Source organism: Armigeres subalbatus, chromosome 1 (assembly GCF_024139115.2).
Source record: "Armigeres subalbatus isolate Guangzhou_Male chromosome 1, GZ_Asu_2, whole genome shotgun sequence".
Classification (NCBI taxonomy): domain Eukaryota; kingdom Metazoa; phylum Arthropoda; class Insecta; order Diptera; family Culicidae; genus Armigeres; species Armigeres subalbatus.
Window position 1 is genome coordinate 221502811 of NC_085139.1, and position 71849 is coordinate 221574659.

At 41.5% G+C, this 71849-nt stretch overlaps 5 protein-coding genes and 3 long non-coding RNA genes across 12 annotated transcripts; 3 read left to right on the forward strand and 5 right to left on the reverse strand.

Annotated features, from left to right (window-relative positions):
• Window positions 1-580: 580 nt before the first annotated feature.
• Window positions 581-1522, forward strand: LOC134211258 (arginine/serine-rich coiled-coil protein 2-like). The gene is made up of 2 exons (XM_062687974.1): window positions 581-734; window positions 796-1522. Exons 1-2 carry the CDS (start codon window positions 689-691, stop codon window positions 1359-1361), a joined length of 612 nt encoding a protein of 203 aa, XP_062543958.1. The 5' UTR covers window positions 581-688; the 3' UTR covers window positions 1362-1522.
• Window positions 1523-20669: 19147 nt separating this feature from the next.
• On the reverse strand, window positions 20670-21518 carry LOC134205798 (uncharacterized). The gene is made up of 4 exons (XR_009978199.1): window positions 21065-21518; window positions 20941-21013; window positions 20827-20889; window positions 20670-20767 (listed from the first exon to the last, which is right to left on the reverse strand). It is a non-coding gene; the product is annotated as an uncharacterized LOC134205798 (long non-coding RNA).
• A 924-nt stretch (window positions 21519-22442) lies between these two features.
• On the reverse strand, window positions 22443-27652 carry LOC134207018 (uncharacterized). The gene is made up of 2 exons (XM_062682759.1): window positions 22559-27652; window positions 22443-22460 (listed from the first exon to the last, which is right to left on the reverse strand). Exons 1-2 carry the CDS (start codon window positions 27650-27652, stop codon window positions 22443-22445), a joined length of 5112 nt encoding a protein of 1703 aa, XP_062538743.1.
• A 32-nt stretch (window positions 27653-27684) lies between these two features.
• On the reverse strand, window positions 27685-28412 carry LOC134211267 (uncharacterized). Its single transcript, XR_009978992.1, has 4 exons — window positions 28089-28412; window positions 27965-28037; window positions 27851-27913; window positions 27685-27791 (listed from the first exon to the last, which is right to left on the reverse strand). It is a non-coding gene; the product is annotated as an uncharacterized LOC134211267 (long non-coding RNA).
• Window positions 28413-31049: 2637 nt separating this feature from the next.
• Window positions 31050-32980, forward strand: LOC134211273 (neuferricin homolog). 5 transcript variants are annotated; one of them, XM_062688002.1, is made up of 3 exons: window positions 31050-31169; window positions 31265-31362; window positions 32040-32980. In XM_062688002.1, exon 3 carries the CDS (start codon window positions 32121-32123, stop codon window positions 32904-32906), a length of 786 nt encoding a protein of 261 aa, XP_062543986.1. In that variant the 5' UTR covers window positions 31050-31169; window positions 31265-31362; window positions 32040-32120; the 3' UTR covers window positions 32907-32980. The 5 variants fall into 5 exon arrangements, with proteins under 5 accessions (XP_062543986.1, XP_062543994.1, XP_062544002.1 ...); XM_062688010.1 differs by adding an exon at window positions 31441-31510 and having other exon boundaries at window positions 31055-31362; XM_062688018.1 differs by adding an exon at window positions 31441-31486 and having other exon boundaries at window positions 31055-31362.
• Window positions 32981-46417: 13437 nt separating this feature from the next.
• Window positions 46418-48369, reverse strand: LOC134205799 (E3 ubiquitin-protein ligase MARCHF5-like). The gene is made up of 3 exons (XM_062681394.1): window positions 48140-48369; window positions 47395-48036; window positions 46418-47027 (listed from the first exon to the last, which is right to left on the reverse strand). Exons 2-3 carry the CDS (start codon window positions 48012-48014, stop codon window positions 46607-46609), a joined length of 1041 nt encoding a protein of 346 aa, XP_062537378.1. The 5' UTR covers window positions 48015-48036; window positions 48140-48369; the 3' UTR covers window positions 46418-46606.
• Window positions 48370-55177: 6808 nt separating this feature from the next.
• Window positions 55178-55622, reverse strand: LOC134211300 (uncharacterized). Its single transcript, XR_009978995.1, has 3 exons — window positions 55521-55622; window positions 55389-55442; window positions 55178-55315 (listed from the first exon to the last, which is right to left on the reverse strand). It is a non-coding gene; the product is annotated as an uncharacterized LOC134211300 (long non-coding RNA).
• A 4490-nt stretch (window positions 55623-60112) lies between these two features.
• On the forward strand, window positions 60113-61744 carry LOC134211304 (Golgi to ER traffic protein 4 homolog). Its single transcript, XM_062688049.1, has 2 exons — window positions 60113-60815; window positions 60960-61744. The coding sequence occupies exons 1-2, from the start codon at window positions 60453-60455 to the stop codon at window positions 61617-61619; spliced, it is 1023 nt and encodes a 340-aa protein (XP_062544033.1). The 5' UTR covers window positions 60113-60452; the 3' UTR covers window positions 61620-61744.
• The last annotated feature ends 10105 nt before the right edge of the window (window positions 61745-71849 follow it).

Genomic DNA, 71849 nt, shown 5'->3' on the forward strand with positions numbered 1-71849 from the left:
ATTTGCACGCTAGGATTTCCTCAAACAAGTTATTCGAACAAAACATAAATCAAATCACGTTTATATCTCCTATGAGATTTTTTTCAAAACTGAAAATAGCCCAAAAACACTAAATCGACTTGAGCCACCTCGAAATTTTATCCGAATTAGCTCAAAATTTGACAGGGGGCTTATTTTAGCATAAGAATTGTGATTCTGGGCTGACCGGTAGAATTTTTGATACTTTTTGAAAACATGAAGAGGTCAAATCCATAAGACATAACTCCTACTATTTATCTATTTTGTGGCAATACTTATCTGATACTTGATGGGCTACAGCTCTTCGATGAACCTAAGTCTAATGGAGTATCCTTCTCCACTGGACTCGATCCTGGGCCAATCGCTTCCAGTCGCCCTGAACATTGAGCGCCCTCAGGTCCTCTTCAACTGCAAAAAGCCATCGTGTACGCGGCCTTCCATGGAGCCTGCGGCCTCTTCCGGGTTCTCTACTAAATATTATCTTCGCTTGACGTTCTTCCGGCATACGAACAACGTGACCATCCGTTTTGTGGCAATATTATTTAAAAATATTGCGAAATGTGCAACCAAAACCAAGCAAGCTAAGATAAAACAGCGCTTCAATGTCATTCAGATTTTGTTATACCCTGATGAATCAAACGTGTGAGTCTGTATCTAAACAATTTAAAAAATGTTCTCGCAAATTATAAAAACTTTGGAAAATTCCACGGGTTATGGTAAAATAAGCCTTCTTCTATTCCTTTGTCTATAGAGGTGACAATGTTCTATATTTTTCAGTATCTCTGAACAGCATTTGCATGTCATTGCGGAATGATTGTCCGAATCTGACCTCCTCCAATCTCAAAGAAACGGTTTCGAACCACCTCGAACGCGGATACAAAATGGGATTGATTTATCGCTCCGCTGACGGGTTCAAACTTTCCGTCAACTTGAACAAACCAGAAAACGAATACTTCGAATCCACGCTAAAGCGTTTGAATCATGAATATAGAACTTCAAGCCCCGAACGCGTCACCACAGCGGTGTCCTCGTATCAGCAGGAGGCACCAAAATCGTATGTTGTCGACCGCCGTACTCCGACATTGAATAGCTTGTGGAACAAACGCCCGGCGGACTGCGGCCCAGGATGGAACCGACGGCCGCTGGCACAGCGTCAGGCTATCGCAATCCGGCGCCGGCAGGCAGCACAGGAGAAAATTCGACAACGAATACGTGCTGCCAGACAGAGAAGAGCGCGCTCGCGATCAAGGTCCCGATCGCCGAGCAGATCCCGCTCGAGGTCCCGGTCCCCGAGGAGATCCCGCTCACGTAGTCGATCGCGGTCGGCTCGGGCTAGGGGATGAAACTGGAGATTCTGCTAAATTATCAATGTAGACTGGTGTATTTATAAATGAATTTATATTTTCAAATTTTAGTACTGTTGATTTAGATATCAACGAGGTGAAGAAGAAGAATAAAACGACACGGTTCCAATTTTTTAACTATATTGGAGTATGTTAAAAAAATCCTGAAATACATTATTTTACTTAGTTTGAACATTTTTGTTTTAAGTTTACTTTATTTACGTTTAGTTCTTTGTTTTAACTTTAAGTTCTATTTCTTCCTTATGTAGCACACGTTGGGCAATTACCTATGGTTGTTTACATATGTTTTGTGAACAAAATAATATAAACTGCTTCTTCTTTTGACTTACAACAGATTAGCATATAAGGGGCTGTCCACAAACCACGTAGACCGGAATTTCACTTTTTCAAACCCCCCCGTCCCCCTAGTAGACTTTCGTAGACTTTTTCAAAACCCCTCCCTCCCCCCATGATATCTACGTAGACTTTACCAACTTTTACAAAAAATCATAGGTATGTGATTGGAAAAATATGGAAATCAACCACGTTTTAATTCAGCTATTCAATTCCATTTCCATGTAAATATTACAACAAAATCCAACAAAACAAAAATCAAATTGAAACGAAATCAAATTTAATCCTCTGTCCATAACTCCTGAAATCAAATCTCAAAGGCAATTAATTTAATTACTGTTGAATTCAATTCCTCCTAGAGGTGTGCCACCACCATCGCCAACATTTTTCATCGGTGCGCCACTGATAAAATCTGTCACGCATCTGACCCATAATTCTCAAAGCCGGTTCAAAATTGTAAAAACCTTAAATTGCCAGAATTTAGAAAAAAATCGAGTTGAAATTTCGACAATGTCAAGTCTACATTCCAATAAGTTTTGCGTGGAAATTTAGTAAAATTTCCCAATTGATAACCTTGAAATACTCCAAAGAACTCTCCGTGATAACTCCGATGCTTTTCTTGAAAATTCCATGCAATATCCCGCTGAATAATCATCTGTTGAATAAATCCCAAGATTTTTCTTCTAAATTCCAAAAGTTTCCCCGTTAAAAAACCCGAGTAATTTTCCGTGAAAATTTAGAATTATTTCCCGAGGTAATTTTTAGTTTAAACGGACATTCCGAAATATTTCCCGTGGAAATTTAGAATGGTTTCCTACGATATTTTTTAATTTCTCTTGCAAATTTGGAGCAATTTCTTGAGGAAATTTAAATAAATCTTATGGGCATTCCAAAAAATATTTTCTGAATAATTTTCGGTGGAAATTATGGAGAATTTTCAGTTGAACTTTTTGTGAACTTCTCGTAAAAAATTCGAATAAATTTTCATGAAAATTAGAAAGGCTTTTTTACAAAAATTGCAAACATTTTTTTTTTGTGGAAACTCAAACTGTTTTTGGTGGGAAATTCAAATAATTTCTCGTGGAAGTTTTCAACAATTTATTTAGAAATTTCGAAAATTTTCTATCGATAATTCCAAAGAATTTGCATTAGAACTGCCGAAGAAATTTACGAAGGAGAATTTTGCTTATATTTTCAAACAATTCCTCGCGAAAATTCAGAAGAATTTCCTAAATTAAGCAAAAAATTTCGGGGACTTCCCAGAAAATCTCCAGTGAATATTCTGAAGGGTTTCTCGCGGAAATTTCGGAGAATTCCCTATACAAGTTCCAAAAAATATCTTTTGTGCATTCCAAAGGCTTTTTCTCGGATATTCCAAAATGCTTCCTTTGTAAATTAAAAAAAAATCCGTTGAAGTACGACATAATTTCAATAGTTTTCAAAGAAGTTCCTGCCGAAAATCAAACGATTAGAATCTTGGCACGGTGGTTTCCATACCACTAACCAAGCCATCCACAACCAGGGCGTTAGGCAAGAAGATTCACGCTTCGATTGTGTGTTGTTCAATAGATGGTCTTCCTTTCTCCCTTTCGCCCTCTATCGCTTCATACTTGTTCGTGCCCTAGCGAACGGCTTTCAATCTGATGATTTTCAATTATCTTTCGATTATCTACTCCCTCATACTTTGAGTAGAAATGACCGATAAAGCCGATAAACAAATCGTAGAATCTGCAGTAAAATCCAAGTGAAGATTTTGAAAAAAAAATCGAAAGTTTTTATAGAATACTTTGGAGAATTTTCCTGCTCCTGCACAGAAGAATTTCCTGGTGAAATCCATGATAGTTTTAAGCCGTAGCTCAGACTTTTACTTTAGTTAAATTCATTATTTTTTTAAGGAGAAATGCAAGAGATTATTTCGGTTTTGCAAAAAAAAACGGAACATCCTAAAAAAATCAAACAAGTGAACTTCACACGAATCTGCTGTATGAATCGCTTTAAAAAAAAATAAAATCAAAAACTCTATACGTACACGTAAAAAAATAACCTTATATGTTATGGCAAAAAACCATTCGAAAATACTTATACTCTTCATTATGCCACCTAATGAATGATCCCATATCAAAAAGCTAATGACATTCATAAGTTAATGAAAAGTATAAGTTTCGGAATGTATGTGACTAATGCGATGTATAAGTTTTTTCTTATACATGTCATTAAGCGCCTGCTTTGGCAAAAAAGTATTAGAAATATTAATAATAAACAACATTAAATTTTTTTACGTGTAGACTTTTGGTATACCCCCCCGTCCCCCTTCGTAGACTATCGTAGACTTTTTCGAAACCCCCCCCCCCTCAACAGTCTACGTGGTTTATGGACAGCCCCTAACGTGTCTACCCTCGATCTCGCACCGGTATTTAGGGTATCATTATTTATAATTCACGTTATAATATTACGTCACGGAAGAAATAAACTACCCAATAGTGAGTTTAATTCACCCAACCTCGAACATCCGTACGGGAAGCCAAAATTGAGTAAGTAGGGTCGAAGTAGTTTGCCTTTACTCCCATGAAGTACCCAACGGAAAATTTATTGACCCAAATTTAAGTTTAATTCACTCAATTTCAACCTCAGGTAACAAAACTCAAAATTGGCTTCCCGTATTGAACTGGCGTCGTTGGATTGTTTGGCTCTTTTGTTTTTGACAACAAAAGAAAGAGTGGATGAAAGAGAAAAGAAAAAATAACTCAAAAGTAAGTTTAAAAATACTCAATTTTGGGTACTTTTTTTCTTCCGTGAGATCATCAATAGTCACATCAATTCAATTAGTAGTTACAATGGGAAAAAATATAAATAATTGTGAGCTGCATCGACCAAGGGGTCGCAACACTGCCCCCGGGTATGCCAGGTAACTAGTGTACCATTACTTCGCGGCGAACATCCAGAACGGCAATCTTCGTCGCCGGTCGCTCGAATATTCCCAATTCTGTCTGTACAGCTACTGATCTCACATGTCCGTCCATTGCTTGGTAAACGGCAATAACCGGTCCTTTAAGCCAACAGTTTCTTGGAAGATCTGGCTCTACTACAAGCACGGCATTATTTACCGCTATTGCTTTCACGTTGGTGTACCACTTCAAATCCGGCAGGTAGTCACGGATCCAGCGTTGCCAAAATATGTCCGCTTCTCTTTACGCCTGACGCTCTATCATCCAAACTTGTCGCGGGTTTGAGGCCGCTGGATGAACCCAGTATGAAATGATTTGGTGTTAATACCGGCGCCTCGGGGTCATCAGGAACATGCGTCAACGGTCGTGAATTGATAAGGTTTTCAACTTCAGCTAGAGTATTACGCAGTACTTCATCGGTGGGGTTTCTCGTTGGTAGAATCCTTTGCAGGTTCACCTTCACTGTCTGAACGAGGCGCTCCCAAGCACCGCTCATGTGCGGAGAAGCAGGAGGAAAGAATGTCCACTCGGTATGTTGACTGGTAATCTCTCGAATGACTTTTTACTGATCCGTTTCGCGCAATGCCTCTCTCAGTTCCTTACTCGCTGCAATGAAGCTGGTCCCACGATCACTATATATTAGAATAGGAACTCATCGCCTGGACATGAAGGATGGCAATACCATGATGCAAGAATCCGCGCTTAGCGAGTGCGCAACTTCTGAATGTATCGCCCTTATCGTTAGGACGTTACCAGAACGCCCAACTTCGTCGTCCTACTGCCACACACATGGGTCCAAAATAGTCAATTCCGACATACGAAAAAGCCATTGTATAAGCTGCTAATCTAGCAGTTGGAAGATCGGCCATTGGAGGAGGTTTAGGGAAAGCTCGCTGGTTTTTGCACGTTTGACGTTCTGATCTAACTTTCCGTAACAATGGACGCAGCTTTGGAATCCTTTACACTTGCCTTATCTCGTTAAGAACGGTCTCATGGCTACGATGGTGATACCGCAAATGGTAATCTCGCACAAGTAACTTTGTTATGTGATGATCCCTCGGAAGTATTATCGGATTTTGGGCATCCATGGTGGCATATCCACAAGCACTAATCCAGCCATGCATTCTTAATACTCGCTTTCCATCTAAAAATGGATTCAAAGTGAATATAGAACTAGGCTTTGGAATCGCCTTTTTAGCCATTTCGAATTTCGAGAGTATGAGTATCTCTTCGGAGAACGACACACTTTGAGCTTCACGATAGAGTATGTTTGATGCGTTTAGAAGCTCATGTTTGGTAAACGGCCCCGTATTGCATTCTGTACCTTTCAGCCGAATATTACCAATAAACCTAGTATCACTGCTGCTGTTTTTAGTAGCCGGTTCCATTCCAAATATGTTGCTGCTTGGAACAGCGGCTGAGGTGTTGCTTTGTGATATAGAAGATTCGCCTTAATCTCTTCCTTGGTAATGTTGGTGCTGAAGGGTTTGCATGGCCCTTTTTCAGAAGACTGCCACAAGAATGGAGGTCCTCTGAACCACCTACTTTGGCTATCAAAATCGACCGACCGGATCCATTTAGTCGCCTCGCCCGCCACATTGTCCTTCGAGCTTATCCACTTCCAGTCCTTGATAACGGTTGAATCCAGTATTTCACTGACTCGCCAACCTACGTATGGAGAATATTGGCGATGGTCGGAACGCAACCAACACAGAACGTTTCGAGCATCTGTCCAGAAAAACCTGTCTGTGATCTTAAAGGACAAAGCTTCACAAATTGAGTTCGCAAGTCTGGTACCAATGATGCCCAACAAACAATTTAAGCTGAATAAGCTAGTTGTTTAGCCGAACAAGCTTATTTATGGCTGTATAAGCGCTTTACAAACCTAATCACCTACACTAGCATGTTGAATTCTAACCTGAAGAAGAGATGTCAAGTTGACAGTATTAACATCGACTTTTCGAAACCCAGACAACCAAAATGCATGCATAATAGAATTGTTTTTCTGTTATGCGGTGCCTATGCACACAAATTTCATTGCATACCAGTCGCGGAAAACGCTTTTTATGGACAAAAGTGGAGGCGATATATGTGCATTTCTTATCCGACGTTGTAGGGTATAATGTATGCGATGTGCACGATTTTTAAGCGAGTTTGTTTGTAATACATTGCGATGAAGTTTGTGATAACAAACTCTGTTTGACAGATAAACCGATTTCATTTGAGTTAGTTTGCAGGAATATGCGATGTCAACAAATGAAACTGGGATAAACTCATAAAATAGCCTACTGTGCGGGAATGTTTATAAGTAAACTGATGAGCTTCGCACCACAATGCGATTTTGATTAAATTTGGAATGGTAAACGATTTTAATCGTGCATTCTTATGCGATGTGTGGTTGTCTGGGAAGCTTTCGATAAAGTTCCTCACGGTTTAACTTTAAAGAAATTAGAACGTTTGGGATTTCCTGACTGGATTGTCACTTGGCTGCGTTCGTTAATTTAAGCACTGTCTCATCCAATACATATCCTACACCATCCGGAGTGCCACAAGGCAGTCACCTAGGGCCGCTGATTTTCATCATCTTCGTGAACGACTTATGCTGTAAACTTCGATCTCATCGCCTCATGTACGCCGACGACTTGAAAATATTTCGAATTATTCGATCATTGACCGATTGTCTTGCGCTGCAACAAGATCTAGATGTTATAGCCAACTGGTGTTATTTAAATGGTATGGAGATAAATGCGTCGAAATGCAATTCAATAAGTTTTACCAAATGCAGAATGCAGATAAACTTTCGTTACTCGGCATGCGGAAACGAACTGAAAAGTGTGAGCTCCATAAAAGACCTGGGAGTTACGTTTAACCGCAAGCTGAATTTTAATGAGCATATTGCAACGACTTCTGCCAAGGCTTTCGCCGTACTAGGCTTCATGCGCCGGAACGCTGCTGATTTTGATGACGTTTACTCCCTGAAAAGCCTGTATTGCTGCCTCGTGCGAAGCATACTCGAATATGCTGTGCAGGTGTGGGTACCCTATCACGAAATCCAGATGACGCGAATCGAAAGGGTCCAACGCAGTTTTGTTCGTTTTGCCCTCAGGCGATTGCCGTGGGATAATCCTTTCAGGTTACCGCAATACGAAGAGCGATGCCAACTGATTCGACTCGAAACCCTTCGACAATGACGTTGAGATTTGCAGAGGGTTTTTGCATTTGACATTATAAACAACCACGTGGACTGCCCTGAGCTCTTGCAGCAAGTTAACTTTCATGTGCCAGCCCGTCGCTCCCGCCAACGTCAGCTCTTCCAGTCTGTCCGACACTCCACAATGTTTGGGCAAAACCACCCGCTGGAACGTTGCTTCAACCTTCTCAACGACATTGATTGGTTCGATTTTAATTGTAGCAGAACGATATTCAAAACTAGATTAAGGCAAATTTTAAGTTAGCATATAAGTTTTAAACCAGTATGTACAGTTAGCACTGAAGATGAAGATAAATAAATAAGATAGAGTTTATTAGTCTTCAATGTTTGTTGGGTGGCGCTTTGAAGCTCCCACCTCGGGATGGACACGAATTTAAGTGGCGCTACTCGCGCTTTGGCCCCGCCGATAATGCATTCCACAGTGTTACTCTGTTGAAACCGTAAATATACTACAGCCGCATACCCTAACTCACTCGCACCCACAAAGGTGTGTGACTGTATCAGCATGTCCGAATTTATTGACGTCAGGGAACGGTAGCAAAGCGGAATCGAAATGTCTTGTATTTGCGTTATGCAAACGTACATACCAGTCAAGCAGTTTGACGAACATTGACTCCGCCCCCAAGAAAACGCTTCGGTTGCTGCTTTGTTTGGACGTGTGTGAAGTTGTTCGAACAACCATTTGACAGTTGGCGACTCGGTTGGAAAAAATTAAAACGGTTTGATTTTGGTTTGAGTTGTCGGGGGTGGAGTCAAGGTTCGCCGAACATGTTTGAGCATTTGTAGTGAAGTTGCGCAAACCCCCATATATTTTTTGATGGTTGGTGCTCAAGTTGGCGTTTCGGTCGTTCGTGTGTGATATTGTTGGTCGAATAAATTGATTGTTCGTGCCGCTGTTGGTAAAACTTAATGGATGTTTGAACAAACGAGAGGTGGAGTCAATGTTGGTCAAACTGGTCAAACCGTGTGTACGTTCCATTAGAATGCGCAACCATTGATCCCATTTTTCGTGTAGGCTGTCCGGAATTTCGTCATCCCAATTTATAGCGGACCGCCAGATTTCCTGGAACAGTATTCTGAGGCCGATGAGAACGTTGGAGAGCAGGTCCAAAGGGTCAAAAATAGACATAAGTGTGCGTAGAACCTCCCTTTTTGAGGGCTTTCGCGCTCCTGTCAGGAGTTCAGAGTCGTATTTTCAAGAGAGCTTGTAGGTGATTGTAACTGTGTCTGTACACCACCACATTCCGAGAACCTTCTCGGTTGCCAACTCAGATCCCATATTGAGGCTTTTGCTTTGTGTCTTTTCTTGATGTAGAGCTTGAAGAACAGGAGAAGAATTTGAAATCCAATTTCGAATTTCAAACCCAGCTTCAGCGTGAATTAGTCGAACTTCCTCTGCTACCTGCACGACTTCTTGCTCACTTTCGACGCTAAGCAGCATGTCGTCCACATAATGCTTTGTGATAGCATCTAAACAGATAACACTGAATCAACAATTTGACGCCATAATACATAGTTCGAGGCCGTATCTCTCCATCTTCGAATGCGCCCCACGCTCGCCAAACCGTTTTGCAACTGGTCTGTAAGTGTTGGTTATGTTATGTGATGAGTGTTGCCGAGAAATTCGTGGAATTTTAGTGTTATGCGTGAATTGTTTGTGAATGGCAGGTAAAACTCGTCTTTATGTGTAGGTTTTCCATGTACAGTAGCGACTGCAGTAGAACAGGGCGTGATTAGCCTCCACCACCCTAGAAGACCGCAGCAAACCACTCACCATAGTCCTCCAACCCAACACCAGAAAGCCAGAAGCACCATCATCGAGCAGCCATGAAGGGGTGGTGTAATTGTGGGTTAATGGAATGATGCGAGGTGACTGACCTGAAAAAGGAGGTCATGACCCTAGAATGCGGGAAACAAGCCTAAAACCGGTCACTTATCCAACGCAATTTGAAGTGAACGGAATAAAGTTTTAAAGTTAGCGAAAGTTACCAAATTAGAAGAAGGTTAAGTGAGAGAGTTTGTGGAAGAAGACCAGGCGTAGAGGACGACAGGTAACTTAAAGTGGCTGCTTCCGGAGACAGAAGCTGATCCCAGCATTTTCTCCTTCTCAGAACCCCGCCGTTTTTATGGTTAAACCCTTGGTTAAACCCCATCGAGAACCGCCATCGTACCCAGGTTCCATTGTCGGCCTGATTCGGCATTGTTCCGCCGATAGCCGTTCGGCCATCTTATTGGTCGTTTTGGACCGCGGTGAGAAGCGAGGAGTATCCCCAAGTCACCCCGACGTTACTACCGGATCAGTAGTGAGCAGAGTAATCGGCTACCGACGCGCATGTGACCGAAGAAGGAAGTCGCGAGGAGAAAAGTCCACCGCCGCCGCCACGTAGGTCGCCGGAGGGTGCAGGAAGCCTGTATAAAGTAGCGAGTGGGAAAAGAGCCGCCAACGCCGGCGTGAATGCGCTTGCAAGGATGGTAGAGGACGAGGAAGGACCAGAGTCAAAGAAGGAAGAAATGGAGTGGTGGAGTGTGGCCAGGAAGAGGGGCCCCAAGGAAGACAGATTAGCTAGGCTTAAGAAAGTGAAAGAGCGGAGAAAATGAAGTGTCGCATTGTGAAGCTCTGTGGTTTTCCCTACATTTTGATTGTGAGAGTTCCCTGCCCGCGAGTAGCTTGAGGTGAGCGTGCCGACCCTGAGGCCATTGATTCAGGGAGTCTCAGCATAGCTCAGGCCATACTTACCCAATTATTACAGGTCTGCCCATCTTGCTTGCTTTGCTCCACGCCGTCTCGTACCTGCCGGATCGGAAGCAAATACCATCTATGCAGGACTGCTGTCCGACTTTCTTGCAACATGTCCTGCCCATCGTACCCTTCGAGTTTTAGCTACATTCTGGATACTGGGTTCGCCGTAGAGCTGGGCGTGCTTGTGGTTCATTATTCTCCGCCACACACCGTCTTCTTGCACACCGTCAAAGATGGTCTTAGGCACCCGTCTCTCGAATACTCCGAGTGCATTGTCCATGTTTCGTGTCCGTAAAGGACTACCGGTCTTATCAACGTCTTGTACATAACACATTTAGTGCGGTGGCGAATCTTTTTTGACCACAGTTTCTTCTTGAGCCCGTAGTAGGCCCGATTTCCTGCGCCTTCGAATTTCACGACTAACATTGTTATCAGCCGTTAGCAAGTATCCAAGGTAGACGAATTCCTCGACTACCTCGAAAGTATCCTCGTTTATCCTAACACTGCTTCCCAGGCGGGCTCTGTCGCGCTCGGTTCCGCCCACAAGTATGTACTTTGTCTTTGATGCATTCGCCACCAATCCAACTTTTGTTGCTTCACGTTTCAGGCGGGTGTATAGTTCTGCCACCTTTGCAAATGTTCGGCCGACAATGTCCATGTCATCCGCGAAACAAATAAATTGACTGGATCTGTTAAAGATCGTACCCCGGCTGTTACACCCGGCTCTCTGCATGACACCTTCTAGCGTAATGTTGAACAACAAGCACAAAAATCCATTACCCTCTCTTAGTCCCCGCCGCGAATCGAACGAACTGGAGTGTTCACCCGAAATCATCACACAGTTTTGCACACCATCCACCGTTGCTTGGATCAGTCCCAAGGAAGCTGTTCTCGTCCATAATTTTGCATAGCTCTAAGCGGTCTATACTGTCGTATGCCGCCTTGAAATCAAATTCACGGCATTTTTGAAGGATTTGCCGTACAGTAAAGATCTGGTCCGTTGTCGAGCGGCCGGCTCGATAACTTCCCACGAATTAATGGTGACAGACGACGGAAGATGATCTGGGATATCACATTGTAAGTGGCATTAAGGATAGTGATCGCTCGATAGTTCTCACACTCCAGCTTGCCGCCTTTCTTGTAGATGGGGCATATAATCCTCTCCTTCCACTCCTCCGGTAGCTGTTCAGTTTCCCTGATTCTGACTATCAGTTTGTGTAGGCAAGTGGCTAGCTTTCCCGGGCCCATTTTGATGAGCTCAGCTCCGATACCATCCTTACCAGCTGCTTTATTGGTCTTTAGCTGTTGGATGCCATCCTTAACTTCCCTCAATGTGGGGGCTGGTTGGCTTCCATCGTCCGCTGAACTGACGTAGTCATCTCCTCCGCTGCCTTGAATTTCACTGCCTGTACTCTGTTCCTCGTAGTGCTGCTTCTACCTTTCGATCACCACACGTTCGTCCGTCAAGATATTCCCATCCTTATCCCTGCACATTTCGGCTCACGGCACGAAGCCTTTGCGGGATGCGTTGAGTGTTTCTTGAGAACGGCACAGCTGTTCCATCTCTTCGTACTCCGATTCTTCCTCCTGAAAAAGGCGGGTTTGCTGTCTCCGCTTCCGTCTATAATGTTCCACGTTCTGCCGGGTACCTTGCTGCAACGTGACCACCCGTGCTGCATCCTTCTCTTCCAGAATCTGTCTGCACTCTTCGTTGATCCAATCATTCCGTCGACTTCGTCCCACATACCCGACGTTGTTCTGCGCTGTGTCATTAATGGCTGCTTTACCTGTATTCCAGTAGTCTAGCTCACCCTTTCCGGCAACGCTGCCTCGAGATGCGACATTATGTTGCTTCAGTCGCTTTAGGTCGTACCGAACATTGTTGATGACGAATAGTTTTGGGCGCAGTTTAACCATAATCAGATAGTGGTCAGAGTCGATGTTAGCGCCACGATATGTCCTTGTTGATTATTCGTTGCGTAAGTTTTTTTTTAAGGCTGGCTTGCAGGGCCTGACACCAAACCCCCTAAATTTTTGGAGGACCATTCCTCCTTATTCCCGGTGGACCATGGTGCACAGTTTCACTGGCACTCGCTGGCACTCGGACGATGCTCAATCGCTGTTGTGAGCCGCTCCTAACATGGAGAACAGATGTGCAGTTAGATTTGCACCTCAGGAGGTACGGTTTACCCAGCATTTGCCGTGATTGTAATCAAAGCATGAGTTACTTACTTCGGGAATTTTTTGGATGACCAACAACTTATGCTTCGAACACAATTCTCGGGTACTTATTCAAAAGGACGTATGTGATTTTGTAAACAAAGATTCAAACGTCAATTTGTTCAATCTGATGGCACTCCCACGCAAACCAACACCACAAACAGGTAGCCGAAGGCTTCCCCTACCTGTACGTGATGATGGTTTGCGTGGGAGTGCTATCAGATTGGATAAATCGGCGTTTGAATCTTTGTTTACAAAATCACATACGTCCTTTTGAATAAGTACCCGAGAATTATTCCATACTGAAAACTATTTTCTGGGTTACTGTGATGGTCCCTTCAAGGAGCTTTTCAAGTATTTTCTATTCCACATCTCGATATTTCCATGAGTCGACGGTCCCTTCAATATCTACTCATGGAGGTTTGACTGTAAAAATGTATCTCACCTCCGTTGCAAGCATACTGTTAGAAACCTATACTGCCGCTAACCGCAAGTCGAGCACATCTGTATATGGGCCTTCATATACAGATGTGCTCGACTTGCGGTTAGCGGCAGTATAGTAACCTATGAATTATTATTTGCTCAATAAATCATTATTCGTTGTTCACTCGTTGCTAACAGACCTGTTTCTAATAGGTTATGAGCCCAGTTTACGCGCCTTGGCAACGATCAAACAAAGTGAAAATTTGAAATCGAATGTCTCTGTTGCGATCGCCTATACGTACAACTGGCACAGACGAGACAAATTTAATTCAAACTATTGAAGCAGGTGTATTAGTAGAATAAGTAGAAAACCTTCAACACGATACAGCTCAAACATCGAGAGAAATGTTCCCGAAGTTATCACCAGCAAGTGGAGGCGGTATGTTACCATTGGCAGAGCGATTACGTGGTCAAGAGAACTATAGCTCATGGGCCTTTGCTATTAAGATGGTGCTCATTCGAGAAGGGAGCTGCAAAGCCATTACCGTAAACGATCCACCGGAGGAACTGTCGGAACGCGCTCTTGCGACAATTTGTTTAAGCATTGATCCTGTAAACTACAGCCTGGTGCAGCATGCGACGACCGCGGAGGAAGCATGGGATAGTTTGAAGGCGGCCTTTCAAGACAGTGACTATATTCGTGAATTTGGATTACTTCGTCAGTTAACCGGAGTAAAGCTGGTGGAGTGTGCATCTGTTGAAGAATATGTTAATGTCTTGATGTCCACCCGGCACAAGTTGACTGCAGTTGGTTTTGAAGTCAATGATCGCTGGAAGTCCAGTATCTTGTTAATGGGTTTATCGAAGACGTATGATCCCATGATAATGGGTCTTGGAGCTTCTGGATGCAAGTTAACCGCAGATATGGTCAAAGCAAAAATACTTCAAGATGTGAAATGGCCAGATGAAGCATCAGGACTTGATACGGAGAAAGCATTTTATGGTCAGAGTAAGAAGACTGTGAATTCGAAACCGGATAAATCAAAGGTGAAATGTTACCGATGCAGACAGATGGGTCATTATGCGTCCGAATGCAAGAAGGATGTAGATGTATCAAAAGAATCTCAGAAGCAAAAGAAGAAAACAAACAAGCATCCAGCATTTGCAGCGCAAAATGGAGGGAACCCTATGAAGTCTGATTGGATTTTCGATTCTGGTTCCTCATCACACATGTGTCGTAAAGAATTCTCGAAGTATAAGTGATAGTGTATTAGTTGCCAACAACAAGAAGACGTCCGTAATTTCAAAAGGTGATTTAGAACTAGAAGCTGATGTTGGAGCTGACTCCAGTACAATCAAGGTATCAGACGTGCTCTGTATTCGTGAACGTGCTATGAATTTACTATCAGTTCACAAGATTTGTGGATTCGGCCATCAGGTTGTCTTCACTAAGGAATGGTGCAAAGTGTTTAATCCTAAAGGTGAATTGATTGCGATTGGAGAGCAGCAAGAGGGTCTGTACAAGCTTCGTCAGAAAAGTAAATATATGTTTCGTGCGTGATGCAATCCACGAATGATACACGCTCATTTGAATCTACTCAAAAGTGAGTCGATATGACTCACTTTAAAATTTTAATGGAAATGTCAAAAAGTGAGTAACATTATATTTAGAAAGTGAGTCAATTTTCACTCACTTCTGATAATTTTAGGGTTTACTCACTTTTGCGTAATTGATCATCTCAACTGTCAAACAGTTTGAAAATTTTCCGTGAAAAATATTCGCGTGTTTTTGAAAAAAGTTTAAGACTCGAAAAACTCGTGTTTCTAACGACTTGGACATGTTACGGACGTAAATACGACACTTATCGGAGCATGTGGTAGGATTTGGCGGTGGTGATCCCGCTGTATGTGGCCCGCAAGGACTAATCTGGTAGATCCACATCACGATCGATATGGCGTTGTGTCACAAGAAAATGGGACACCTAAATGTGCAAAGCCTAAAGCGACTTCGTGGGATGGTTCTTGGAGTTCAATTTGATGACAGGGAACTTGCACCATGTGTACCATGTTTGCAAGGAAAACATCATCGACAACCGTTTCGATACAAAGGAACTCGAGCGAGTGAAGTATTGGACCTGATACATTTGGATCTGTGTGGTCTAATGGAGAATACTTTGTTGACTGGCAGCAAATATATTCCTACGTTTATAGATGACTGCAGCAGGAAATGCTTTGTATATTTTTTGCGCACGAAACTAGAAGTTCTGGATTGTTTCAAAGATTTTCAAGCTTTTGTGGAAACACAGACTGGTCATCGTGTGAAGCGATTGAGGACTGATAATGATACAGAATACGTCAACCGGAAAAAGCAAGAGTATCTCCGGAAGTGTGGCATTCATCATGAAACAAGCGTAGCTTAAAATCCCGAGCAAAATGGATTAGCAGAACGTATGAGTCGCTCTATTGTTGAAACGACACGATGTCTATTATTTGCCGCTGGTCTGGTTAAAACTTTTTGGGCTAAAGCAGTAGGAACGGCGACCTTCCTTATCAACAGATCGCCAACTAAAGGGCTTACAGTTACACCAGAAGAAAAATTTACCAAGAAGAAACCGGATTTATCAGAGCTGCATGTGTTTGGGACTAAAGTCATGGTACATGTTCCGAAACAACGAAGGAAGAAATGGGATTCCAAATCGGAGGCTGGAATATTCGTTGGTTTTGCAGCAGGAACGAAGGGTTTTCGAATCTATAATACACGAACAAAGAAAGTTTTCTTTAGTAGAGATGCAGTGTTCCTGAATGAGCAGACTGAGCAAGAGTGGTTAGATCCAATTGAGCCGGTGTTGCAATTACAAGAAGCAGATCCTGTCGTTGATATTTTGCCCGAAATTTGCAACGCTGATGAAGAATTTCCCTCTAGTCTGGAGACTGACGATGTGGCTAGACATAATGAAAGTTTTGTTGAGTCAGAAGAAATTCAGGTAGACAATGGTTGTAAGTCCGAAATAGCATCATCATCACCTGCGCTCCCTCCACAACAAGAATACCTGCAAGAGTAGGTAAGGCGCAGTGGACGGGAGCGCCAAATTCCAGGCAAGTACCTTGATTTTGCAATGAATTTCAATACCGCTTCTCGAAATATTCCTGCATCCAATGTACCGATTAAGGGTGAACCTATGTACAACTTATCAAGAAGCGATGCAGCGTGATGATAGTAATTCATGGCAGGAGGCCATGCTGGCTGAAATGAAATCATTGGATGACAACGAAACATGGGAACTAACGGAATTGCCTCCGGACCGAAAAGCGCCTCAATCAAAATGGGTCTACAAGATAAAAATGAAGACTGACGGATCGATTGGACGATACAAGGCACGAATAGTAATCAAAGGATATCAGCAGGTAAAAGGTGTTGACTATCAGGAAACCTATGCGGAAAAGTATGCCGACTTAAAAAGGCCTTATACGGTCTGAAACAAGCTAGTCGCGTCTGGAATTCAAGCCTAGATGAAGAGCTACGAAGAATAGGATTGAAGAGATCAAAATTAGATCAAAATTGGATCAAGAGCGTTAAGTGAATGAATTACTACAACAATTTGGAATGACCGATTGTAATACCGTATCAACACCGTATGATCTGAATCAACGACTAACCAGAGATATGTGTCCAAAATCAGCCGAAGAAATTCAACGCATGTCAAAAATCCCATTCCGTGAACTTATAGGCGGTTTGCAGTTTCTTTCACAAGCAACTAGACCGGATATTGCTTATGCTGTCAATATTGTCAGTTCCTTCAGTTGTAATCCCGGAGATGCCCATTGGACAGCAGCTAAACGGATTCTTAGATACTTAAAAGGAACAAAGAGTCAAAGGCTCGGCTATGAAAAGAATAATCAAGTAACATTTAAAGGATACAGTAATGCGGATTGGGGTAACGATATCGAAACAAGAAGATCGGTCTACGGAAGCTGAATATATGGCACTCTCTTCCGCGGCACAAGAAGCGTTAGGGTGGAGGTCTTTTAAGTTGAGCAGACAAGGAACCCCCTCACGAAAAACAAAATACTAGAGTCCCCTTTAGTCCAGAGCTCCTCCTTGCCGAACAATTCCTCCTGGCCCAATTCGTTGCCCGTACAAATGGGGGCAGCAGGGACTATGTCCAAGGGCTTGACGATCCCTCCCCAGGCCATCTGCGAGTTGTGGCGCCTGCCTAGGATGTGGTGGGGTTTGACAGAGGGCCCTGTCAAATTTCTATAAAAAGCATGAATCCGCAAGTAGGCTCCGCCAAAGCGACCGTGTGCCGCTCAAAGCGCACATGCCCAAGTCCTGGTGTTAGGTGGGACGCTAAACAGCCCTGACACGACGGCCCTCCGACGAGACAGGAGGTTTGCGCAGGCCCAATAAGCCGCCTTTAAAAACAACTATTACGAACGACATAGAAGATAATACGACTCGATACAATCGGCAACGACCTAGGTGACGAATAAAGGATCACGATTGGAAGCTTGGAACATGGAACTGCAAGTCGCTAGGCTTCGCAGGTTGCGACAGGATAATCTACGTTGAATTACATCCCCGCAACTTTGATGTCGTAGCGCTGCAGGAAATCTGCTGGACAGGACAGAAAGTGTGGAAAAGCGGGCATCGAACGGATACCTTCTACCAAAGCTGTGGCACCACCAACGAGCTGGGAACCGGCTTCATAGTGCTGGGAAAGATGCGCCAACGCGTTATTGGGTGGCAGCCAATCAACGCAAGGATGTGCAAGCTGAGGATAAAAGGCCGTTTCTTCAACTATAGCATCATCAACGTGCACTGCCCACACGAAGGGAGACCCGACGACGAGAAAGAAGCGTTCTATGCGCAGCTGGAGCAGACATACGATGGATGCCCACTGCGGGACGTCAAAATCGTCATCGGTGACATGAACGCTCAGGTAGGAAGGGAGGAAATGTATAGACCGGTCATCGGACCGGATAGTCTGCATACCGTATCGAACGACAACGGCCAACGATGCATAAACTTTGCAGCCTCCCGCGGAATGGTAGTCCGAAGCATTTTCTTCCCCCGCAAGAATATCCACAAGGCCACATGGAAATCACCTAATCAAGTAACGGAAAACCAAATCGACCACGTTCTAATCGACGGTAAATTCTTCTCCGACATCACGAACGTACGCACTTACCGCAGTGCGAATATTGAATCCGACCACTACCTCGTTGCAGTATGCCTGCGCTCAAAACTCTCGACGGTGATCAACACGCGTCGGAGTCGTCCGCCGCGGCTAAACATTGGACGGCTACAAGACGGTAGGCTAGCCCAAGACTACGCGCAGCAGCTGGAAGTGGCACTCCCAACGGAAGAGCAACTAGGCGCAGCATATCATGAAGATGGCTGGAGAGATATTCGATCCGCCATTGGAAGCACCGCAACCGCTGCACTAGACACGGTGGCTCCGGATCAGAGAAACGACTGGTATGACGGCGAATGTGAGCAGTTAGTTGAGGAGAAGGATGCAGCATGGGTGAGATTGCTGCAACACCGCACGAGGGCGCACGAGGCACGATACAAACGGGCGCGGAACAGACAAAACTCGATTTTCCGGAGGAAAAAGCGCCAGCAGGAAGATCGAGACCGTGAAGAGACGGAGGAACTGTACCGCGCTAATAACGCACGAAAGTTCTATGAGAAGTTGAACCGTTCACGTAAGGGCTACGTGCCACAGCCTGATATGTGTAAGGAAAAGTGTAAACGGGAACCTTCTTACAAACGAGCGTGAGGTGATCCAAAGGTGGCGGCAGCACTACGAAGAGCACCTGAATGGCGATATGGCAGAAAACGGTGGCGGTATGGTAATGAACCTAGCAGCACGCGCGCAGGACATGCGACTTCCGGCTCCGAATCTCCAGGAAATCCAGGAGGAGATCGGCCGGCTGAAAAACAACAAAGCCCCTGGAGTTGACCAACTATCAGGAGAGCTGTTTAAACACGGTGGTGAGGCACTGGCTAGAGCGCTGCACTGGGTGATTACTAAGGTTTGGGAGGATGAGGTTCTGCCGCAGGAGTGGATGGAAGGTGTCGTGTGTCCCATCTACATTTGGCATTGCAGAAATGCCGCGAATACAACGTGCCCACACATCATCTATTTATCGACTTCAAAGCCGCATATGATCGGGACCAGCTATGGCAGCTAATGCACGAAAACGGATTTCCGGATAAACTGATACGGTTGATCAAGGCGACGATGGATCGGGTGATGTGCGTAGTTCGAGTTTCAGGGGCATTCTCGAGTCCCTTCGAAACGCATAGAGGGTTACGGCAAGGTGATGGTCTTTCGTGTCTGCTATTCAACATCGCTTTGGAGGGAGTAATACGAAAGGCAGGGATTGACACGAGTGGTACGATTTTCACGAAGTCCGTCCAGTTATTTGGTTTCGCCGACGACATTGATATCATGGCACGTAACTTTGTGAGGATGGAGGAAGCCTACATCAGACTGAAAAGCGAAGCTAAACGGATTGGACTAGTCATCAATACGTCGAAGACGAAGTACATGATAGGAAGAGGCTCAAGAGAGGTCAATGTAAGCTACCCACCACGAGTTTCTATCGGTGGTGACGAAATCGAGGTGGTTGAAGAATTCGTGTACTTGGGCTCACTGGTGACCGCCGATAACGATACCAGCAGAGAAATTCGGAGGCGCATAGTGGCTGGAAATCGTACGTACTTTGGACTCCGTAAGACGCTCCGATCGAATAGAGTTCGCCGCCGTACCAAACTGACTATCTATCAGCTGTTGGGAGAACCATCCATCGTTCACACCGCGAAAATCGGAAGACTGCGGTGGGCCGGGCACGTAGCCAGAATGTCGGACAGTAATCCGGTGAAAATGGTTCTCGACAACGATCCGACGGGAACAAGAAGGCGAGGATCACAGCGGGCAAGGTGGATCGATCAGGTGGAGGACGATTTGCGGACCCTCCGCAGACTGCGTGGTTGGCGAAGTGCAGCCATGGACCGAGCTGAATGGAGAAGACTTTTATGTGCAGCACAGGCCACTCCGGCCTTAGTCTGATAATAAATAAATAAAAACAAATGGCCTCTATCCGACGTTCGCACAGCACCCTGTCGACCAGCTCCTGAATGTTCCGTCGCTCCTCTTGACCAGCCAGCATCCTACCGAACGTTCCAACCTCCTGATGAATTCCGTCCGGCGCTACCCAAGACTTACGTGGCTGATCCATGATCCCACTGCGCCACGCGACTTATGTGGCCGATCCATGATCCCACTGCGATAACGTCGACGACCATTATGATAACATCCCACTAAGATGGAGAACGGAAATCGACTAAGCTGCGAGGCGGCTCTGTCCCAGTGTGGGGATGTAATGCCAATTGTCAAGGCTGTCGTAGGGTCAAATAATTAGGCGAGCCGTTTTGATAGCGAACGATATTTGTATTCTGTTGTTATTATTATTGGTGTTGTTGTTGTTGTTGTTGTTGCTTCAACTGTAATATAATTCAAATGGTAAGTACAATATTCCATGATAGTATTAGAAAGCTCTTACAATTCGGTGTGCCCTTTGTTTGCGCACCCTACGGTTCGATTTTACGTCCACGTGAGACAAGACCTATTCGAATTAGTTTTAGTATTTGATTATTTTTATTTAATTTCTTCTTACTTTTCTTTCTCTTTTCAGGTATCTACGGATCAACGGACTGGCGGCGGACTCGGACAACGAACTATGCTCTGGACTAAGGAATTCAATGATTAGGGCTTGAATTCAGAAACTAACCTAAACTAACCTCAATTGGTTGAGTTAATAAACTCGTCTCAAACTCAACGTATTTAACTTTCACTGTGTGAATATGGCTCAAATACACACTATTCACTATAAACTACTTATGCACTACTGCTATCCTATTTTTAGTTAAGGTTTTATTTTCCACACGCGAGCTGCACTTTGTTTTACTGCGAACTGTAAAAAGAATGAAGGGCCGGAAATGGTTTTTGACAGGTCGTCCGTCACTCGTTGACGTCTGTCACTTCGAACAACGCACCGCTTTGACAGGTTCGGCGCCGCTTTAAAAACGACGGTGGCAGGGTGGCCAGTTCACCATTTCTGCGTCAACAGTCTCCCCCGGGTGTAGTCCGGAACCTTCCGGAACTTCACGTTTTTCCTCCAAGTCTAGTAACGCCAGCCTTGTCACCGGCCTCAGCAGACTCTTCTGTCCTATCTTCACGACGGCTTGTCGATGCTGCCCATCTGCACTCGGAATCATACGTACAATTCGTCCGCGTTCCCATCCATTACGCTTAAATGGTTCCGCGACCATCACCAAGTCTCCTGCGATCATCGTTCTGGTGTCATCGAACCATTTCGGTTGTCGACGGATCACCGGCAAGTATTCTACCAACCAGCGTTTCCAGAAAGCGTCAAGCTTGGTGCGGATTTGCTCGTGTGATCTCCCAAGAATTTTTCGGCGAACCAGCTCACTTCGCGGGCCCTCTTCGGTTTGGGTTATTGAATGCTTCACTCCACTTGAACTCAGCAACAGAAAGTGGTTCGGAGTGAGTGCTTCTGCTTCCTCGGACTCAAGTGGTAAGTACGTCAGAGGCCTTGAGTTGACTATACTTTCCGCCTCCACGACCAGTGTCTGCAGCCCCTCGTCATCCAGCTTCTCCTCGGAGTACGCTTCGCCCATCGCTGCTTTCACTGACTGCACTAAGCGTTCCCATGCCCCGCCCATATGTGGTGCTCCCGGCGGAATGAAGTTCCACTTTGTGTTGGTACTGGTGAACGTTGCTGACAGTCCCTGGCTTATCTGGTGCTGCAACACTCGATCGGCACCTTGGAAATTTGTGCCGTTGTCGCTGAAAAATTCGGCGGGTGGTCCCCGCCGACCCACGAATCGACGGACGCAGGAAATGCAGGACTCTGTGGATAACGTATAAGCGACTTCAAGATGAACGGCGCGCACTGTCAGGCATGTAAACAATGCGATCCATCGTTTGACGTTGGATCTTCCCAACTTCACCAGCAGTGGTCCGAAGTAGTCCACCCCGGTATACGTGAAGGCTCGTTCATGATGTGCCAGGCGCGCAGCTGGAAGTGGTGCCATTGGTGGGTTCGCCGGCCTAGCCCGACGGATTTTACAATAAGCGCAGTTACGGCTGACTTGCTTAACCACCACGCGGAGTCTAGGGATAGTGTACCGCTGACGAAGTTCGTTAACAACTGTCTCTGCGTTGCCATGGCGGAGGTGGTGGTGGTATCGATGTACAAGAAGCTCCGTTACTCGGTGTTTTCTCGGTAGGATTACGAAGTGGCGCACGTCGTAGCAGACATCCTCTGCCGCGCCGACCCTGCCGCGCTCTCGTAACAAGCCGTGTTTATCCAAGATTGCCATCAGTCGGTAGATGGAGCTATGCTTCCCGATGATCTCCTGCCCGGTCTCGTTCGGCGCTTTATTCGATAGTGCTGCTATCTCATCTGGATATGATTCCCGCTGTGCCAACCTAAAAATAGTTTCCTCTGCTGCCCGTAGCTCTGCTTGTTGCAGTTGTCCCGTATATTTCGTACGCCTCTGGGCCGAATTGTGTATGAATCGGAGAGCGTATGCTGTTGCTCGTTGTAGGCGATCCCAGGATGAGAACCTGTCGAAATCAATCGCCGGTTGAAATGAACAGTGATGTAGAACTGGCGTACGCATTTCGTCACTAGTAGCAGTCACTGGCTCTTTCGAGCGGGGCCACTCATGTTCCGGAAGCCGTAGAAAGTCGGGTCCCTGAAACCACTTGCTGTCGTGGTGAAAGTATGGTCCACTGCCCCATTTAGTTGCTTCATCCGCTGGGTTGGACGATGATGGCACCCATCGCCACTGACTTGCTGTTGTGTGCTCCAGAATCTCACTTACTCTGAAGGACACGAATTGCCGATAATTTCTAGGATCTGACTTGATCCAGGCCAGTGCTGTCCTGGAGTCCGTCCAAAACACTATGTCGGAGACGGGGACATCGTGGTTTTCCCTGACGAATTTCGACCATCGTACACCTAGGACACACCCTTGCAGTTCGAGTCTGGGAATCGACCACGGCTTCAGCGGGGCGACCTTTGATTTGCCTGCAATTAGGCAACACTGCGGATCTCCGACTCTGTCGAATGTACGCAGGTAGACTGCACAAGAGTATGCTACCTCACTAGCGTCAACGAAAACGTGTATCTCGGAATTGCGGTACGTCCTCTTGTTGGCATGACGGAAATAGCATCTGGGAATCCGGACTCTGGCAATGTACTGGATCATCTGTACCCATCTCTCCCATTTTGCGAAGACGATGTCACTGACTTGCTCGTCCCACTCCGTGCCTTCGCGCCACAGGTCTTGAATAAGGACCTTGCCGTGTATGATAAACGGAGAGAGCAGCCCCAAAGGATCGAATAGGGTCATAACGCACCGTAATATTTGTCTCTTCGTCGGCCGTGTCGTTGTACGGATCAGCGTTTGCACCTCTTCGCTCATCTGTGTGGAAAAACTCAGTTCATCGGTTGAAGGGCTCCACAGCATTCCGAGTACCCTTTCGGATTTCGCTGCATCTACCAGGTTTAGCTGCTTGTCTGTTTCAGGTTGCACTTCACCCAGACGCTCTAGTACCGTAGCACTGTTCGACCGCCAATTGTGTAGCTGGAATCCCCCGTTATTGTGTACGTATCGTACTTCGCTTGCTATCTTTGCTGCCTCTTCTTCCGAACTGAAACTCGCCAGATAATCGTCGACGTAGTGGTCGTCGACAATCGCTTTCGCCGCTTCGGGATAAAGCTCTCGATGTTGCTCAGCGTTCCGATTTTTTACGAATTGTGCCGAAGCTGGTGAACAGGTGCTGCCAAATGTGGCGACATCCATCAAGTAGACGGTTGGCTTTTCGGACGGTTTGGCACGCCACAAAAAACGCTGGGAGCTCTTGTCTTCTTCACGGATTCGGATCTGGTGAAACATTTCCTGGATATCCGAGCTAAGTGCTACTCCATACAGCCGAAAGCGAAAAAGAACGGCCGGAAGAGAAGAGAGTTGATCGGGGCCTTTAAGAAGAGCGCTGTTCAGGGATATGCCATCCACCTTGGCCGCTGCGTCCCAGATGATACGGACTTTCCCCGGCTTCTTGGGGTTTATCACCGCTCCAACCGGAAGATACCACACTCTTCTAGGATCTGCTGCTTCCATTTCTGCTTTCGTAGCCTTGTGCGTGTAGCCCTTTGCCTCGTATTCGCGAATTTGCCGGTGGAGATTCTCCTTCAGTCCCGCATCGCGATCCATTCTGCGTTCTAGACACTCTAGTCGACGTACTGCCATGTAGTAATTGTTCGGGAATTCCACCTGGTCTTCCTTCCATATGAGGCCTGTTTCGAAATGATTTCCTATTCGCCGAGTAGTAGCTTCCATAATAGTGAGTGCTCGTTCCTCTTCTTTCGTCAGCGCGATTTCTGTCGGTCGGGCGCCAACTCCTTCAACGGCGAAAAATTCCTTCACTGCCTCGTGGAGTGCTTCGTCGCAGGAACATTCACAAACGTGGAAACTGTAGGATTCTTGTTTGCTGTTTCCTCGTGGACCGTAGACGCACCAACCAAGTCTGGTTTTAACCGCCACCGGTGCTGATCCTTCACCTTCCCGTACTTTCAAAGGCAGCGCCAGGCGCAAGTTGTCTACCCCAATTAGGATCTTGGGCACTGCGTTCTGGTAGCTAGTAATAGGGATGCCTTTCAAGTGTTTGTGTAGTTGAGCCGCTTCTTCTATCTGGAAACTTTGAGCAGGGAGTCCTAGGTTGTTTACCGTTCTTGCGTTCAGCAGCTTATGCCGCTTTTGTTGACCGATTCCAGCGATCTCGATCGAAATCTGCTGCGAGCCTTTTTCTACGCGAGATGTATTCCCGGTCCACCGTAGACATAGAGGAAGGGTATTACCTTTCACACCGAGCGAGGTAACCAAATCACTTTCTACCAACGTCAGGTCAGAACCTTCATCGAGAAAGGCGAATGTATCAATCGATCCTTTACTTCCGTGTACAGTCACTGGAATGATCCGAAATAGCGTCGAAGAAGCCAGGTGGCGATGAGTATGATTTTCAGCTATCTGCATCGTGAGTTCCGACGGCTTTGGTGGACCTCTAGAAGAGTGCAGAAGCGGATGGTGGCGGAATTGGCACCCTCCGATGTCACAGAGCTTTCGTCCGCGACACGCGCGTCTTCCGTGGCTGAATAAACAGTTCTGACACAGACCCAAGGATCGCACTCGTCTCCAGCGATCGTCGACGTGCAACTGCTTGAACGCATTGCAGTCACGCACTCGGTGTCCGCTTTTGTTGCAGTGAGTACAATCGAAGTGCTTCGGCATTTCCTTGTGTTCACGTAATGAATCCTCTGGTTTTGCAGATGCTTCCGTTGCATGAGAGTTAACAAATCCTTTGTTCTTCGGACGGTCACGAACGCTGCTCCGTTTTACCTCCGGTTCAAAGGTCACCACACTAGTTGCATCCCGTACCACTGTTGCCATATAATCACCGAAGGTTTTTAAATCGACGCATTGGAATCCTCGTTTGTATCCCGCCCACATCATTCGTTGATCCCCAGGAAGTTTCGCCACAAGCTCTTGCAGTAGCGATGGGTTCGATAGGTGAGCGCGTTCATCCGCTGCTTCGATGTGATCGCACAGTGCCTGCACCGCCATTCCGAACTCGATCAGCCCTTCCAACCTGTCGGACCTAGGAGCTGGAATTTCTCGCACCTTCCGAAGCAAAGCGTTGATCAGCAGCTCCGGACGTCCAAACCGCATACGTAGGGTCTCGATCACTTGTGGCACTGCTGCTGGAAGTACCAAGCGACTGCGAACTGTTTCGAGAGCAGGACCAGATAGGCATCGTTGTAAGCGGAGCATATTTTCTCCATCCGAAAAACCACAAGCTTCGCTTGTGTACCGGTAGTTTGAGATGAAGATCGGCCATTCAGCTGGGTCACCGGTAAATCGAGGAAGTTCCTTAGCCAGGGACTGCCTTGCTGCAAGCTGCTGCTGTGTGGGGCGAGCTGGGTCTAGCTGGGGAATCACCTGGTTTCGTTGAACACTTTCAGATTGACGAGGGGACAGAGACGATTCAACCGTACGCGAGGGGAGATTACGCGTTTGCACACCGGATGAATATTGTTCAGGTTGATTGTGGTACAAAGTTGCATTGACCTGGTGCGCGAATGAATCTCGCAGCTGCTCATGGGAATTTGTAGGAGGTATACAAAACTCCCCCGGGCGCGCGTTAACTCGCAGCTGCCCTTGGGTAATTTGATTGTTGGTCGTGGGGCAATAATTGGACGCTTTCTTGTTTATAATTTTGATAGAATGGCTCAAGGCTTGACGCTTACCTGGGGGTTCCATATCATTCGGATGGATTTCAGATGATGGGTTCGTTTTACTCACCGACGGCCAGCCGGTTTGGCTTACCGCCTTCTCCAATGGCCAGAGATGTCTCTGCGGGAAGGCATCACCTACTGCTCCCAGTTCGCCTTCGGGAACCGACTGCAGTTTCCGATTCGCCTTAGGGATTGTGCCGGTTTGTTTTACCAAGCGCGACGGGCTCGCGTGCTTTGGTTGCTGTACCTCCGCCAGATTGCTGATGTCGTTTGCTTCCGTGCCGGTCTGGAGCCCTTCCAGAACTTTCCGGCATAGCTCGAGCTGCGCATTCAAATCTGCCAGTTGGTCAGGTGTTGGATTGGCGCGACGCTCGCACTGCTCAACCCGGTTCCTGAGTTCCTGCAGTGCGACATGTGGATTCTTCTTACCTTCCAAAATCTTAACTGTGCGCGGTTCGAGCGCGGTAAGAGGAATCGACACCATAACAGGTGCAGTAGAACGAGGAGTGCCAGATGGTGGAACTGACCGACGTGTCTTCGAAGCTGTTGGAGCTCCGGGAGGGAGCGGAGTCGATTGGCGCTTGTCGCATGGAGGCGACGTCACTGCATTGCTCGCTCTGCTGTGAGTGGTTTTTGTTTCCTCTCCGCCAATTACCTTGTTGATTAGCTGCTGCTGCTCATCCAAATGACGGCGCTGCAGCTCCAGTTCTAAACGAGCGCGTTCTAATTGTTGCCTTTCCGCCAGTTGACTAAGGCAAACTGAGAATACCGAGGTTGAGCTGGACCGACTGGATCCACTGCGTACCGAAACGACGTCTTCTTGCAGTGTGGTGCAATTGCCGCACACCCACGAGCGATTTGCGATGCTCTCGTTCACTCCGCCACAAGTGTAATGCATCCATATATCGCATTGGTCACACTGGACCATATCCTCCGCATCGTCCGCACGTTGGCAGGCCGCACAGTTGGAGTCCTCCTCCTGCCCTTCCGCAAGGCCATCCATGTTCCTGTCCATGACCACGAATTTTGAAGTTTTGTCAAGGCTGTCGTAGGGTCAAATAATTAGGCGAGCCGTTTTGATAGCGAACGATATTTGTATTCTGTTGTTATTATTATTGGTGTTGTTGTTGTTGTTGCTTCAACTGTAATATAATTCAAATGGTAAGTACAATATTCCATGATAGTATTAGAAAGCTCTTACAATTCGGTGTGCCCTTTGTTTGCGCACCCTACGGTTCGATTTTACGTCCACGTGAGACAAGACCTATTCGAATTAGTTTTAGTATTTGATTATTTTTATTTAATTTCTTCTTACTTTTCTTTCTCTTTTCAGGTATCTACGGATCAACGGACTGGCGGCGGACTCGGACAACGAACTATGCTCTGGACTAAGGAATTCAATGATTAGGGCTTGAATTCAGAAACTAACCTAAACTAACCTCAATTGGTTGAGTTAATAAACTCGTCTCAAACTCAACGTATTTAACTTTCACTGTGTGAATATGGCTCAAATACACACTATTCACTATAAACTACTTATGCACTACTGCTATCCTATTTTTAGTTAAGGTTTTATTTTCCACACGCGAGCTGCACTTTGTTTTACTGCGAACTGTAAAAAGAATGAAGGGCCGGAAATGGTTTTTGACAGGTCGTCCGTCACTCGTTGACGTCTGTCACTTCGAACAACGCACCGCTTTGACAGGTTCGGCGCCGCTTTAAAAACGACGGTGGCAGGGTGGCCAGTTCACCATTTCTGCGTCAACACCAATAATAATAAGAAGAAGGGGGAATGTTAGAAACCTATGAATTATTATTTGCTCAATAAATCATTATTCGTTGTTCACTCGTTGCTAACAGACCTGTTTTTAATACATATACCATTGCCGATCTGCTTGATTCAGCCATCATGGAAAAGTTACCCATGGCGCGCGGATATCCTTTGGCACAACGAAACTTGCTGGTGATGCCTAAGCATAGCTGGCTTTGCTTTTTTGTTGACGTCCATGGCCGGAATTCAAACGAAACTGAAAATTGAAAAATTATTAGATGGTGATTTGGGAATAATAAACTGAATATACTTACATTTTTCCGCCAGAGAAAAATGTCGTCGACAGCCAACACTTTACACCCAACCATGATGTTGAGAAAAAAATTACTGTTCGCTAATAAATTTTATGTTATGTAGATTCTGGAGGAGAAGGACGCAGCGCGGGCGGTCGCGCTGCAGCAAGGTACCCGGCAGAACGTGGAACGTTATAGACGGAAGCGAAGACAGCAGACCCGCCTTTTTCAGGAGAAAAAACGCCGCCTGGAAGAAGCAGACTGCGAGGAGATGGAACAGCTGTGCCGTTCTCAAGAAACACGCAAGTTCTATCAGAAGTTCAACGCATCGTGCCGCGAGCCGAAATGTGCAGGCAGGGAGAAGGATGGAAGCATCTTGACGGACGAACGTGTGGTGATCGGAAGGTGGGAGCAGCACTACGAGGAACATTTGAATGGCGTAAGAGTACAAGCAGTGAACGTCAGTTCAGCGGACGATGGAAGCCCCCATCTGAGGGAAGTTAAGGATGCCATCCAACAGCTAAAGACCAATAAAGCAGCTGGAAAGGATGGTATCGGAGCTGAGCTCATCAAGATGGCCCCGAAAAAGCTGGCCACTTGCCTGCACAAACTGATAGTCAAAATCTGGGCCATCTAGTCAAAATCTGCCCCATCTACATGATCCAGCGACAAGCTGGAGTGTGAAAACTTTCGAGCGATCACCATCCTTAATGCCGCCTACAAAGTGATATCCCAGATCATTTTCCGACGTCTGTCACCATTGGTGAATAAGTTCGTAGGAAGTTATTAAGCCGACTTCGTGGACGGCCGCTCGACAACGGACCAGATCTTTACTGTACGGCAAATCCTCACAAAATGCCGCAAATACCAGTACCCAATCTGTTCATTGATTTCAAGGCGGCATACGACAGTATATTCCGCGTAGAGCTATGGAAAATTATGGACGAGAACAGCTTCCCTGGGAAGCTTACCCAACTGATCAAAGCAACGGTGGATGGTGTGCAAAACTGTGTGAAGATTTCGGGCGAACACTCCAGTTCGTTCGAATCGCACCGGGGACTAAAACAAGGTGATGGAGTTTCGTGCCTGTTGTTCAACATTGCGCTAGAAGGTGTCATGCGGAGAGCCGGGTGTAACAGCCGGGGTACGATTTTCGACAGATCCAGTCAATTTATTTGTTTTGTTAGTATGGCCATTGTCGGCCGAACATATGCAAAGGTGGCAGAACTGCACATCCGCCTGGAACGTGAAGGAACAAAAGTTGGACTGGTGGTGAATGCATCGAAGACAAAGTACATGCTTGTGGGCGGAACCGAGCGCGAAAGGGCCAGCCTGAGAAGCAGTGTTACGATAGACGGGAATACCTTCGAGGTGGTCGAGGAATTCGTCTACCTTGGATCCTTGCTAACGGCTGATAACAATGTTAGTCGTGAACTACGAAGGCGCATCATCTGTGGATGTCAGGCCTATTACGGGCTCTAGAAGAAACTGCGGTCAAAAAAGATTCGCTACCGCACCAAATGTGTCATGTACAAGACGCTAGACGCTAATAAGACCGGTAGTCCTCTAAGGTAATGAAACATGGACAATGCCCGAGGAGGACTTGCAATCACTCGGAGTATTCGAGAGACGGGTGCTTAGGACCATCTTTGGCGGTGTGCAAGAAGACGGTGTGTGGCGGCGAAGAATGAACCATGAGCTCGCCCAGCTCTACGGCGAACCCTGTATCCAGAAGGTAGCTAAAGCCAGAAGGGTACGATGGGCAGACATATGGTGTTCGCTTCCGATCCGATAGATACCAGACGGCGTGGAGCGCAGCGAGCGAGGGGGATAGACCAGGTGCAAAACGACTTGACGAGCGTGGGGCGTATCCGAGGATGGAGAGATGCGGCTTCAAACCGTATATTGTGGCGTCAAATTGTTATCTGTTTAGATGTTGACTAAATAATTGAAAAAAATGAATTTTATGTGCAAGTATTAATAATTATCTACTATCGATCATTGCACATAAAATTCATTTCGTGGCCTAATAGGCTATAAATAAAATTCCATTAGGATAGTCGAATAGATTCTACAGAATATATATTTCTATAGATTCTATATCATTCGTGCGATTCTATATAAAATAAAATGTTGATTAAATTTCAATGTTAGCGTAATAACCAAAAGTAAGAAAGCCGTCTGGTGCCATAATTTTGATTAGTGCTTTATATATGAAGATTTACAACGATAAATGTGCTCAACCACAGCATAATAGACTAAAGCTTGAGCCATACACCCTAGAAGGCAACAAAAGCTCTCTCCGTCCTCTCTCCTTTGGGTACTGCAGTACTGACAGTCTGTATCGAATCGAGTGAAGCATTCAGAAGCGTTCTTGTTCTTGTTCAGCGGATACATACATCGACATTAGTTCATCAAACCATACGTTGCTGCTTGTGGAGAATCGCTTTCTGCATGTGATAGATTAAATTATTTAGTTATCGCCATCTGCATCGCTGATAAATACTTATTACAATTTAAATTTATTTGTTTGGCCTCAACTATGGAATAGTGAAATCATTGAAGTGAATGAGCAGCTTCCCTACGACTGAACGACTTCGCGGTGGAACCTGTTTTTCTACTGTATTATGTAGTGGCATTGGCAGCCAGGTAGGTTTGATGGGCACCGAGCGTATCAATCCGCGCATATGTTTATCACCGCACAAAAATGACTAAAGCAAGGTACAGTCAACCCACAGATATGGATCGTTCGCGGGGCCACAGGTGTGAATGGGTATGGAATTAGTCGAACAATAATGTAGGTGCATTGGATTTGTGCAGTATTATGAACATATCCAATCAAAGTTTTTGTTGCTCATAAATCAGTGAACTATCTATACGTTGATGTAACTATTATAAATTATTCATCATAAACAACTGTTGAGAAAATCAGATAATTGTTTCCAAAACAACAGCGTATGTCCAATTCGATTTTACGTATAGCGTGTTATGCTTCAAAATGTTTTTAAGCTCTTGGTATATAAGATACTCGGCTTCGTCGAAGAATAATTTTCTATCGATCCTATTTTGTTTCAATTCAGTTATCCTGACGAGAATATTCAGGGCTAAATTGTTGACATTCTATTTTGGTGTATGTTAAATAGAACATTGTTCGATCACGTTTGAATTAGCGAGATTCAATCGAAAAGCATTGCATAAGAGATATTCCAATGAGTACCTATATATTTTTTGCAATCAATATTCAATCAGCTTGACCTTGCCCAAAACTTCGTACCGATTCATAACTGTGGGATGACTGTTTGAACCTTCTCCCTAATATGTTGCAGAGACATCTTGCTGATAGTCACCTCTATCGGCGTCGAACCCGTTAGACAGCAGTTTGGAATTTCGGTGCCCCACCTGGCAGCATGGTCCTATCGTATGTCACCCCGTATATCCGGCACATCGTGGTAATCGGATTGGCTGCAGTGCTGTTCGCCTTTCTGTCGCGGGAACCAACTGGCGGTGTCGGTAAGGAATCCCATGAGGAACGGGCGGTCCATAATGCAGGGGAGCAGCTGTTCACGGAACAAGAACTGGCCAAGTACGATGGCCGCGACGGGAGCAAGGGATTGTACCTGGTCATCCTCGGCTATGTGTACGACGTGCAGAAAGGGGTGAAGCACTACGGACCCGGTGAAGCGTACAACATGTTTGTGGGTCACGATGCGTCAAGGTCGTTTATCTCCGGAGACTTTGAGGAGTACGACTCCGAAATGTCCGACGTATCTTCGCTGACGGATTCTGAGGTGAAAAGCATTGTAAAATGGAAATCGTTCTACGACGAGAACTATGTTTATAAGGGAAAAGTCATAGGCCGATATTTCGATAAGAATGGAGACTTTACCGAGTACCACAAGGTGGTTTTGGAACGAGTGGCTAGAGCAGAGGAGGCAGAATCTAAGCCGAAGCAGGAATTCCCGTCTTGCAATGTTGAATGGAAGCAGGAGACGGGGACGAAAGTGTGGTGCTCGTCAAGAAGCGGAGACGGTATCGAGCGGGGCTGGGTGGGGAAACCTCGAAGGTATGTCAAAGAGGAGGACAAAACTCCGTACTGCGTGTGCGTGCCGGATGGCTCGGAGGGAGGTAATCTAGTGCCTTTTGACAATTGTGATTCGGCTAGCGAGGAGTGTTATGTGAGGGATGACAAATGAAGTGCTACAAGCAGTATTTAATGCAGCAGGCAGTAACAATGCAATAAATGTAGTGTATTGTAAATACTAAAAGATGCTGGTTAGAATTGTCATTGATTTGAAGAAGCCTTGCAGAATGAAATAACTTAACTTACATTATATCAAACATTTTGATCGTATTTATAACGGCCAAACCAAGATACATCGGAATTGTGGATCAAAGTGCATTCAACGCGAATGGTCGGCAGGGTTCCGGTTTACGCTCCCCCTAAGGGGCCGTACACCTATAACGTAAGCACTTTGGGGGAGAGGGGTCTGTTATTTTCTTACACACCATATAAATAAAAAATCTTTTTACAAATCAATCAAATCTCAATTGATATCTTCTTAGTTATTGTCAGCATATTACCTACCTTGATACCTGGTTTGCTACAGTATCGAAACACCAATGATTGGCGTATTGCAGAGTTCCATATTGAGGTCTTGGGCGATGTTCCTCCAATTTTACCGAACGTTAAGGGTCCCCAAGTCCGATCACTCAGCGTATTTGTGGTCGTCCCAGTCCAGGAGCATATGCAACCGTGTGATGATCCCAATCACATCCTAGATTACAAGGAATTGCTGATAATGGTATTTCTCAATAATAATTTTGTCATAAACTCCTAAATCCAATTCTTATCCACTTCATTCTTCCCCTCCTCTACTCATGAGATGTTTTATACTTAGAATGCAAATATTGCAAATATTTTTGGTTCTTGAATAAACATCAATTCGCCTTTTGTAAATTATCCATGTGACAATATATGAAAAAACCAATGCGAACGACTCAATACAAACGTAATCCAATTTAAAACTAATACTTCAAATACAATCTAACTCCATTCCAAATCCAATCCAAATCTTATCCAAACTTTATCGAAGTCCAATATCCGTCCGAAATCCAATTCAAATACAATCAAAATTTATTGAAGTGTTGAGAAATCGACTGTCTTGAAGTCTTGAAGTCGACAGTCTCTCAGATCCAAATTCAATCCAATCCAATTCCAAATCCAATCCAATCTAAATTCAATCCAAATCCAAACCCAAATTCAATCCAAATTAAATCCAAATCCACGGAGACGAGCCAGCCTCGGGCTGAAAGTCTCCTTAATAAAGACACACAAAAAAAAATAAAAAAATCCAAATCCAATCCAAATTCAGTCCTAATCTAATTCAAATCGAATCCAAGTCCAATCCAAATCCAATACAAATCCAATTCAAATACATACCAAATCCAATCCAAATTCAAATCCAATCCAAATCCAATTCAAATCCAATCCAATCCAAATCTAATCAAAATCCAATCGAAATCCAAATCCAAATTAAATCCAATCCAAATCCAATCCAAATCCAGTTCAAATCCAATCCAAATCCGATCCAAATACGATCTAAATCCAATCCAATCCAATTCAAATCCAATCCAAATCCAAATACAATCCAAATCCAATCCAAATACAAATCCAATCCAAATCCAATCCAAATCTAATCCAAATCCAATCCAAATCCAGTTGAAATCAAATCCAAATCCAATTCAAATTCAATCCAAATTCAATCCAAATTCAATCCAAATTCAAATCCAATCCAAATCCAATTCAAATCCAATTCAAATCCATTCCAAATCCAATCCAATCCAAATCTAAATCCAATCCAAATCCAAATCCAATACAAATCCAATCCAAATACATTCCAAATCCAATCCAATCCAAATCCAACCCAAATCTAATCCAAATCCAATCCAAATCCAGTTGAAATCCAATCCAAATCCAATTCAAATTCAATCCAATTCCAAATCCAATCCAAATCCAATTCAAATCCAATCCAAATCTATTTCAAATCCAATCCAAATCCAAATCCAATCCGAATTCAATCCAAATCCTATCCGAATCGAAACCAAATCCAATCCGAATCGAAACCAAATCCAATCCGAATCCAATCCAAATTCAATACAAATCTAAATCCAGTTCAAATCCAATTCAAATCCAACCCAAATCCAAATCCAATCTGAGTTCAATCCAAATCCAAATCCAAATCTATTCCAAATTCAATCCAAATCCAATACAAATCCAATCCAAATCGAATCCAAATCCAATCCAATCCAAATCCAATCCAAAGTCCAACCCAAATCCAATTCAAATCCAATCCAAATCCATTCCAAATCCAATCCAATTCCAATTCAAATCCAATCCAAATCCAATTCAAATCCAAATCCAATCCAAATCCAAATACAATCCAAATCCAATCCAAATACAAATCCAATCCAAATCCAATCCAAATCTAATCCAAATCCAATCCAAATCCAATCCGAATCCAGTTGAAATCCAAACCAAATCCAATTCAAATTCAATCCAAATCCAATCCAAATCTAAATCCAGTCCAAATCCAATTCAAATCCAATCCAAATCCATTCCAAATCCAATCCAAATCCAAATCCAATCGAAATCTAATCCAAATCCAATCCAAATACAATCCAAATCCAATCCAAAAACAAATCCAATCCAAATCCAATCCAACTCCAATCCAAATACAATCCAAATCCAATCCAAAGTCCAACCCAAATCCAATCCAAATCCAATCCGAATTCAATCCAAATCCTATCCGAATCGATTCCAAATCCAATCCGAATCGAAACCAAATCCAATCCGAATCCAATCCAAATCCAATCCAAATTCAATACAAATCCATATCCAGTTCAAATCCAATTCAAATCCAACCCAAATTCAATCCAAATCTAATCCGAGTTCAATCCAAATCCAAATCCAATTAAAGGCCAACCCAAATCCAATCCGAATTCAATCCAAATCCAATCCGAATCGAATCCAAATCCAATCCGAATGGAATCCAAATCCAATCCGAATCGAATCCAAATCCAATTCAATCCAATCCAAATACAATCCAAATCCAAACCAAATCCAGTTCAAATCCAATCCAAATCCGATCCAAATACGATCTAAATCCAATCCAATCCAATTCAAATCCAATCCAAATCCAATACAAATCCAATCCAAATCCAAATACAATCCAAATCCAATCCAAATACAAATCCAATCCAAATCCAATCCAAATCTAATCCAAATCCAATCCAAATCCAGTTGAAATCAAATCCAAATCCAATTCAAATTCAATCCAAATTCAATCCAAATTCAAATCCAATCCAAATCCAATTCAAATTCATTCCAAATCCAATCCAAATCTAAATCCAATCCAAATCCAAATCCAATACAAATCCAATCCAAATACATTCCAAATCCAATCCAATCCAAATCCAACCCAAATCTAATCCAAATTCAATCCAAATCCAGTTGAAATCAAATCCAAATCCAATCCAATTCTAATATAAATCCAATCCTAATTCAACCCAAATCCAATCCAAATCCAAACCAAGTCCAACCCAAATCCAATCCGAATTCAATCCAAATCCAATCCAAATCCAACCTGAATCCAATCCAAATCCAACCCAAATCCAATCCAACTTAAATCCAAATCCAATACAAATCCAATCCAAATTAAATCCGAATTCAATCCAAATCCAATTCAAATCCAATCCAAATCCAATTGAAATCTAATCGAATCCAATTCAATTCCAATCCAAATCCAATACTAATCCAATCCAAATGATATCCAAATCCAAACCAAATTCAACCCAAATCCAATTCAAATCTATTTGAATCCAATTCAATTACAATCCAAATGCAATGCGAAGTCAACTCGAATCCAATCCAAATGTAATCCTAATCCAATCAAAATCCAAATCCAATCCGAATTGAATTCAAGTCCAATCCAAATCCAATCCAAATCTAATCCAAATCCAAATCCAATCAAAATCCAATCCAAATCCAATCTAAATCAAATACAAATCCAACCTAAATCCCATCCGAATTCAATCCAAATCCAAACCAAATCCAATCCAATCCAATTCAAATCCAATCTAAATCCAATCCAAGTGCAATCCAAACCCAATTCAAATCCAGTCCGAATTTAATCCAAATCCAATCCAAATCCAACCCAAATCTAATCCAACTCCAGTCCAAATCCAATACAAATCGAATCCAAATCCAATCCAATCCAAATTCAATCCGAATTCAATCCAAATCCAATCCGAATCGAATCCAAATCCAATCCGAATCGAATCCAAATCCAATCCGAATCCAATCCAAATCCAATCCGAATCGAATCCAAATCCAATCCGAATTCAATACAAATCCAAATCCAATTCAAATCCAATCCAAATGCTATCCAAATCTAATCCAAATTCTATCCAAATCCAATCCAAATGTATTCGAAATCCAAACCAAATCCAACCCAAATCCAATCCAAATCCAATCCAAATCCAAACCATTCCAATCCAAATCCAAACCAAATCCAACATAAATCCCATCCAAATTCAATCCAAATCCAAACAAAATCCAATCAAAATCCAATCCAATCCAATCCAAATCCACTCGAAATCCAATCCAAATCCAATTCAAATCCAATCCAAATCCAATTCAAGTGCAATCCAAATCCAATCAAAATCCAAACCAAATCCAACCCAAATCCAATCCAAATCCATTTCAAATCCAATCCAAATCCAAATCCAATCCAAATATAATCCAAATCCAATTCAAATCCAAATCCAAACCAAATTCAATCCGAATTCAATCCAAATCCAATCCAGATCCAATCCAAATCTTACCCAATCTAAATCCAATCCAAATCCAGTACAAATCCTATCCAAACCCAATCCAATCAAATCCAAATCCAATCCAATTCTAATCTAAATCCAATCCGAATTCATCCCAAATCCAATCCAAATCCAAACCAAGTCCAACCCAAATCCAATCCGAATTCAATCCAAATCCAATCCATATCCAACCTGAATCCAATCCAAATCCAACCCAAATCCAATCCAACTCCAATCCAAATCCAATACAAATCCAATCCAAATCCAATCCAAATCCAATCCAAATCCAATCCAATTCAAATCCAATCTAAATCCAATCCAAAGTCCAACCCAAATCCAATCCAAATCCAATCCAAATCCAATCCGAATTCAATCCAAATCCTATCCGAATCGAATCCAAATCCAATCCAAATTCAATACAAATCCAAATCCAGTTCAAATCCAATTCAAATCCAACCCAAATCCAATCCGAGTTCAATTCAAATCCAAACCAAGTCCAACCCAAATCCAATCCAAATCCAATCCGAATTCAATCCAAATCCAAATCCAATCCGAATTCAATCCAAATCCAAATACAATCCAAATCCAAATCCATTTCAATTCCAATCCAAATCCAATACTAATCCAATCCAAATGCTATCCAAATCCAATTCAAATTCAATCCAAATTCATTCCAAATCCAATCCAAAACCAATCCAAATCCAATCAAAATCCAATCCAAATCCAATCCAAAGTCCAACCCAAATCCAATCCGAATCGAATCCATATCCAATCCGAATCCAATCCAAATCCAATCCAAACGCAATCCAAATTCGAATCCAATCCAAATCCAATTCAAGTCCAACCAAAATGCAATCCATATCCAATCCGAGTTTAATCCAAATCCAAATCCAAACCAAGTCCAACCCAAATCCAATCCAAATCCTAATCAAATTAAAATTCAAATACAAATCCAATCCAAATTCAATCCAAATCCAATCCAAATCCAATCCAAATCCAATCCAAATTCAATCCAAAGTCCAACCCAAATCCAATCCTAATCGAATCCATATCCAATCCGAATCCAATCCAAATTCAATCCAAACGCAATCAAAATCCGAATCCAATCCAAATCCAATTCAAATCCAACCAAAATGCAATCCAAATCCAATCCGAGTTTAATCCAAATCCAAACCAAGTCCAACCCAAATCCAATCCAAATCCAATCCGAATTTAATCCAAATCCAATCCGAATCGAATCCAAGTCCAATCCGAATTCAATCCAAATCCAAATCCAATTCAATTCCAATCCAAATCCAATCCAAATTCAATCCAAAACCAATCCAAAGCAAATCTTTTCCAAATCCAATCCAATCCAAATCCAAATCAAATTAAAATCCAAACCAAGACCAACCCACATCCAATCCAAACCAAATTCATTCCAAATCCAATCCTAATTTATTTAATTCAATTCCAATTCAAATCTAATCCAAGTCCATTCCAAATCCAAATCCAAACCAAATCCAACTGGAATCCAATCCAAAACCAATCCAAATCCAATTCAAATCCAATCCGAATTCAATCCAAATCCAATCCGAATTCAATCCAAATTTAATTCAAGTCCAAGCCAAATCCAATCCAAATCCAAATCCAAGCCAAATCCAATCCAAATTCAATCCAAATCCAATCCAAATCCAATCCAAAGTCCAACCCAAATCCAATCCGAATCGAATCCATATCCGAATCCAATCCAAATCCAATCCAAATGCAATCCAAATCCGAAAACAATCCAAAACCAATCCAAAGCAAATCTTTTCCAAATCCAATCCAATCCAAATCCAAATCAAATTAAAATTCAAATTAAAATCCAAACCAAGACCAACCCACATCCAATCCAAACCAAATTCATTCCAAATCCAATCCTAATTTATTTAATTCAATTCCAATTCAAATCTAATCCAAGTCCAATCCAAATCCAAGCCCAATCCAAATCCAAACCAAATCCAACTGGAATCCAATCCAAAACCAATCCAAATCCAATTCAAATCCAATCCGAATTCAATCCAAATCCAATCCGAATTCAATCCAAATTTAATTCAAGTCCAAGCCAAATCCAATCCGAATCGAATCCATATCCGAATCCAATCCAAATCCAATCCAAATGCAATCCAAATCCAATTCAAATCCAACCAAAATCCAATCCAAATCCAACCCTAACCCAATCCAAATTCAATCCAAAACCAATCCAAAGCAAATCTTTTCCAAATCCAATCCAATCCAAATCCAAATCAAATTAAAATTCAAATTAAAATCCAAACCAAGACCAACCCACATCCAATCCAAACCAAATTCATTCCAAATCCAATCCTAATTTATTTAATTCAATTCCAATTCAAATCTAATCCAAGTCCAATCCAAATCCAAGCCCAATCCAAATCCAAACCAAATCCAACTCGAATCCAATCCAAAACCAATCCAAATCCAATTCAAATCCAATCCGAATTCAATCCAAATCCAATCCGAATTCAATCCAAATTAAATTCAAATCCAATCCAAATCCAATCCAATCCAAACGCAATCAAAATCCGAATCGAATCCAAATCTAATTCAAATCCAACCAAAATGCAATTCAAATCCAATCCGAGTTTAATCTAAATCCAAACCAAGTCCAACCCAAATTCAATCCAAATTTAATCCAAATCCAATCCGAATCGAATCCAAGTCCAATCCGAATTCAATCCAAATCCAATAGATAAACCAACTGGTCGCAGTGGAAAATGTACCCAACAAGAAAAAAAAATAATTCAAATCCAATCCAAGTCCAATCCAAATCCAATCTAAAGTCCAACCCAAATCCAATCCGAATCGAATCCATATCCAATCCGAATCCAATCCAAATCCAATCCAAACGCAATCAAAATCCGAATCCAATCCAAACCCAATTCAAATCCAATCAAAATGCAATCCAAATCCAATCCTAGTTTAATCCAAATCCAAATCCAAACCAAGTCCAATCTAAATCCAATCCATATCTAATCCAAATCCAATCCAAATGCAATCCACATCCAATCAAAATCCAAATCCAAACCAAGTCCAACCCAAATCCAATCCAAATTCAATCCGAAATCAATCCAAATCCAATCCAAATCCAAATCCAATCCAAAGTCCAACCCAAATTCAATCCAAATCCAATCCAAATCCAATCCAAATCCAATCCAAATCCAATCCAAAGTCCAACCCAAAACCAATCCGAATCGAATCCATATCCAATCCGAATCCAATTCAATCCAAACGCAATCAAAACCGAATCCAAACCAATTCAAATCCAACCAAAATGTAATCCAAATCCAATCCGAGTTTAATCCAAATCCAAATCCAAACCAAGTCCAACCCAAATCCAATCCAAATCCTAATCAAATTAAAATTCAAATTTAAAACCAAACCAAGTCCAATCTAAATCCAATCCATATCTAATCCAAATCCAATCAAAATCCAAATCCAAACCAAGTCCAACCCAAATCCAATCCAAATTCAATCCGAAATCAATCCAAATCCAATCCAAATCCAAATCCAATCCAAAGTCCAACCCAAATTCAATCCAAATCCAATCCAAATTCAATCCAAATCCAATCCAAATCCAATCCAAAGTCCAACCCAAAACCAATCCGAATCGAATCCATATCCAATCCGAATCCAATCCAATTCCAATCCAAACGCAATCAAAATCCGAATCCAAATCCAATTCAAATCCAACCAAAATGTAATCCAAATCCAATCCGAGTTTAATCCAAATCCAAATCCAAACCAAGTCCAACCCAAATCCAATCCAAATCCTAATCAAATTAAAATTCAAATTTAAAACCAAACCAAGTCCAATCTAAATCCAATCCATATCTAATCCAAATCCAATCAAAATCCAAATCCAAACCAAGTCCAACCCAAATCCAATCCAAATTCAATCCGAAATCAATCCAAATCCAATCCAAATCCAAATCCAATCCGAATCGAATCCATATCCAATCCGAATCCAATCCAAATCCAATCCAAACGCAATCAAAATCCGAATCCAATCCAAATCCAATTCAAATCCAAGCAAAATGTAATCCAAATCCAATCCGAGTTTAATCCAAATCCAAATCCAAACCAAGTCCAACCCAAATCCAATCCAAATCATAATCAAATTAAAATTCAAATTCAAAACCAAACCAAGTCCAATCTAAATCCAATCCATATCTAATCCAAATCCAATCAAAATCCAAATCCAAACCAAGTCCAACCCAAATCCAATCCAAATTTAATCCGAAATCAATCCAAATCCAATCCAAATCCAAATCCAATCCGAATCGAATCCATATCCAATCCGAATCCAATCCAAATCCAATCCAAACGCAATCAAAATCCGAATCCAATCCAAATCCAATTCAAATCCAACCAAAATGCAATCCAAATCCAATCCAGGTTTAATCCAAATCCAAACCAAGTACAACCCAAATCCAATCCAAATCCTAATCAAATTAAAAATCAAATTCAAAACCAAACCAAGTCCAATCTAAAACCAATCCATATCTAATCCAAATCCAATCAAAATCCAAATCCAAACCAAGTCCAACCCAAATCCAATCCAAAATCAATCCAAATCCAATCCAAATCCAAATCCAATCCAAAGTCCAACCCAAATTCAATACAAATCCAATCCAAATCCAATTCAAATCCAATCGAAAGTCCAACCCAAATCCAATCCGAATCGAATCCATATCCAATCCGAATCCAATCCAAATCCAATCCAAACGCAATCAAAATCCGAATCCAATCCAAATCCAATTCAAATCCAACCAAAATGCAACCCAAATCCAATCCAAATCCAACCTTAATCCAATCCAAAGAAAATCTTTTCCAAATGCAATCCAATTCAAATCCAAATCAAATTAAAATTCAAATTAAAATCCAAACCAAGACCAACCCACATCCAATCCAAACCAAATTCATTCCAAATCCAATCCTAATTTATTTAATTCAATTCCAATTCAAATCTAATCCAAGTCCAATCCAAATCCAAAACAAATCCAACTCGAATCCAATACAAAACCAATCCAAATCCAATCCGGGGGGTCTCCAGTAGCTTTGCGAGCAAAGGCGTAGGATTGCCAATCCGGAGATGGCGAGTTCGATTCTCGGTCCGGTCTAGGATGTTTTCGGGTTGGAAACATTCTCGACACCCTGGGCATAGTGTATCCATTGTACTTGCCACACAAGATACATACTCATGCAATGGCGGGCATAGAAAAGCTTTCAATTAATAACTGAGGAAATGCTAATAGAATACTAAGTTGAAAAGCTAGGCCAAGTTCCAGTTGGAATGTAGAGCCATTGAAGAAGAAGAAGAAGAAGAAGAAGAAGAAGATCCAATCCGAATTCAATCCAAATCCAATCCGAATTCAATCCAAATTTAATTCAAATCCAATCCAAATCCAATCCAAAGTCCAACCCAAATCCAATCCGAATCGAATCCATATCCAATCCAAATCCAATCCAAATGCAATCCAAATCCAATTCAAATCCAACCAAAATCCAATCCAAATTCAATCCAAAACCAATCCAAAGCTAATCTTTTCCAAATCCATTCCAAATCCAAATCAAATTAAAATTCAAATTAAAATCCAAACCAAGACCAACGCACATCCAATCCAAACCAAATTCATTCCAAATCCAATCCTAATTTATTTGATTCAATTCCAATTCAAATCCAATCCAAATCCAAACCCAATCCAAATCCAAACCAAATCCAACTTGAATCCAATCCAAAACCAATCCAAATCCAATCCTAATTCAATCCAAATCCAATCCAAATCCAATTCAAATCCAATCCGAATTTAATCGAAATTTAATTCAAATCCAATCTAATTCCAATCTAATCTAAATCCAACCCAAATCCAATCCAAAACCAATCCAAATCCAATCCAAAGTCCAACCCAAATCCAATCCGAATCGAATCCACATCCAATCCAAATCCAATCCAAAGTCCAACCCAAATCCAATCCGAATCGAATCCATATCCAATCCGAATCCAATCCAAATCCAATCCAAATGCAGTCCAAATCCGAAAACAATCCAAATCCAATTCAAATCCAACCTAAATCCAATCCAAATCCAATCCGAATTTAATCCAAATTTAATTCAAATCCAATCTAATCTAAATCCAACCCAAATCCAATCCAAAACCAATCCAAATCCAATCCGAATTCAATCCAAATCCAATCCAAATCCAATTCAAATCCAATCCGAATTTAATCGAAATTTAATTCAAATCCAATCTAATTCCAATCTAATCTAAATCCAACCCAAATCCAATCCAAAACCAATCTAAATCCAATCCAAAGTCCAACCCAAATCCAATCCGAATCGAATCCAAATCCAATCCGAATCCAATCCAAATCCAAACCAAATCCAATCCAAATCCAATCCAAATCCAATCCAAATCCAATCCAAATCCAATCCAAATCCAATCCAAAGTCCAACCCAAATCCAATCCGAATCGAATCCATATCCAATCCGAATCCAATCCAAATGCAATCTAAATCCAAATCCAATTCAAATCCAACCAAAATCCAATCCAAATACTATCCAAATTCAACAAAAACCAATCCAAAGCAAATCTTTTCCAAATCCAATCCAATCCAAATCCAAATCAAATTAAAATCCAAACCAAGACCAACCCACATCCAATCCAAACCAAATTCATTCCAAATCCAATACTAATTTATTTAATTCAATTCCAATTCAAATCTAATCCAAGTCCAATCCAAATCCAAACCAAATCCAACTTGAATCCAATCCAAAACCAATCCAAATCCAATCCGAATTCAATCCAAATCCAATTCAAATCCAATCCGAATTCAATCCAAATTTAATTCAAATCCAATCTAAATCCAAATCCAATTCAAATTCATTCGAATCCAATTCAATTACAATCCAAATGCAGTGCGAAAACATCCCAAATCCAATCCAAATCCAATGCAAATCTTTTCCAAATCCAATCCAAATCCAAATCCAAACCAAATCCAACCCAAATCCAATCCAAATCCAAACCAAATTAAATTCAAATCCAATCCTAATTTAATTCAAATCCAATTCAAATCTAATCTAAATCCAATCCAAATCCAAATCCAACTCAAATCCAATCCGAATTCAATTCAAATTCAACCGAAATCCAATCCAAATTTAATCCAATCGGACCTGCTTTCCACTTCCATTTCCTCAGTTATTAGTTGAAAGCTTTTCTTTGCCCGTATGAGGTGTATCTTGTGTGGCAAGTACAATTGATGCGCTATACCCAGGGTGTCGAGAAAGTTTCCAATCCGAAAACATCCTATACTGGACTGAGAATCGAACTCGCCATCTCCGGATTGGCAATCGTACGCCTTTGTACTAAAGCTGGCGCTTCCAGGTGGAACTTTTGCTGGTCGAAATCAACACGTTGATGACGGAACACATCTTCGGCATGGAGGAGCTCTTCAGTAGATCTCGCAAACGACGCACGGACAGAAACTGCAGGAAAATCGCATGGTCGCGATGATCCTGAGAAGCCTGCCAAGCACGTTCTACATCGCACTTTGACTACCGCTTCCGAAAGCCGTTCGGACGACGAACTCACCCTGGAACTTGTCAAGCCGAAACTTCAGGACGAAGCTGCAAAGAAGCAAGGATCCGGGATCCGATTCCGAGATGAAAGTTAGACCAGGGAAGAAGAAGCTAGCCTGCCACTACTAAAAGGTGGGCAACATTCAGAAGGATTGCCGCCAGTATCAACGGGACAACGAGAAGAAAGTGAAGTCAGGTATTTATACCTTTTCAAAAATCAAATCAAATCACCTGCACCATGTATAACTAAAACCTCGACAACTGTTATTGATGTATTTGACGTATTTTTATAATCCTGGAATTTATTGAAAACTCTGGAGAAAAAACTGGAGAAATCAGGGAATTTTTATTTTGAAGATGAGTCGCTAGCCTGAGTCTGGTCGTACTTTTGCAACGGAAATTCCTCAATTGGTTCAAAAAAGTCAAAGTGGAAATGTTTGAGCTCAATTTTGCAAGAATAAAAAATGTTTATTTACAGAAACAGTATTATGTTGTATAGTTTTACATTAGGGTGGCTCAAATTAGTATGGGAAAAACTTTTTTCAATTTTTTTGATGGGCCGCCCTCTTTTTCGGTTCTATTTGATGCTTTGATGCTCTGGGCAAAATTTCAGCCAAATCGGTCAACGTTTGGGCGGTGCTAAACTTGTTGGAAGTTTATATACAAAAATGTATGCAGAAACATCCAAAAACAGTGAATTACAGTTGGACGGCACAACTTACGATGGAGAACTATAACACTCATTCAGATCTTGAAGAATTTAATACAGAATGTTATGCAGAAAACCGCGAGAAGATTAGAGTTTGCCCGGCTAAGTTATTAGCATTTCTCTGAAGTGGGGTTTTAGTAAATTTCGTTTCTTTTACCATTGAAAAGAAATAAATTCACCCCTACAACACTCCAGGGAAATGCTAATATCTTTGCCTAAAAAACTCTAATCTTCTCGCGGTTTTCAGCATAACATTCTGTATTTAATTCTACAAGAACTGAATGAGTATCATGGATCTTGATCGTAAATTGTGCCGTCCAACTGCAAATCACTGTTTTTGGATGTTTCTGCATACATTTTTTCATATAAACTTCCAACGAGTTTAGCACCGCACAAACGTTGGCCGATTTGGCTGAAATTTTCTCCAGAGCATCAGGGCATCAAATAGAACCGAATAAGAGGGCGGCCCATCAAAAAATTTGAAAAAGTGCTTTTTGAGCCACCCTATTTTACATAGATAACATTCTTTATCTAGTCTTCTCAGTAGTTTAGACATAGGAAAATGATCCATCTAGAGTATCGTATCGCTGGCTACACAACAGTTTATAAAAGTGATATCCTAGATAGAATTCTATCAGCCACGGAACGGACATTAAAGATGAAGGAAAAATATCTAAAAAATATAACACGTTTCCTCTACGGTCCGTGCCGATGCCCGGCTTGACCATGCCCGACCGGATGTTGGGAGCTCCCTGCGAGGTACTTCTGCTTGTTCTCCTCTGTGTAATCCAGGATGCGGCGTTGTTTTTTCCTATTGTACTGCTTTTGTTTGAAATAGATTTTAAGAACACCTTTCGCCACCACAAAGGCGAACCCGCCGACCAGCACCCGTTGGAAGTTGTTCCGAATGGAATCGAAGAACACTCGACCCACGATCGAGGAAACGGTGGGAAGCAGCAGGGCACCACACAGGACACGGGTGGCAGACAACGGATCTGCACTCACCACAGTTCCCGGTGAAAGTTGATTCTGGGCGGGCGGTGTTCCGCCGTCACCACTACTTCTACTGCCACCGCCGGACAGCGACCCGCTGTAAAGGGGGTCGTCTTCGATGTTTCTATTAAATATAGAAAGTAGAAAAAATCATTTGAATAAGCAATTAGTTGCAAAAACAATATCTAAAAAAATAAACCAGGGAGAGACAGTTCAAAGAATTATTTTTTGTTCGTATACGAGAATGTTTGATACATTTTCTTCATTCTTTTAGCAATTTAGTAAACTACGTATAAATCCCTAACATGTTAATAATATAGCAATAAAAGGAAAAAAAACTGTTGAATCGTTAAAACAATCACGAAATAAGTCATAATACTATGCAGGACGTCTGACTAGTTATTAGAACAAGAAATTAAACTTCAAAAGAGAAAGAGATCCTACTCGAGCGTGATACACATACAACAAGCAGGTTAATAAAAGTTACTTACGAAATTGGCAACAGTAAGCTCAACATCGGGAACTTTCGAACGCTAAACGATTTGGTCTGCAGAAACCGCAGCACAAACTCCTCCCAACGTATCATTCGACCTAAAATTAGTCCTACCGGAACCATTGGCAGCCCAATCAGCAAAACGATCGGTTCGGCCCGCTGCATCAGTGCCAGTCCCTCGTCGTACCCGACAGTCTGCAGAACCGTAACCGCTCCGTAGGTAACCGCCGTCCAGTAGATCGACCCCACAATCACCCCGGCCGTCAGGAACGGGCTTACCCGTTTGATCAACGTATCGATCCCCTCCAGTACGTTTGCCAGTGCCCCCATCGAGGGCAGTACAATGATGTACTCGCTCTGGCACTGCGGACAGCTGACCCGTTTGAATGTGTTGCCCTTCTGCTTCTCGTCGACCCAGCGCTGCAGGCAGCTCTGGTGGACCCATTTGGTCGCTCCACGGCAGTTGCAAGGCTGAACCCACGGAGCCAATTTGTCGTCCTCGTCGGTGGCGAAGCAAACCCAGCAGTACCGTTCGTCTCCGTCCTGGGCCGGACTGCTGTTGATGGTTGCGATAGAATTTGCTATCGCTTCGGCATTTACGCTTTGTGTTGACGCCATTTTCCCGGACGCTCTTGTTTACCTATTGTTATCAAAAGCAACGGAATTGCATCAGTTGTAAGTCGATGAGTAACATTTTTCACCTGATAAGGACATCAACTGCCCATTCCCTGCACAGATCTTACCTGCTGAATAAAATAAACGAACTCAGAATTTCACTTTGCGAAGTTACAGCAGATGCTTAGCTTCGCTTTTATGTCACTTATTGAACGCAAAAGAATCCAAATTTTCACAAAATGGGAAAATAATGGATGTGTTTTGTAATATTTTTACCAAACTGCGACACTTCCTCGAACTTTCGTCATTCGTTTCTGCTTGCGTGCCCTTTTCTTTTGGTTTGCATTTTCGTTTTGAATGCCGTCAGTTTTTGACAATCGCTCACGGGAACTCAACAGAGATCTGAGCCGCTAAATGCGATGGTCTCGCGAGTGAGCCGTCGAAACCAGGGATGCCAGATAATAAATATTTTCAAATGTCTTCGAAGTCGTTTAAAAATGTCTTCAAATGTCTTCAATAATAAAATTATGATTATTATCATCGAGAAACTTCAAAATCCAATTGGTTGTAAATTTAATCATCTCCTTGTTTATAACGAGTTTCCCCTGAATTTTCTACTGAGTTTTTGGGTAAAATTCCACTGGATTTTTAACTGAATTTCCACGTGGGATTCTTCCATTTTTTTTTAAAGAATACCCTGTAGAGATTCAAGACTTTTTGTGAAATACTTGAAGAAACATCCAGAAAATTTTCTGAATTAACTTCCAGATAAAATTGTGGAGCGATTTCCGGATAAATTTCTGATGGAGCTTCTTTCTACTTTTACTAATTTCTTCTGGATGGTGCTTAATGAAGTAATTTCCCGAGGAATTCCTGTTGGAACATCCAAAGGACTTGACTGGACTGAAGCAACTTCAGGAAGAACTTGAAAAGGAATTCCTGTAGAAAGTTCAGGGTGAATTCCGGATGTTTTTTGGACTACATTTGAGTGCTTTTTCTTAATTGTTTGAGTCCATCAATGAAAAATTACGAAGGTATTTTCTGGAGGAATTCCTGAAGGATTTTCCTGATGAATTTCTGAAGGATATTACTGAAAGAATTTCCGGTGGTATTCCTGACGCAACTTCCGGAAGAATTTATGGAGGTGGTTCTGGATGAATTCTTGGAGGAGCTTCTTTAGGTATTACTTCCGGAGGCATTCTTGGATAATCTTTCGGCAACATTCTTGGAGAATCTTTCAGCAACATTCTTGGAGAATCTTCCAAAGGAATTCCTGGAGAAACCTCCGAAGGAATTCATGGAGGAACTTCCAGAGGGATCCCTGGAGGAGCTACCGCAGGAATTTCTGGGTAACTTTCGGAAGAATTTCTGGAAGACCTGCTGGAGGAATTCGTGAATGAACTACCGGAGGATTTTCCGAAGGAATTCTTGAATGTACTTTCGCAGGATTTTTTGGACAATCTTACGGAGGAGATCCTAGAGGAAACTACAAAGGAATACTTGCAAGAGAAATCCCTGAAACTTTCGGACAGATTCCAGGAGGAACTACAGAAGGAATTCCAGAAAGAATAGAAGAACGATTTTTTAAAGACATTCATAGAGGAATTCTCAGAGAAAATACTGGAAGAATGTCCAAAGATATTTCTAGAAGAATTGCCATGGAATTCGAGGAAGAATTTGACGAAAGAGTGAAACATGTTTCCTATGAATTTTCTACTGAGTCTTTTATTAAAATTCCATCGATTCTAAAATTCCATTCCATTCCAGTTTTTTGTGGAATTTCTCAGAATTTGTTTTAAGAAGATTTTCCTGTCGAAATTTACCATGAAAATTCTGAGAATGGATACATTTCTGCTGTTAAAACAATTTAAATTTTTCTTTGACATTTCGACAAATTTTCTGTGGAAATTAAGAGATTTATTGTGGGTGTTCAGAATAACTTGTTGAAAATAGTTTCCAGTTTAAATTTATGAGGATTTCTTTTTTTATCTTTACGGAAATAATTAATTTCTTCGATAACCTATACTGAATTTTCAATTCAATTCTCTTGAATTTAGACAAAAAATTCCTCATAATTTTCTTTAGAACTTCTTATTTTACTCGAAAAAATCTTTTTAATTTTCACTGAAAATTCTATTGAAAATCCACGGAAAATTCGAAGAGTTTCCCGACGGACATTCGGAGGAATGTCACATGGAAATTCCGAAAAGATCAGATGAATTCAGAAGGAATTTAGAAAAAAAAAGTCTGGTTTTAGCTCAACGGTTTAATAGATTAAAGCAAGTCATAGAAGAATTCAGTCTATTTTTGCCGTAAATTAGATCGGTCAATGCGTTCCGATATAATGATAGAAATACCTTTTTACGGACACGCCGAAAACGCTGCCGCCGCTAAAGAAAATTCAAACGAATGTTGCTATCGGGAGTTTTTTAAGTGCTTATGAAGCCTAAAATGCGTTGCAGTTATCAATCGGCTAGTGTGAATGTATTTTTTTAGATTTTTTTTATGTGTTTAAGATTCTAAGCCCGAGACAAAAACTATTATAACTTTTGTAATATTTACATAATTTGCATATAGAAGTCGCAGAATTTGAAAGTAAATAATAAAATTGTATTTTCTATTCGCTGGTTTATTGATTGTCTTCAAATATCTTCAAATAAGTAGATAAGTCTTCAAATATTTTGAAAAGTCTTCAAAATGTCTTCACGAAATAAATGTCTTCACAGTGATTCAAATGTCTTCAAATTGAAGACATGTCTTCAAATCTGGCATCTCTGGTCGAAACCGAGCCAACAGGCCTTTTATTTATTTTTTTCTTGCGGGTGAAGGAGATCGTTCAAAAATTACGTCCAACGTTTTTCGATATTTTCAACCCCTCCCCCATTCTGTCACAATATATTGACCCCCCTCCCCCTGTACGTACATGTGTCATATTGATTTTAATTATTGTCGGGCCGCCACCAAACCGGACCGCGCGATTGAGCACTCGTGCTGCGACGCGAATCGCGACAATTTGAAATATTTCATTAGTAGTGCGCATCATGCACGCATGGATGTACTATCATGCGCACTAATCAGAAATGAGTTGCGACGTCTGATAACTGCAGATATTTCATTTTATTGAAAACAAATTTTCGATTTTCTACTATACACGGAATATTGTTTTGGTTTTTCTTTTGCGTACATTTTCGTATATGTGGCCCGGATAAAAATGTACTATTGGTTCAATTGTGTAAACAATTGAATTACCATACAATGTACGGTATACAATAGGATATATTGTTTCTTGATGGTTGCACAGATTGTATCCACACTGAGGATACAATACATCAACATATTTCACTAATGTAACAATACTTGCAATTGTTTTTTAAACATTTTCGTACATAAGATTCATACATTGATAACTTTTGAAACGTTTCTTTACATTGCATATAAACTATATAACAATATTTGCCTCAAAGCGCCAAATATGCATTTTTCCCTTTAAATTTCATTGTTGAACAGTAAAGCTGTCACAACTGAGAAATCAAAAATCGTATTGTTTTACTATACAAGTACAATACAATCCATTGTATTTTGAACAGTTTTGTTCGGATATTTCAACAATATATTAACCATACACTCTATTGTGTGACGAAAAAAATGTTTAGAAAAATCTAAGATTTTATATAGTTATGATACTTAACAACCCGTACATTCTATTGCGAAAACTTCATTTACATTTGAGTAAATGGTTCATAACAATGCATTCTAATGTATTTCTATGGTTTCATTTACAATACAATCTATTGCCAATTTAATGTTATTAATAGTAGTGTTACAATAAATTGTATTGTTATTCTACTGTATTTTTTATTCGGGGGTACCAACCATGGTTCAAAAATCTTGAAATGAGTGCCATATACCATTATTGTCTTCATTAAAAATAGCCTTGAAATTATTTTCTTGTCGCCTTGTACCATGGTACGAATACCACAAGTGTGTGCCCCATGTTACACCTCAGGAAAATTTTCCGCCGGATTTTGGTCCCGTGCATTTTGGATGGGGCCGGAATTTTGATTTTCCGTACTCAAATCCCAAAAACATCGCATATGTAAAAATGCATGGCAAGGTGTGAGGCTGCCTTTACACCTTTCACTTTCCCGTAAATTATGTAATAATGAACCAATTCAACAAAGTTTATTGATCTGTCAAGTTTATCTTTACACAAGTTGTTTTGCGTGTCAATAAAATAGGAATATTTTTCAAGTTGGTTGCTGTCCGGCATTCTTGCAACATGCCCTGCCCATCGTACTCTTCCGGCTACCTTTCCTACTACCTAGCTACCTTCTGGATACTGGGTTCACCGTAGAGCTGGGCGAACTCGTGGTCCATTCTTCGCCGCCACACACCGTCTGCCTGCACACCGCCAAAGATGGTTCTAAGCATCCGTCTCTCGAATACTCCGAGTGCTTGCAAGTCCTCCTCGAGCATTGTCCATGTTTCATGTCCGTAGAGGATAACCGGCCCAAGTAACACCGAAAACATCATTATTAACTAAGATCTAATAATGATGTTGAATAAAGGTCGGGAAAATGAAATACAAAACATGTTACGTTCAAGGAAAGCTATGATAAGGTTTTTGCAAAACATACAGCAATTTGATCAGAGAAGAAGTTTCATACTACATTCTCACAACTTGCTGATAACATGTCAATTTTTGACATTTATTTGGTTTTTTGAGATGTTTCGTTTTACATTCTCACAACATAAAACAAGTCTACAGGAAGATTTTACGAACAATGTCATAACATGTTCATTTTTTGACATTTATTTTGTCAGAATATATACGCAATGATAAAAGTTTAACATAATTTCAACATATTTTAAGATCAATGTTATGAACGTTCTTCATCGACCCTGTTGTTTATCGAAAACTCGCCATATTGTTTTTCTTTTGCAGATTCGAGAATTTGTTTACATATCAATTTCAAAATGATGCTTTGGCATAGTTATATTTTTCTTCAATCAATGACGCATGAATTTAGAAGAAGTAAAATGAAAAGTTAGCCAATGAAACATGAGCCGCATATAATGTTTCGACCGACACTTCGAAACAAATTTGATTTATTTATTCAGTTTGAACCTATATGTTTTAATATTATTAAAATGGTGTTCATCATTTCATGCATGCTTGTTTTCATTAGTTTTTTGTATAAAATTTATTTCTTTGAACGTGTTGGACAGCATTTTTGTTTTGGTATTCAATTTGACAGAGCCATGTTGAAAGTCGGTTACTGAAAACATCCTTAGTACTTAAGTTTAGTCTTGTGAATGTGCAATCAAAAACAAGGTTGCAACTGAAAGATGTTGAAAATTTCGATAATTTTTGCGCTGTTTGGGTCGTGTGAAAGTAATCAAAGCAGTTTTTCATACCAAAACGTAACATACTATATGTTCGAAAGATGTATTTTTTACACTCATACAACAAACCGTGTTACTTGGGGGTCTTATTGGCGTCTTGTACATCGGTGGCGAATCTTTTTTGACAGCAGTTTCTTCTGGAGCCCGTAGTAGGCCCGGCTTCCGGAGATGATGTGCCTTCGTATTTCACGACTAACATTGTTATCAGTCGTTAGCAAGGATCCAAGGTAGACGAATTTCTCGACCACCTCGAAGGTATCCCCGTATATCGTAACACTGCTTCCCAGGCGGGCCCTGTCGCGCTCGGTTCCACCCACTAGCATGTACTTTGTCTTTGACGCATTCACCACCAGCCCAACTTTTGTTGCTTCACGTTTCAGGCGGGTGTACAGTTCTGCCACCTTTGCAAATGTTAGGCCGACAATGTCCATGTCATCTGCGAAACAAATAAATTAACTGGATCTGTTGAAAATCGTACCCCGACTGTTACACCCGGCTCTCCGCATGACACCTTCTAGCGCAATGTTGAACAACAGGCACGAAAGTCCATCACCTTGTCTTAGTCCCCGGCGCGATTCGAACGAACTGGAGTGTTCGCCCGAAATCTTCACACAGTTTTGCACACCATCCACCGTTGCTTTGATCAGTCTGGTAAGCTTCCCAGGGAAGCTGTTCTCATCCATAATTTTCCATAGCTCTAAGCAGTCTATATTGTCGTATGCCGCCTTGAAATCAACGAACAGATGATGCGTTGGGACCTGGTATTCACAGCATTTTTGAAGGATTTGCCGTACAGTAAAGATCTGGTCCACTATTCACTAATGGTGACAGACGACGGAAGATGATCTGGGACTGGGATATCACTTTGTAGGCGACATTAAGGATGGTGATCGCTCGAAAGTTCTCACACTCCAGCTTGTCGCCTCCCAAGCAACCAGAAGTTCAGATTTTACTTAAATTTACTCTTAACCGAACTAATTGGTTCACTATGGTTCACATCAAGTTCCAAGCATCCTTAACGGAACTTTAAAGTTCACTTTTACGCTCCCACCATACACAAAATTACTTAAAATGAGAGCTGATTAAGCCAAAATAGCCCTTCTTATCCGAACTTCTGGTTGCTTGGGCTATCTTGTAGATGGGGCAATGGGATATATAACCCCTTCCTTCCACTCCTCCGGTAGCTGTTCAGTTTCCCAGATTCTGACTATCAATTTGTGCAGGAAGTGGCTAGCTTTCCCGGGCCCATCTTGATGAGCTCAGCTCCGATACCATCCTTACCACCCGCATAATCCTGAACCATAACTGTACCGTTTCTCTGATCATACATGATTATAAATAACACTACCCTTACTATACTGATTGTTGTTCATACGTAAGATAAGCTAACCTCATCATAAATCATCTTCACAATATGTTATGTTGTATTTAGCAAATCGACTATATGGGTAATAGGCGGTTAAGTATAATTACAATATAAAAACTTTCATTTTCCAGTACATTTTTTTAGCAATACAAGATATGGTATAGTACAGTTATAATCCATGTTTTTCATGAGATACAATATGGGGTGCGGTATGTATACAATAGTATGATAGGAGAAAAAATGGCACACCGTATATCATATCATTCAGAAGTAAGAAGACCATTTCATTATTTTCCTCAATTATAAAGTTAAAACACGATATTTACATTGCTATTAAATATACACATTTTATTGTCTATAAACTGAATAGGTAGTTTTACATCATAAGCACCGTTTCAGAAGCAATATTATTAACAGATTAAACTTCAGAAGAAACTATAAAACACTTAGTACATAGTACACTTCATACTACATATATTCTGGTCGCGCGTGTCCGGAATTAAGCCGCATCCGTGCATCAGAACCATGTTGACTACAAGAAACGCATGAAAGAATTACTAAGTCTAAGTATGCATGCAATTTTAAAGTACGTAAAAGAAACTTACCGAAGAAAAATCGACAACAACCCGTCTGACTGCCACAAATCCAACCAGCAGGAACTATTGGAAGCAAAAAAAACATCAGATTATAAATATCATAGGCTACTTTATTTAAATTTTGTTAATTCTATTACTTACCTTTTTTTGTTCAGTGCAATAAACAATTTACGATCCAAATAATCAACTAAATAATGAGCATCAAGAACCGTAACTTTCTCGAGCAATCCACCAAAATCTAACATGGCAGCTGCACAATGCATGAGCACTATACGTTCTATTAAAAAAACACACACACTTTTTGGAAAACTGGATCGTGTATGGTACTTTTATATTTGAATGATATAATTCCTCTAGTTTGCGTGAAACCACCTCGGAAACCACACTGAAATTAAAAATTTCAGAAGATACTTGATTATTTTGAAACAATAATCCATATTGTTACTGTGTCAACTATAAGCAATTAAAAGTAAATTATCGTATTTTTCCAACATAGTGGATAATAACAAATTGTAAAGAAACAATAAATTATGAAATTATTGCATATGGTACCGTAGCTTAACAATGTGTTATATTACCTGTTCTAGTTGAACATATAGTCACATTTTAAATCGACAATGGTATAAATAGTAACAATATTATTTATGTCATGTGAATAGTAACAACAAAACTGCATATCGTTTTTAATTATGCGGGCAGCTGCTTTATTGGACGTTAGCTGTTGGATGGCATCCGTAACTTCCCTCAAGGTGGGGGCTGGTTGGTTTCCATCGCCCGCTGAACTGACGTGGTCATCTCCTCCGCTGCCTTGACTTTCACTGCCTGTACTCTCAGCGTCATTCAAATGTTCCTCGTAGTGCTGCTTCCACCTTTCGATCACCAAACTTTCGTCCGTCGAGATGCTCCCATCCTTATCCCTGCACATTTCGGCATTTGGGGCCGGCATTTTGATTTTCTGTGCCCGAATCCCGAAAACATCGCATATGTAAAAATACATAGGATAAAAATCCGCGGGCCAAAATCCCGAGGTGTAAGGCTACCTTATAATCGATATGGATCCACAAATAAATCAAATTATTGCTTATCCAGCTTTTTACGCTAGCCATAAATTTGGAGAGGGGTGATTCAAACATGACATATGCTGTGCACTGTTTTATTCCATCAGCATCATAGCAATCTCTGAATCAAAGAATCAGTCTGTCAGAATGTTAAACATGTTGATTACGCATCACTCACGGTAAATTCGATCAATAATATATACATACGTAAAAAATATTATGTGTTTCAGATTTCCTCAGCAAATTGCATTTTTTGAGAGCCGTACTTGGCCATACCAACGCAGTTTGTTTACTACGGGCTAATACTTCATCTTCTCATATTAAATTTACCTTGAATGAGGACTAATTTATCATAATTTAGGTAATATTACAAATGCACAAAAAGAAGAAACACTCAATTGCGGACTACAATTTAATGGTTTAATTAAAGCTTGTTTAAAAAAATCCTTACCTATGATAAATACTTTTTATTCTAACAACTCAACAAACTGTTATGCCAGTTCCGCTGCTATCATCAATCCATTTATGATAATTTAGTTTTGATAAGTTTTCTGATTTCTTGAGAAAATTCACAAATGGATGTATGTAGCAAAATGATTAATCTTTTTAGTTCCACATGAGGGATTCTGATTTTTCAATAAATTAAATTCTCACTAGGGCCACATGTAGAAAATAGTTCTTTTCTGTCTTCCTCCTATATATTTGTTTACAATCGGAGGCATTGGAGGAGTTGTACACAAAACACGGATTGAATTCGATTACTTTCAGCAAACCATTGTTATACTTTTTTCTTATGAATTATTGATTACCATTCTATGTCCTCAAGCTCTATTCTATTAGGAATACACTGCCCCTATTCGCATAAGCGTCACATGTCAGTTTTTTTCAACTTGAGTAATATGCCCTTGAATTTTTCAAACTCGTTTTACATGGAGAAATTCAAAAAATTCTAATAAATTCATGAAACCTGCAATCTTTCTGAAAATTTGGCACAATATTCTGTATCTACATACATTGCTATGGGACTATTAAATGGACCATAATTATATTTATTTTTTGTAAAAAAGTGTGGCAAAACCTGGAATGTGACTGTTATGCGAATAATTAGCAAGATGAGACAACACAAGTGTGTTTTGATTTTCAAATTTCTAGAACAAAGCATATTATTTTATCAGTTTTTCTTAAAGATGAGGTCATTTTTAGCTTATTTCTGGAAGAAAATCAAAACCGTCGAAAATCGACATGGGACTTTTATGCGAATCGCGACAGTACAGTAGTCAATCTAAATGAAGAAAATGGAAGTGTTTAGTCACTCAATACGTATTTAAGCCAATGATTTGCTAAATAAACTTGTAGCGTTGTGAGTGCAACGGGAATTGGAAGTAAAATTAAAAAAAGTATTATCCAGCTTTTTACGCTAGCCATAAACTAACAAAGGGTGAATCGAATTTGACATCTGCTGTGAACTAATTTTAATTTTTTGGCTGAACTTCTAGAACACAACGGCTGTCTCTTGAAACTCTTCTGAGAGTCCTAAGAATTTGGGAAGAACGGAACTTAGTCTCGGATATATTCGATCGGCTCACGGCTCACAACTTCACATGATTTCATATTCAACGATATAAATAAACACTCTGTTATACAAGCATGAGGAGGTTTCAGGTTGATCAACGGTTTGAATTTTTGTGACTTCTGGATAGCATGTGATAGCAGATAACATTGAAGACATCAAAGTGCCAGATCGTTACACAATTTACACCAAATACAATACAATGAGAGCAATTCGATTGGAATTCGATGTGGAAGTGACCCCTGAAAGTTATACCCGAGTGATTATTAGCCGCATGTCATATCTTTTTTCCTCTTGGTTATCCTTGTCTAGCTGTTTTTTTACCGTGAATTAACAATTATTACTTTACTCATAGATATTGTATTAATATCAAATTAATTTAAAAAAAAATTAAAATATAAGGGGGTATGCATATAAAAATAAATTATTATGGGGGAGTTGGGGTGGGTGGCAAGAAGTTAGGAGTTCAATCATAATTTATATTTAAATTATCTTGTGACCCCAATTGATTATGGATTATATATTAAAATCACTGTTGAAATCTGCTTCAGGACGAAGTACGTGAAATAACATTTTACTAGATTTCTGCAGGCTTCAGATCTCAGGCTTCGGCTATCAGATACGCACCCTCCGGGACAACTAGCTTTGCTCAAATAATACGGTGCCTGGAAGAAAAACCGTGGAAAAAACCAATTGTGTGCTTAGAAGCGTGCTTAACATACATATTTGTCAAGCTAAGCTTATGATCTTCGCACCTAGACGAAGCAAACATAAAAATATGTTATTAAGAAAACTATTGTTTTAAAAATCAAACCATGTTTCAAAGCCAAGTTATATCTTCAATTAAAACAATGACAGTTTTCACTGAAATTTTTTATTTGTCACAGATTGCTAAGATTATTTTATTAAAAAAATATGGTGGACACAGCATATGTCAAAAGGGGTGATTCAACTCTTTATGGCACTACCGTGTAAAAAGCTGGATACATTTAAAAAATATGATACAAACGCAACAAAACGATGCTTCAGCTGCATTGAAAGAGAAATGTATAGATAAAGATTGTCGCTTCGGTTCCCTTAGTTCTGCTGTCCGGAACATGTTGGGTACCAAGCTGTCAAATCGTATGGATTTTCCTTCTTTGACATTTAGCTCCCCTATCCTCGCCAGCAAAAGATGTTCCGGACAGCGACGACAGCGACAATCTTTATCTAGTAACTAAAATATCCTTTGATTTTACCTATAGAATATGTTTGAATCTACCGTAAATTTTTTCTGCATGCTGCAAGCTATGCAACAAAAACTAAAATACATAAAGTTCAAAAATAGATTTTATTTACCTTGATTTTATTTAACTTGACAAATTTACACGAATATCAAGAATGGGCCACGAATCCTGATCTAGAGTTAGCGTTCAGCCATTTTGCCTTTTCACTGTGCTTTTTAACAAAGGAAAATCTCGTTTTTTGAAAACTGCTGTGATGCGGGCAGATTCACGTAGAATCAATATGACACCCAGGTATACGTCATTGGAATATTATGTAGAAAGCATATATTGCGCTTTTTGCACTTTATAAGAGTTCTGCGAGATCTTTTTCTCACACTCAATACACTCAAAAAAGTTTGATTTTCCGTGAATAATATTTGTGTGTGAGTGCTCAATCTGAAAACAAATAGACGTCAAATCATGGCTGGAATCGATTTAGTGTACACGCTTACATGTGACTAACAAGTAATGGGTTATAATTGGGTAAATTTCAGTAACAAAAATTGATCAACCCGAAATGAGAGTGAGTGTGAGAAAAAGAAGCGGGCAAATCACAATCTATACGTAACTCTTCAAATTCGTGAAATCGGCAATAGTGAGCTGTGATTTACATATTCTGACCCACATAAACTGGATGAGGTATTCGAATTATATTTATATTTTTTTTATATTATGCACTAACTTTCACGTACATCTAACGTTACAATATTTTTGAGTGTGCATGAAAGGCCTGTACCAAAATTGTCGGATTAGCGAGGATTTACTGTAGTTGCCGAACGTAATTTATGATGAACATATGCGAACTCAATTTTTGAGTTCCGTGAGTTCCGAACCAGCTGTCAAACGCCGCACATCAAAGAAAGAAAAAAAAAGTATAAAAAGTCATCTCCTTGCGTTTTGATGGTGTTTCTCTGGAAGCTTCGAAGTTGAAAAATCGAAAATAATCATAAAATTTCGCAGCTTTGCAACATTTAAGGTAACTTCCCGATACGTTTCGATGTGGCGCATGTGGTGACGAAGAAACCTCGGGTTGGTTCCATTAGCATTTTCAACTGTTTGCATCATCAAGAGGAGCTCAACAACTCGGCACCAGAGGAGAGTCGGATTGGTATAAAAAATCGATTTTCGTTGGTGGTGAGTATTCTGGAGAAAGCGGAAAGGGCCTTTCGGAAGAACTGTGATGGCCACCGAAACCACGGCGACCGGAGCCGTTCCGGTAGCCCGCGGTGTATCGCGAGTTTTGGCCAAGCTGGAATCGTCTATTGAGACCGGGAACTACTACGAGGCCCACCAGATGTACCGGATGTTGTACTTCCGATATCTGTCCCTGAGGAAGTACGAAGAACTGCTGGACATTTTATACCAGGGAGCCCTGACCCTGGTGAATCACGATCAGCACACGAGCGGGGCCGATCTCGGTCTGCTCATAGTGGACACACTCGAGAAAGGTAAAATTACGGAAGACGCTGAGAAGTGGATGCAGAAGATTGCCCTGCTTTTGAGCAAGATTCTGCCGAGTGTGGTCGAGCGGGAAACATTGTTGGTAAGTAAGATAAGGATTGTAGATTGTGTTTTGATCCCATGGCTTCATAAGCATTTTATTTGAGCAGAACCGAATGTCTAATGTAATGAAACACGCAGCTAATTAGCACCACATTCTCAATTACACAATTTTATCGACTTTCAGGTGAAAGCAGTCAAGTGGAGCGCCTCGGTATCAAAGTCCCAAGTCGGGCACCCACTGATGCACAAGTTAATTGCGCAAATAATGTGGAATGAGGATAACTTGGCACAGGCACGGCACCACTTTCTTTTATCGAAGGACGGGAGCGGTTGTGGCCACATGTTGGTTCAACTTAGTCAAACCAAGGGATTTCCGTCCGAGATGGATCTCTTCATTGCGCAGGTAATCTTGCAGCAGCTTTGCCTGAAGGAAACTTCCACGGCGGCGGAAACCTTTGCCACCTACACCAAGTACCATCCGAAAATTGCCTGCACCGAGCCACCGTTTATAACACCGCTGCTGAACTTTATATTTTTCCTGCTTCGGACAATCGAGGCCAATCAACGGAAGTTGATTGTCTTCCGGACCCTTTGCGACCTCTACAAACCTTCGCTGGAACGAGATCCGTCCTACGAGAAGTATCTGCAGAAGATCGGGATGATATTCTTCGGGGCCAGTCAGCCACAGCGGCCCCAAACCGAAGGAATGGGTGGCATATTTGGAGATTTGTTAAACCAGTTCTTCCAAGGATTGGACGATGATTTGGAAGATGAACCGGCTGGTGGGAGTCATCCTCGTGCCGTTGCCGGTTCGGCACCAGCAGTCAAAGAGGACCTGGATTAGGATTGATGAGTGGTAAAGTTTATTTTTGACTAGCAGTATGTACCCGGCCTTGCTCGGAGTTGCCAGTTTGATTCGCAGTTTTTTCACAATCGGAAAATGAATAAACCAATTGGTCAACAGGATAACTGTGTTTTTTTATTGATACTTCATCATTTTTAAAAGAAGGCAGATTTTATGTGAAAACATTGACTGATTTTGAAAAAGGGGGTTTAAACTCAAACTCGTCTTATTCCGGATAAACGTCTATTTCTAAAGAAGGAAAAACAACCACCGGTGTTTTATTCCGGGCAAACGTATATTTTTAAAGAAGGGATCACATTCACCATCCAGAAGGAAACACATTAATCATTGCTTTTCACTGGGCAAACCATGATTTCGATGAAGGGTTAAGTTGATCGATAACTAAACAATACCACTCCCCACACCCTCCCCTTTTCCCTCTTTGACCCACTATCGTCGTTTCCTTAATATGAAGAATGTGTGTTCCAAATTTGGCTGAAATCGGCTAAGACCAGAAGTTACACTGAGGTTATTGAGAGCTGAACTTTTGCCCCTCCACAACCTGCTTGTTTTCTAAATACCATCCCTAACCCCTATCTTCGTCTTCTCGAGAAAAAGAATGTGTGTTCCAAATTTGGTTGAAATCGGCCAATGGGTACAGAAGTTACACTGAGTTGATCGATAACTGAACAATACTCCTTCCCACACACCCTCCCTCTTTTCTAAAGAGCATTCCCAAAACTTCTATCGTCGTCTCATTAATTTGAAAATGTGTGTTCCAAATTTGGCTGAAATCGGCTAAGAGGTTCAGAAGTTATGCTGGAATATACACACATGCATACAAACATTGAGTTATATAAAATATAACCATATATTACCGCCATCGGAGGTGACAATGGGTCTGGGGGGTGACAATGGGTCATCGCTCTCACCGGCAGCCTGGAGGTCGGATAGCAAAATCGTTCAAAAAGGTCTTCTATATTTTAGTCTTCTTGCCCTTAGATACATTGAATCCATTCTACAATCATTCTAAGTAGTTGAAACAGTGACCCATTCTCACCCCATTTGACCCATTGTCACCTTGGCCCTTCTACCTTTTCAATAAACATCTTTCAAAAATAGAGAATATGTATACCAAATCAGGTTGGAATTGGTCTTGAAGGTTGGGAGTTACACTGAATTGCTCGTTTTCTAAAGATAACCCTTCCCCTTACTCTCCTTCTTTCCCCAATGACCATTCCACTCCCTTTGTCTTCTTCTCCTTAGGATAGAGAATGGGTGTACCAAATTTGGTTGAAATCGGTACAGGGGTTTAGAAGTTACAATGAATTGCCCGTTTTCTGAACAATACCCCACCCTCCAGACCCTCCCCTTTCCCAATTTACCCTCCCATATGATCGTCTCCTCGTAGTGATCGTAGTGAATATATGTATCTCCTCGTAGTGAATATGTGTACAAATTTTCAGGATTTTCAGCTTTCAGTCACATGAAAATGTTGATAATTTCAAATCATTGCCAACGTTGATGAAGATCCAAACCCCGGATCGAAACGTTGGCAATGATTTAAAATTATCAACATTTTCATGTGACTGAAAGCTGAAAATCCTGAAAATTATGTACAAAATTTGGTTGAAATTGGTCCTGGGGTTGGATGTTGCATAATTGCTCGATTTCCAAAGACAACGCCTCCCTTCATACCCTCCTTTTCCCAATGACCATCCCACCATCTTTGTTATTTTTTCCTTAGAATAGAGAATGTGTGTACCAAATTTGGTTCAAATTGGTCCAGGGGTTCATAATTTACTTTGAATTGCCCGTTTTCTGAACAAAACCCCTCCTCCAGACCCCTCCCCCTTTCCCAAATCCCATATGATCGCCTCCTCGTAGTGAATATGTGTACAAAATTTGGTTGAAATCGGTTCTGGGAGTTGAAAGTTACACAGAATTGTTCGTTTTCTGAACGAAACCCCTCTCACCACCCCTCCCCCTTTTCCAAATGACCATCCCACCCCTTTGTTAACTTCCCCTGAGGATATAGAATGTGTGTACCAAATTTGGTTGAAATCGGCCAAGTGGTTCAGAAGTAGTTAGCGAACATACATACATAGATTGGTTTTTATATATATAGAAGAAAGAAGAAGATATTGGTTTTTTTGTTTGTTTCGAATGTGCGAGACAGTTTGGGACGGAATTGCAAAGCGGTACCTAGTGTAGGCGTAGGAAAGATTTAGAACCGTTAATGAGCGCTGATAACAAGCTACACGGAACGCAGATTTTAACGACAACGTTTCAATGCGTACTAACTATCTAAGCTATTATTTAAACTTAGTACACACGCAATCGGATAATAAATATAAAATAACTGTGGAGACTATTTGTGATTTATGATATCCGAACGGTTTTGAAATGGATTTGGATTGAATTTGAAGAGGATTTGGATCAGTTTTGGGTTGCATTTGTAGTGAGATTTTGATTAGCTTCGATTAGAATTTGATTTTATTAGATTCGGATGTGGATTGTATTTAGATTGAATTTGGATTGGATTGAATTATATTTGGAATGGATTTTGAATTAATTTGGATTATATTTGGACTGAATTAGAATTGGATTTTGATTACGTTCTGATTTGGATTGGATTGGATATTAATTAGATTTGGATTGAATGGAATTTGAAGAGGATTTGGATCAGATTTGGATTGCATGTGAAGTGGATTTGGATTGCACTTGTATTGGATTTGAATTGGACTTGGATCAGGTTTCGACTGGATTAGAATTGAATTTTGATTAGGTTCGGATTTGGTTTGGATTCTGATGTGGATTGGATTTGGTTTGGATTTGGATTGAACTTGGATTTGATTTCAATCGGATTTGAATTTGATTTGGATTGTATTTCAATTGCATTTGAAGTGGATTTGGATTGGATTTGGAAGTGGATTGAATTTGGATTGCATTCGAATTGAACTTGGTTTTAATTTGGATTCGAATTGAATTTGGTTTGAGTGTGTATTGGATTTGGATTGGATTTGAATTGTGTTTGAATGGGATTCGGATTGGATTGATTGAACTTGGATTTGATTTCAAACGAATTTGAATTTGATTTGGATTGGATTTGGACTGGACTTGGATCAGGTTTGGATTGGATTTGAAAAGGATTTGCATTGGATTTGAACTGGATTAGAAATTTATTTCGATTAGATTCAGATTTGGATTCGAATGTGGATTGGATTTAAATTGTATTTGGATTGAATTTGGTTTGGATTTGGATTGGATTTGATTTCAATCGGATTTGAATTCCATTTGGATTGGATTTGGATTGCATTTGAAGTGGATTTGGATTGTTTTTGAACTGGATTAGAATTGGATTTTGATTAGATTCGGATTTGGATTGGATTCGGAAGTGGATTGAATTTGGATTGCATTCGAATTGAATTTGGTTTGAATTTGGATTCGAATTGAATTTGGTTTGAATTTGTATTGGATTTGGTTTAGATTTGGATTGGATTTGAATTGTGTTTGAATGGGATTCGGATTGGATTTAGATTGAGCTTGGATTTGATTTCAAACGGATTTGAATTTGATTTGGATTGGATTTGGACTGGACTTGGATCAGGTTTGAAAAGGATTTGCATTGGATTTGAACTGGATTAGAAGAATGGGATTCGGATTGGATTTGATTGGGTTTGGGTTTGATTTCAAACGGATTTGAATTTGATTTGGATTGGATTTTGACTGAACTTAGATCAGGTTTATATAGGATTTAAAAAGGATTTGCATTGGATTTGAACTGGATTAGAATTGGATTTTGATTAGATTCAGATTTGAATTGGATTCAGAAGTGGATTGGATTTAAATTGGATTTGGATTGTATTCGAATTGAATTTGTTTTGAATTAGGATTGAATTTGGTTTGGATTTGGATTAAACTTGGATTTGATTTCAATCGGATTTGAATTTGATTTGGATTGGATTTGGATTGCATTTGAAATGGAATTGGATTGGATTTGGATTGTAGTTGAACTGCATTTGAAATGGACTTTGATTAGATTTGGATTGGATTCGGAAGTGGATTGAATTCGATTTGAGTTTGGTTTATATTTGGATTCGAATTGAATTTGGTTTGAATTTGTATTGGATTTGGTTTAGATTCAACCGTTGACCAGTGTACCAACCGTTGACTAGGTCTCACGGTCACGGGAATACCGCAGCCTTGCTAATAGGTAGAATGGCGTCCACGTGGTCGGACGAAGACGAAACGGTAGCTCGGCACCCGATTCCGGTTGATTAACGGAGAAGCACTAGTTTCAATTGCTCGAGATAAGCCTTGGCGACGTGGTCTATCTTTTGGATTTGGTCTAGCCCAGACCGACTGCCGTCGTTGTTTGGGCTTGGCCTAAACAACGATTTTGTTCACTAATTGGGTCTTCATTACAGGTCATAATTTAGTGCTTACCTGGTTCAAGTCACACACTTAAGCACGTGTGGACGAGTGATAGTTTTCAACTATAGAAAGAAACTAACCGAACTCAAAAAAAAGAATGATCTGAAATTCAATTCACAATTAGAACTATTTAAATTATTTTAATTCAAATCGCGACTTTACTTCGAATTTAGTTATTTAAGCTTTACTTTATAGCAAAATCTAACGATATTTTCCAATATCAAGCTTTTTAAAAATTCACCACTTTGATTTTCGAACTTCACTATTGTGTGACCCGATTCCGCCGAACGAGCTATCCGTTTGTGTGATCGCTAGTGTACTGTCTTATCGAGCGTGCAACTCCGTTTGTTGCCCGACAAGGAAAGAGGCAAAGTCATGGCCTGCTATTCACTAGTCAATGTTGGCAACCGAACCGTTATACGGATGATATTTGCATATCTGTCATCAATGCACGCTGGAAGTAGATTACCTATTTTCTAATATATTTCACATTCCCCTTCATTAACCTCACAACTATTTCAAAACTCCACCAGAATAATGGTCGACCGCGTCTGAATTGGTATTATATTTCAAGTTACGACGCAATTTCCAACCGAAAGTGTACTGAGAGCGTAGAAGTATATTTTTGATTGGTGATTTAATTATATATAATATATAGAGAAATGAGCTATTTCTCGCGTGATTTTTGAAAACGTCGTAAGTCCAAATGAGAGACTCTCTTTCATTACGCTCTCTTTTGCTAATATCTATGCTAGCTTAAAATTTGTTGCAATATTTTCACCTCAGCATACTAGACAAAGCTATTTTCTTCAGATCAGTGCTGGAAAATCCAATGTAAATGTTAGTATAGCTTTGTAATAATCGAAAGAGAAAGTAAACAAAGAGAGCCTCTCTTTTGGACTTACGACGTTTTCAAAAATCACGCGAGATTTGATCATTTCAAATTTCCTTTACTACGTATTTTCTTTGTGGAATTTTCCATTACATCATTTTTCTAGCAGGTGAAATGTCGCCTAAATATATGCCTGCCGTATATACAAGTTCGAAAGTTTCTCATGCAAATTTGAATCACAGTTTACGGTTTCCATATATAGGTGGCGTATTGAAGCATAAGCTTTTATAAACTTTAAAGCCGTAATGTTTCTTTTTGCACGCTAAAATAATTCTATGTAGGAATATTTATTGATAATAATTTCAAAGGTGGAAACTCGAAATAAAATACAACATTGATCGTTACATAGTGCTGGGTAAGATGCGCCAACGCGTGATTGGGTGGCAGCCAATCAACGCAAGGTCGTGCAAGCTGAGGATTAAAGGCCGTTTCTTCAACTATAGCATCATCAACGTGCACTGCCCACACGAAGGGAGATCCGACGACGAGAAAGAAGCGTTCTATGCGCAGCTGGAGCAGACATACGATGGATGCCCACTGCGGGACGTCAAAATCGTCATTGGTGACAAGAACGCGCAGTTAGGAAGGAAGGAAATGTATAGACCGGTCATCGGACCGGATAGTCTGCACACCGTATCGAATGACAAAGGCCAACGATGCATAAAATTTGCAGCCTCCCGCGGAATGGTAGTCCGAAGCACCTTCTTTCCCCGCAAAAATATCCACAAGGCCACATGGAGATCACCTAACCAAGAAACGGAAAACCAAATCGACCACGTTCTAATCGACGGTAAATTCTTTTCCGACATCACGAACGTCCGCACTTACCGCAGTGCGAATATTGAATCCGACCACTACCTCGTTGCAGTATGCCTGCGCTCAAAACTCTCGACGATGTACAACACGCGTCGAAGTCGGACGCCGCGGCTTAATATTGGGCGGCTACAAGACGGTAGACTAGCCCAAGAATACGCGCAGCAGCTGGAAGTGGCACTCCCAACGGAAGAGCAGCTAGGCGCAGCGTCTCTTGAAGATGGCTGGAGAGATATTCGATCCGCCATTGGTAGCACCGCAACCGCTGCACTTGGCACGGTGCCCCCGGATCAGAGAAACGACTGGTATGACGGCGAATGTGAGCAGTTAGTGGAAGAGAAGAATGCAGCGTGGGCGAGATTGCTGCAACAACGCACGAGGGCGAACGAGGCACGATATAAACAGGCGCGGAACAGACAAAACTCGATTTTCCGGAGGAAAAGCGTCAGCAGGAAGATCGAGACCGTGAAGAGACGGAGCAACTGTACCGCGCTAATAACACACGAAAGATCTATGAGAAGTTGAACCGTTCACGTAAGGGCCACGTGCCACAGCCTGATATGTGTAAGGACATAAACGGAAACCTTCTTACGAACGAGCGTGAGGTGATCCAAGCACTACGAAGGGCACCTGAATGGCGATGTGGCGAGATGGCGGTATGGTGATGGACCTGGGAGAACGCGCGCAGGACATAATTTTACCGGCTCCGGATCTCCAGGAGGAGATTGGCCGGCTGAAGAACAACAAAGCCCTTGGGGTTGACCAACTACCAGGAGAGCTATTTAAACACGGTGGTTAGGCACTGGCTAGAGCGCTGCACTGGGTAAATACCAAGATTTGGGAGGAGGAAGTTTTGCCGCAGGAGTGGATGGAAGGTGTCGTGTGTCCCATCTACAAAAAGGGCGATAAGCTGGATTGTAGCAACTACCGCGCAATCACATTGCTGAACGCCGCCTACAAGTACTCTCCCAAATTTTATGCCGTCGACTAGCACCAATTGCAAAGAAGTTCGTGGGGCAGTACCAGGCGGGTTTTATGGGCGAACGCACCACCACGGACCAGGTGTTCGCCATTCGCCAAGTACTGCAGAAATGCCGCGAATACAACGTGCCCACACATCATCTATTCATCGACTTCAAAGCCGCATATGATACAATCGATCGAGACCAGCTATGGCAGCTAATGCACGAAAACGGATTTCCGGATAAACTGACACGGTTGATCAAAGCGACGATGGATCGGGTGATGTGCGTAGTTCTAGTTTCAGGGGTATTCTCGAGTCTCTTCGAAACGTGCAGAGGGTTATGGCAAGGTAATGGTCTTTCGTGTCTGCTATTCAACATCGCTTTGGAAGGGGTAATACGAAGAGCAGGGATTAACACGAGTGGTACAATTTTCAATAAGTCCGTCCAGCTATTTGGCTTCGCCGACGACATAGATATTATGGCACGTAACTTTGGGAAGATGGAGGAAGCCTACATCAGACTAAAGAGGAAAGCCAAGCGGATCGGACTAGTCATCAACACGTCGAAGACGAAGTACATGCTAGGAAGAGGTTCAAGAGAAGACAATGTGAGACACCCACCGTGAGTAGGCATCGGTGGTGACGAAATCGAGGTGGTAAAAGAATTTGTGTACTTGGGCTCACTGGTGACTGCCGAAAATGATACCAGCAGAGAAATTCGGAGACGCATAGTGGCTGGAAATCGTACATACTTTGGATTCCGCAAGACGCTCCGATCGAATAGAGTTCGCCGCCGTACCAAACTGACAATCTACAAAATGCTCATTAGACCGGTAGTCCTCTACGGACACGAGACCTGGACGATGCTCGTGGAGGACCAACGCGCACTTGGAGTTTTCGAAAGGAAAGTGCTGCGTACCATCTATGGTGGAGTGCAGATGTCGGACGGTACGTGGAGGAGGCGAATGGACCACGAGTTGCATCAGCTGTTGGGAGAACCATCCATCGTTCACACCGCGAAAATCGGACGACTGCGGTGGGCCGGGCACGTAGCCAGAATGTCGGACAGTAACCCGGTTAAAATGGTTCTCGACAACGATTCTACGGGCACAAGAAGGCGAGCTGCGCAGCGGGCAAGGTGGATCGATCAGGTGGAAGATGACTTGCGGACCCTCTAACATAGCCTATGGTTAGCAGTGTCTGAAAATTCAGATTGCTAAAGTAGTTTCGGTATGCATCGAAATGCATTGAAACACATAGTCTTGTGGTCAGAACCAGAATGTTCTGGGTTTGGAACCTGGGTTCCTTTTTATTTAATTTTCCAATCAATCGGTTACAATTTACATACTGTGCTAGAAAGGGATAGACGCCTGGGACGGCGGTGACAATATTTCGGTTATAGCTTTTGGGTTGAAACTTGATCCTTAGCCAATCAGCAAAACATGTGGCGCACTCGAGTGCCTCGATGCAAACTGCTTACGCATGTTGCACCGAGGCCATCGTTCGCGCTCATGCGGACCTGACCTATTCGGTTGTAACAAAACATAATATGCATTTTATTGCTAGTGCTGATTTACGAGGGAAAGATGTTTTGGGTCGATGCGTGTATAGCACACCTCCGTAGACTGCGTGGTTGGCGAAGTGCAGCCTTGGACCGAGCTGAATGGAGAAGACTTTTATGTGAAGCACAGGTCACTCCGACCTTAGTCTGATAATAAATAAATAAATCTCAGCCCAAGGCTGGCTCGTCTCGAGAGGTTTCTGACGCGTTCCCTGTGACGATAAGTCGTAGCTACGCTTAAAACTATCTAGATATGTTGATTAACAATGTGTTCAAGTTTATCGATATTCGTAGGGAATGGACTTAGGCAAAGTAATTCAACGAACGCATACCCCATACCTTCTGATCATAAAGACAAAAATGATATCGTACATATCTATCTAAATGATTAAAGATAAGATAATGGTAGAGAATATCTATCAAAATTTTGAATACATATAATGTCTGCTGAGCCAGTTCAGCAGAGTCTATGAACGACACGATCGTTGTATGGCTGGAGAACTGCTTCAAAAGTTATTAACTTCAGTTCAATCGAAGTTAATTGCCTATTGCCTATTGGCAATAAACCACCCGACTTGGACTGGATTAGAATTGGATTTTGTTTAAATTTGGATTTGGGTTGGATTCGGATGTGGATTGGATTTCAATTGAATTTGGTTCGGATTGGATTGCATAAGAATTGAATTCGGTTTGAATTTGGTTTAGATTTGAATTGTGTTTGAATGGTATTCGGATTGGATTTGGTTTGAATTTGGATTTGATTTCAATTTGGTTTAGGATTGGATTTGGATTGGATTTAAATTGGATTTGGATTGGATTTAAAATTGGATTAGATTTGAATTGGATTTGAACTGGATTAGAATTGGATTTGGATTGGACTCGGATGTGGATTACATTTGAATTGGATTTGGTTTGAATTTGAATTGGATTTGAACTGGATTAGAATTGGATTTTGATTAGATTCAGTTTTGGATTGGATTTGGATTGCAATAGAATTGAATTTTGATTTGGTTTAGATTTCGTGTTTGAATGGAATTCGGAATGAACTTGGAGTTGATATCAATCGTATTTGAACTTGATTTGGATTGGATTTGGATTGCACTCAAAGTGAATTTGGATAATGTTTGAATTCGATTTGTAAAGATTTGCATTGGATTTGAATTGAATTCGAATTAGTTTTTGATTACATTTGATTAAAATTGGATTTTGATTAGATTTGAATATGGATTGGATTCAAATTAGATTTGGTTTGGTTTTGGATTGGATTCGTATTGGTTTTGAGCTGGACTAGAATTGGATTTTGATTTTGAATCTGATTTGGATTGTATTCGGATGCGGATTGGATTTGGTTTGGATTCGAATTGCATTTGAATTGAATTCGGTTTGGATTTTGATTCAATTTGGTGTGGATTCGGATTGGATTTGGTGTTTGAATGGGATTCGGATTGGATTTGGAATGATCATGGATTTGATTTCGAAAGGATTTGAATTGCATTTGAAGTGAATTTGGATTGGATTTGAACTGGACTTGGATCAGGTTTGGATTGGATTTGAAGTGAATTT

Coding starts and splice junctions, on each gene's coding strand:
- LOC134211258 (XM_062687974.1), top strand. CDS start 689: ATGTTCTCGCAAATTATAAAAACTTTGGAAAATTCCACGGGTTATG. Junction 735..795: donor GGAAAATTCCACGGGTTATG/GTAAAATAAGCC, acceptor TATATTTTTCAG/TATCTCTGAACAGCATTTGC.
- LOC134205799 (XM_062681394.1), bottom strand. CDS start 48,014: ATGGCGTCAACACAAAGCGTAAATGCCGAAGCGATAGCAAATTCTATC. Junction 47,028..47,394: donor AGCTTACTGTTGCCAATTTC/GTAAGTAACTTT, acceptor TATATTTAATAG/AAACATCGAAGACGACCCCC.
- LOC134211304 (XM_062688049.1), top strand. CDS start 60,453: ATGGCCACCGAAACCACGGCGACCGGAGCCGTTCCGGTAGCCCGCGGT. Junction 60,816..60,959: donor TCGAGCGGGAAACATTGTTG/GTAAGTAAGATA, acceptor ATCGACTTTCAG/GTGAAAGCAGTCAAGTGGAG.
- LOC134207018 (XM_062682759.1), bottom strand. CDS start 27,652: ATGGATGGCCTTGCGGAAGGGCAGGAGGAGGACTCCAACTGTGCGGCC.
- LOC134211273 (XM_062688002.1), top strand. CDS start 32,121: ATGGTCCTATCGTATGTCACCCCGTATATCCGGCACATCGTGGTAATC.